The 72089-nt window shown below is 32.5% G+C and overlaps 5 protein-coding genes across 6 annotated transcripts; 3 read left to right on the top strand and 2 right to left on the bottom strand.

Moving 5' to 3' along the window:
* The first annotated feature begins 21062 nt into the window (after positions 1-21062).
* On the top strand, positions 21063-22259 carry LOC148191225 (uncharacterized). Its single transcript, XM_088101685.1, has 3 exons — positions 21063-21218; positions 21306-21367; positions 21967-22259. Exons 1-3 carry the CDS (start codon positions 21101-21103, stop codon positions 22081-22083), a joined length of 297 nt encoding a protein of 98 aa, XP_087957811.1. The 5' UTR covers positions 21063-21100; the 3' UTR covers positions 22084-22259.
* Positions 22260-47240: 24981 nt separating this feature from the next.
* LOC124829253 (AT-hook motif nuclear-localized protein 11-like) lies at positions 47241-53502 on the top strand. 2 transcript variants are annotated; one of them, XM_047302726.2, is made up of 6 exons: positions 47241-47727; positions 48466-48930; positions 51208-51275; positions 51945-52076; positions 52715-52876; positions 52975-53502. In XM_047302726.2, exons 2-6 carry the CDS (start codon positions 48513-48515, stop codon positions 53212-53214), a joined length of 1020 nt encoding a protein of 339 aa, XP_047158682.1. In that variant the 5' UTR covers positions 47241-47727; positions 48466-48512; the 3' UTR covers positions 53215-53502. The 2 variants fall into 2 exon arrangements, with proteins under 2 accessions (XP_047158682.1, XP_047158681.1); XM_047302725.2 differs by having other exon boundaries at positions 47242-47606.
* A 2093-nt stretch (positions 53503-55595) lies between these two features.
* Positions 55596-57042, top strand: LOC124829254 (F-box protein At4g22280-like). Its single transcript, XM_047302728.2, has one exon. It carries the CDS (start codon positions 55677-55679, stop codon positions 56805-56807), a length of 1131 nt encoding a protein of 376 aa, XP_047158684.1. The 5' UTR covers positions 55596-55676; the 3' UTR covers positions 56808-57042.
* Positions 57043-57256: 214 nt separating this feature from the next.
* LOC124829260 (kiwellin-1-like) lies at positions 57257-58279 on the bottom strand. The gene has a single exon (XM_047302733.2). It carries the CDS (start codon positions 58028-58030, stop codon positions 57464-57466), a length of 567 nt encoding a protein of 188 aa, XP_047158689.1. The 5' UTR covers positions 58031-58279; the 3' UTR covers positions 57257-57463.
* An 8837-nt stretch (positions 58280-67116) lies between these two features.
* Positions 67117-69760, bottom strand: LOC124829255 (cytochrome P450 72A15-like). Its single transcript, XM_047302729.2, has 5 exons — positions 69406-69760; positions 69076-69293; positions 68743-68990; positions 67986-68364; positions 67117-67890 (listed from the first exon to the last, which is right to left on the bottom strand). Exons 1-5 carry the CDS (start codon positions 69710-69712, stop codon positions 67465-67467), a joined length of 1578 nt encoding a protein of 525 aa, XP_047158685.2. The 5' UTR covers positions 69713-69760; the 3' UTR covers positions 67117-67464.
* Between the last annotated feature and the right edge of the window lie 2329 nt (positions 69761-72089).

Genomic DNA, 72089 nt, shown 5'->3' with positions numbered 1-72089 from the left:
TTGTCAAAATTGAAATCATCTTCTACATAGATATCTATATAATTTTATATGTTATATTTCCAAATTTTTACAAGTGACATATTTCAAACGATTTGATACATGACACTGTCTAGATTTCGATTAACATCAATTTAATAGAAAGACTAAATTCATTCTATTTAACAAATTTGAGACTCAATTAAGTAAAAATAAAAATAAAATTAAAATAAATTATAAATATAAATATATAAACTATGTTATTAATTAAACTTTAAAAAAAATAAAAGTACAAAGTGAAAGAACAATAACCGTAATAAATTTTAATTACAAAGAAACTTCTATGATATTAATATTAAAAAAAAATATGTTAAAATAAGGAAAATCCTAACCAAAACCCACTTAATGATTTAGTTCTGTTAGATATATTATATCTTTTATCTTTTAGTTAGTTTGTTATTATTTCTCGTTTGTATTTTGGGCTTAGTCCATATTTCTTTTATTATAAATAGAGAACCCTATGTGTATTTTACACAAGGGAGATTAATTTAAATATAGTTTTTCACTATATTCAATGGTATCAGAGCAGGTTCTCTGATCTTCTTCCAGGGTCTCTACTGTCTGCCGCCGGCCGCCATAGCTGTAACACCCGAATATTTTAAAGGGTATTACTGATAGTAGAGACTAAATTAATTTGATATCTCATATAAACAATCAAACTTTATTTCAATTACTCCAAAGTACAATACCAAACTTACAAACTTTAAACAATATAGTCTTCACCATTGAAATTTCAACTTATAAATTTTACACAACATAATCTTCCCAATACAAATTTATTCTTTTTACAAAAATCCCTGAAAGTTTTTCCCCGCATCTCTCTCATCTCTAAGCTTTTTCAACCGCATCTGCACCATTATCTAATCACATATAACATGAGTTATATGATCATAGTACAAACAAATAAGGGTAAGCCAACCATATCATAAAATCATTAAACTTGTAACAAAAATATTAAAATAAGGTATTTCTGCAATTGATAAAATATCATTATTCCGGTGTCATTAATTCATCATTATCAAAATCATCTTTCTCATTTCCATAAATCTTACAAGTGTACCATGCTTACTCATGAAGCCTTATGGTCAGACCGCTCTCTGCCTGCTTCCTTAAGCCTCACTTACATACTATGTCTTACTTTCTGAAGCCTTATGGTCAGACCCCTCTCTGCCTGCTTCCATAAATCTCAGGTGTTACTTTGCTCATACCAAACTCTCATGGTATAACTCGAACATACTACTCCCGGTAGTAAACATCATTTCATAAGTAATGATTTCTCATATCCACTCCAACATTTCATAAAAACCAACAATTCATACCCTCTTATCCACCTAACTCAATCATGTTCATTCTTTAATCATGAATTCATAATAACCCGTTTTGGTATCGATAAATTAAACACATTGACAGATATCATGCTTCATATTATAAACTCATTTTGCCCATAACGAGTATAACTCAACATATTTTCACCAAACAAAGATCATGGATCAACCAAAATACATCAACATATCTTAGGAACTACATATTAAAGTCTGGGCTCAATGTAATGATAAATAAAATATATATGAAATTTTTACCATGATAATATTATGCATCTACAATCAACTTGTTTTATTTTATTTTCATCCTAGTAGAGATTTTTCTTTACCCCAATTGGTCACCGGAGAGGACTCAGATGTCTGAACGCATCAAACTCACCTTCGACGCCAGCACATATGACTAGTCACAACTGACTGGACCAGGCCAGGGCTGCTCTATGATCAGGGATGTGCCAACTCAGGTTTTTAAGGTTCCTCTATCCTACCAACAAAGGGAGGCCTTCAATAATTAACAATTTATTTATTTAATTTATCTACCTTGTTTTCTTATGCTCTAAATCTTAAAATGCCTAATTTTACTTCCTCTCACAACAACCTCAAACACTGTATATATATTTAATACCATATACAAGCTATTATAGAACCCTTATTCCAAACCTTCCAACAAGATTAATTTCAGCCAACAAACTCATTCAATAAAATCATCACAATAAACATCCATAATAGAATTCATACAAGATAATTATAAACAATTAACAATAATAAAACATTACTATAAATGGTCATAGAAGAATACAATATTTGACAATCATAAAAATAATCTTAATATAAAAATTCATGGGGAAACAAGAAGTTGAATCTGGCAGAGCCGGTTAGACAACTTCTAATCCATCCATCAATACAATATAATTAAATAACAAGAACAATACATGTCTGGGGAAATAAGAAGTTGAATCTGGCAGAGCCGGTTAGACAACTTCTAATCCTTCCAAAAATGCAATAAAATAAATAAGTAAAGAAATAAATAGTTTGGGGAAAACAAGAAGTTGAATCTGGCAGAGCCGGTTAGACAACTTCTAATCCTTCCAAAAATGTAATAAAATAAATACAGAAGGAAATAAAAAAAAGTTTGGGGAATCAAGAAATTGAATCTGGCAGAGCCGGTTAGACAATTTCTAATCCTTCCAAAATACAATAAAGATAAATAAGGAAAACAATAAAATGTTTGGGGAAACAAGAAATTGAATCTGGCAGAGCCGGTTAGACAATTTCTAATCCTTCCAAAATAAAAATATAAACCACTAATAACATACAATTGACATAACATAATCAATATCACATTTTACAATTATCACACTTGGATATTAACACACAAAAAAACATATTCTCATTTAAAATTCAAAATCATACAGAAACAAAATACTCCATATTTAAGATTTAAAATCAGACAAAAGAAAAATATAGCATATTCAAGACTCAAGATAATACAAAAAGAAATACTCAAAGTTAGCTTCCCTTACCTCTATTCCAGACTTAGTTTCCTCTTCTCAAACCGTTCTCCGGAAACTTCCAGAATTTCCCCTCTTTAACTAGAATTTCCTCTAACTCTCTTCTCTCACAATTTCTCTAGAATTTTGGTGTAAATCTTCAGCCTCCCCCCCTTGGCTATTTATAGCCAAAAATTTTACTATTCATTTTTACTATTCACTTTTACTATTCATTTTTACTATTCAAAAATTATTTTTTATTCACCATTCTTATCTCTGAATGATTAATTCTACGTGGAGTGTTCTCTTCCATAATTTATTTTAATATTTTTTTTTAACTATTCACTATTCACTATTCACTATTCACTATTTACTATTTACTATTCACTATTCACTATTCACATTTCTAAAAAAATCCTAAATAAGTTATCAAAAATTTGAAGCTCTCCCTCCAAAATTACTATAACTTTATATCCAAAAATTTACATTTTTCTATCCATTAAAATTATTATTACTAATAAAATGTTAAAATTTACTATTATAAATATTTTTTTTTTCATGGATCTTACATTTTAACATACAAATATTTTCAAGGATCTTACAATCTCCCCAACAACAATTATTTTCGCCCTCGAAAATTATTTATTTAAACAAAGACTATTTAACAAAAAAAAAATTACTTACAAAAGAGATATGGATATTCCTTTATCATAAATTCTTCCAATTCCCAAGTCATTTCCTGTGTGTCTTCATTCCAAAGTACCTTTACCGTGCGAATATCCTTCCCTCTTAACTTTTTCATTTGAACATCTAGTATACGCACTGGGCCAACTTCCATTGTTAAATTTTCCTTGACCTGAATTTCATCAACTTCTAACACATGCTTTGGATCTGGAATATACTTCCGCAGTTGGGATACATGAAAAACGTTATGCAAATATGTCAATCGAGGTGGTAGTGCTATCTCATAAGCCACTGGCCCAATCTTTTTGAGAATTTGATACGGTCCGAGAAATTTTGGTGTCAGTTTCCTCATCTTGATAGCTCTCCCGACTCCTATAGTTGGCGTTACTCGTAAGAATACATGATCTCCTTCTTCAAATTCTAACGGTCTTCTTCTTTTGTCGGCATATGACTTTTGTCTACTTTGAGTTGCTTTCATCCGATCTTGGACTAATTTTATTTTTTCTGTGGTTTGTTGTAATAGCTCGGGTCCCACTGTCAGTGCTTCCCCATCTTGAAACCAACACAACGGTGTTCTACATCTTCTTCCATATAAAGCTTCATATGGTGGCATACCAATACTGGAATGATAACTGTTGTTGTAAGTAAATTCTACTAATGGTAGTATCTCATTCCAACTTCCAAGATGATCTAATACACAAGTTCTCAGCAAATCCTCCAAAGATTGAATAGTCCTTTCTGTTTGACCATCAGTCTGAGGGTGATAAGCCGAACTCATCTTCAACTGTGTTCCCAGAGCCTTCTGTAGCGTCTGCCAAAACCTTGAAGTAAACCTTGGATCTCTGTCTGACACAATGCTTGTAGGTATGCCATGCAACCTCACTACTTCCCCGATGTATAACTCCGTCAGCTTTTCTAGTGACATACGTTGATTAATAGGCAAAAAGTGAGCGCTCTTGGTTAGTCTATCAACGATAACCCAGATAGAATCGTGACCTTTTGATGATTTTGGTAAATGTGTTACAAAGTCCATCGAGATACTGTCCCACTTCCATTGAGGAATGTCTAACTGTCGTAACATCCCTCCCGGTTTTTGATGCTCCACTTTTGCTTTTTGACACACCAAGCAGGCTGCTACAAACTCGGCCACATCCCTCTTCATTCCATTCCACCAAAATGACTCTTTCAGGTCCTTATACATCTTAGTCATACCTGGATGTATGCTAAGACGACTTTTATGGCCTTCGTCTAAAATTAAATGTTTTAATTCACTCTTTGCAGGGATACACACTCTGTTTTTAAATCGAAGTATGCCATCTTTACTTAGAACGAACTCCTTAGCTTGATCGGTGTCCAACAACCTGATCTTTTGCTGCAACTCTTGATCCATCGACTGCTCAACCTTCACTTGTTCTAAGAAGTCACTAGTGATTACTAAATGACTACACCATATGTGATCTGGGTTTAACTGCAACCCCAAGTTCATATCACGTAACTTTTCTAACAGTTCTAATTCCTTCACCATCATCGTTGTTATCTGAGCTTGTCTCCTACTCAATGCATCTGCCACCACATTGGCTTTTCCTGGGTGATATAAAAGCTCGAAGTCATAGTCCTTCATATATTCCATCCATCTTCTTTGTCGCATGTTCAATTCCTTTTGATCGAACAAATACTTTAGACTCTTATGGTCACTAAAAACTTGGAAACTTGCCCCATAGAGGTAGTGTCTCCATGTCTTTAATGCAAATACTACTGCTGCAAGTTCGATGTCATGCGTTGGGTAGTTTTTCTCATGCGCTTTTAACTGCCTAGATGCATAAGCTACAGGTCTCCTTCCTTGCATTAGAACGCACCCCAATCCTTGATATGACGCATCGCAGTACACCTCAAAAGATTTGCTAGAGTCTGGAATGATTAATACTGGTGCTGATGTTAGTCGTTGCTTCATATTTTCAAAACTGGCTTCGCACTTGTCAGTCCACAGAAATGGTTGATCTTTACGAGTTAACTGAGTTAGAGGACCTACAATCTTGGAAAACCCTTCGACAAAACGTCGGTAATAACCGGCTAATCCTACAAAACTTCGTACTTCAGTTACAGTTTTCGGCCGCTCCCACTTTAGCACAGCTTCCACTTTTGCTGGATCCACTGAGATTCCTTGAGCAGAAATCACATGACCAAAAATTGTACTTTCTCTATCCAGAACTCACACTTTGATAGTTTCCCATACAGTTGATGTTTTCTTAAAATTTCCAACGCCACCCTCAAGTGTTCTGCATGTTTTCCTTATTCTCTGAATAGATAAGAATATCGTCGATAAATACTACCACGAACTTATCTAAACATGACCGAAATATTCTGTTCATGTAGTCCATAAAAATCGCTGGGGCATTCGTCACACCAAACGGCATTACCACGTACTCAAAGTGTCCATAGCGAGATCTGAAAGTCGTCTTTTGTACATCTTCCGTCTTGACAAGAATCTGATGGTAACCAGATCTGAGATCAATTTTTGAAAACACCTCTGCTCCTCTCAACTGATCTAATAGATCATCGATTCTTGGCAAAGGATATTTGTTCTTTATTGTAACCTTGTTCAACTGTCGATAATCCACGCACAACCTTGAACTTCCATCCTTCTTTTCACCAGCAATACAGGAGCTCCCCATGGAGACACACTTGGACGGATAAACTTCTTCTCCAACAGATCTTCGATTTGCTTTTTCAACTCTGCTAGTTCGGCAGGAGCCATTCTGTATGGAGCCATAGAAACCGGGCCAGCTTCGGGCACTAGATCTATTGTGAAATCGATCTCTCGACTAGGTGGTAAACCTGGCACTTCTTCTGGAAAAACATCAACATATTCTTCTACCACAGGTATTCCGATGATTTGTTCTTCAGTATTCTCTCTTTTCTCCTGAGCTAACACCACATAGCAGGTAGCTCCATCTTTGATATCCTTCGCAGCGACTCGAGTTGAGCTTAGTTCTAAATTGTTCAAATTTAGAAACTCTATCTTTTGTTTCCCACAATCAATAAGAACGTGATTGGCAGTCAACCAATCCATTCCTAAAATAATGTCTAGATTTTGAAGGGGTAAGCAGATCAAGTTCACTTTGAACTTGCGTCCTGCAATTTGGATCGGGCATCCGACACAGACTGAACTGGTCGTAACTGGTCCCGATGCTGGTGTAGAAACTACTAATTCACACCCTAGATCAAGCATCGGTAATCCGAGTCTTTCTAAACATGCTAGAGATATAAAGGAGTGTGTGGCTCCAGAGTCAAACAAAACATATACGCATTCTCCTAACAGCATACAGGTGTGTAAGATTAATGTACCTGGCTTAGTAGCCTCTTCTGCAGACATTGCGAATACTCTTCCTGTTGCCCGGGGCTTTACTTCAGCAGAATCTTGTTGTTGTGGTTCTCCCACCTTCTTTTTCTTTGGACAGACATTAGCAAAGTGTCCTGGATCATTGCAGATGAAACATCTCTTCCCTTCAACTCTTTCCCCAGTAAGTTTAGGGCAGTCACGTCTGAAATGTGCCCCTCCACACTCAAAACACTTCACTGTTCCTCGATATGATAATTGTGGTTTTTCATAAGGTTTCTTGTTGAATTTCATTGAAGATTCTCCCTTTGCAAGTCTGGAAACTCTACTTGGATCAAACTCCAACAATTCTATCATTCTAGCTTTCTCTACCAATGCTGGAAACTCTTGTATTTCCAATGGCATAAGTACCTTCTTCAGTTCATGCCTTAGTCCTCCCTCGAATTTTCGACATCTCCATTCTTCTGTGATATTCTGAGTATAAAACCTCGAGAGATAATTAAATTTTACTATGTACTCTTGTACTGATAACCTTCTTTGTTGTAAGGTCAGAAACTCCGCCTCCCTTGCAAATTTTGCACTGTTTGGAAAATATTTTTCCAAGAACCTTATCTTAAAGTTCTCCCAATTCACAGTCTCACCACGAACCGTCATCAACTGTTGCATACTTTCCCACCAATATTCAGCCTCACCCACCAAAAGAAATGATGCATAAGTTAATTTTTGTTCTTCTGAGCAAGTTATTACCCGAAAAATCTTCTCGTTCTGCCTTAGCCAAGAGTCAGCCTCATCAGGAGTAGCCTCCCCATTAAATTTAGTTGGATCATGCCTTAAGAAGTCATTCAAGCTAGAATGATTTTGAGGTACTTGATCAACTTGTTGTTGCTGCATCTTTGTCGAGTTTAAATGATTTCTTCAAAAAGATAACAATACAATTTAGCATATGATATCAATTTCCTCCAAATAGTCATTTTCATCATAACCATTAATAGTTTTACTAAGAATAATAATTTCACTCCCCATAGTCCCAAAATACTTTCGAAAACCATTGCTCTGATACCATAATGTAACACCCGAATATTTTAAAGGGTATTACTGATAGTAGAGACTAAATTAATTTGATATCTCATATAAACAATCAAACTTTATTTCAATTACTCCAAAGTACAATACCAAACTTACAAACTTTAAACAATATAGTCTTCACCATTGAAATTTCAACTTATAAATTTTACACAACATAATCTTCCCAATACAAATTTATTCTTTTTACAAAAATCCCTGAAAGTTTTTCCCCGCATCTCTCTCATCTCTAAGCTTTTTCAACCGCATCTGCAACATTATCTAATCACATATATCATGAGTTATATGATCATAGTACAAACAAATAAGGGTAAGCCAACCATATCATAAAATCATTAAACTTGTAACAAAAATATTAAAATAAGGTATTTCTGCAATTGATAAAATATCATTATTCCGGTGTCATTAATTCATCATTATCAAAATCATCTTTCTCATTTCCATAAATCTTACAAGTGTACCATGCTTACTCATGAAGCCTTATGGTCAGACCGCTCTCTGCCTGCTTCCTTAAGCCTCACTTACATACTATGTCTTACTTTCTGAAGCCTTATGGTCAGACCCCTCTCTGCCTGCTTCCATAAATCTCAGGTGTTACTTTGCTCATACCAAACTCTCATGGTATAACTCGAACATACTACTCCCGGTAGTAAACATCATTTCATAAGTAATGATTTCTCATATCCACTCCAACATTTCATAAAAACCAACAATTCATACCCTCTTATCCACCTAACTCAATCATGTTCATTCTTTAATCATGAATTCATAATAACCCGTTTTGGTATCGATAAATTAAACACATTGACAGATATCATGCTTCATATTATAAACTCATTTTGCCCATAACGAGTATAACTCAACATATTTTCACCAAACAAAGATCATGGATCAACCAAAATACATCAACATATCTTAGGAACTACATATTAAAGTCTGGGCTCAATGTAATGATAAATAAAATATATATGAAATTTTTACCATGATAATATTATGCATCTACAATCAACTTGTTTTATTTTATTTTCATCCTAGTAGAGATTTTTCTTTACCCCAATTGGTCACCGGAGAGGACTCAGATGTCTGAACGCATCAAACTCACCTTCGACGCCAGCACATATGACTAGTCACAACTGACTGGACCAGGCCAGGGCTGCTCTATGATCAGGGATGTGCCAACTCAGGTTTTTAAGGTTCCTCTATCCTACCAACAAAGGGAGGCCTTCAATAATTAACAATTTATTTATTTAATTTATCTACCTTGTTTTCTTATGCTCTAAATCTTAAAATGCCTAATTTTACTTCCTCTCACAACAACCTCAAACACTGTATATATATTTAATACCCATATACAAGCTATTATAGAACCCTTATTCCAAACCTTCCAACAAGATTAATTTCAGCCAACAAACTCATTCAATAAAATCATCACAATAAACATCCATAATAGAATTCATACAAGATAATTATAAACAATTAACAATAATAAAACATTACTATAAATGGTCATAGAAGAATACAATATTTGACAATCATAAAAATAATCTTAATATAAAAATTCATGGGGAAACAAGAAGTTGAATCTGGCAGAGCCGGTTAGACAACTTCTAATCCATCCATCAATACAATATAATTAAATAACAAGAACAATACATGTCTGGGGAAATAAGAAGTTGAATCTGGCAGAGCCGGTTAGACAACTTCTAATCCTTCCAAAAATGCAATAAAATAAATAAGTAAAGAAATAAATAGTTTGGGGAAAACAAGAAGTTGAATCTGGCAGAGCCGGTTAGACAACTTCTAATCCTTCCAAAAATGTAATAAAATAAATACAGAAGGAAATAAAAAAAAGTTTGGGGAATCAAGAAATTGAATCTGGCAGAGCCGGTTAGACAATTTCTAATCCTTCCAAAATACAATAAAGATAAATAAGGAAAACAATAAAATGTTTGGGGAAACAAGAAATTGAATCTGGCAGAGCCGGTTAGACAATTTCTAATCCTTCCAAAATAAAAATATAAACCACTAATAACATACAATTGTCATAACATAATCAATATCACATTTTACAATTATCACACTTGGATATTAACACACAAAAAAAACATATTCTCATTTAAAATTCAAAATCATACAGAAACAAAATACTCCATATTTAAGATTTAAAATCAGACAAAAGAAAAATATAGCATATTCAAGACTCAAGATAATACAAAAAGAAATACTCAAAGTTAGCTTCCCTTACCTCTATTCCAGACTTAGTTTCCTCTTCTCAAACCGTTCTCCGGAAACTTCCAGAATTTCCCCTCTTTAACTAGAATTTCCTCTAACTCTCTTCTCTCACAATTTCTCTAGAATTTTGGTGTAAATCTTCAGCCTCCCCCCCTTGGCTATTTATAGCCAAAAATTTTACTATTCATTTTTACTATTCATTTTTACTATTCACTTTTACTATTCATTTTTACTATTCAAAAATTATTTTTTATTCACCATTCTTATCTCTGAATGATTAATTCTACGTGGAGTGTTCTCTTCCATAATTTATTTTAATATTTTTTTTTTAACTATTCACTATTCACTATTCACTATTTACTATTTACTATTCACTATTCACTATTCACATTTCTAAAAAAATCCTAAATAAGTTATCAAAAATTTGAAGCTCTCCCTCCAAAATTACTATAACTTTATATCCAAAAATTTACATTTTTCTATCCATTAAAATTATTATTACTAATAAAATGTTAAAATTTACTATTATAAATATTTTTTTTTTTCATGGATCTTACATTTTAACATACAAATATTTTCAAGGATCTTACAATAGCCACCGGTAGCCACTAAAATTTCAGTCGGCAGTCCATTTTCTCTTCTTCTCAGTGCAGCCAGTCACCGACCATCGCCGCTTTCCGCTGTCGTCGCTGCTATCGTTGTCGCCGCCACTTTTCGCCGCCGCCACCGCCGGCCACCGTCACAATTTCGACAGGTGACCTGCGGATCTGGACCGTCTCTTCGAGCGACGGCCAACCACGCCGGTTTCGAGAGCCAGTTCTCAGTCACGCGCCGCCACGCAGCGCTTCTTTCCGGCCAGTCCATCGCCGGATGCCGGTCGCCGTCACAATTTCGACCGGTGACCAGCGGATCTGAAGCGTCTCCTCGAGCGACGGCCAACCCCACCGGAGTGAAGACCAGACTCCTCTCCACGCGCCTCCACGTGCCGCTTCTTCTCGGCCAGTCTCGGCCGCATGTTCTGCACGCGTCGCCTTCCGGGTGTCGGAGTTTCACCGCGTCCCTGCAGATCGTCTCGCCAGAGCTTCTTGATTGTGTTTTGGTTCCTGTTTCTCCGTTTTGTTGGCTTGGGCTCATACCTAGGGTTTTCTCCCTCACGTTTTTGGAACCCTAAGTCCCTTTTCTTCTCTAAGTTTAAAATGGCTTCTTCTACTGGAAATCTGTTTCACTGCTAAGGATGTTGATTCTAGCAGTGGGTGCTACGGAGAAAGATTTGCCGCTGTTCAGGCGCCGTTTGCTGCTGTTCAGGCGCCGTTTGCCGCTGTTTAGGCGCCGTTTGCCGTTGTTCAGGCGCCGTTTGCCGCTGTTCAGGCGCCGTTTTCCGCTGTTCAGGCGTCGTTTGCCGCTATTCAGGCGCCGTATGCTTCCAACCACTGTAGGCCCCATCACCTCGTCAGTTAGTGATGGCAGTCCCTGTAGTTTTGTCGCTTTCAGCCACTACAGGCCCCATCAGTCAGTGATGGCAATTTAGTCCCTACAGTTTTATAGCAATCAACCGCCGTTGCATCGCTACCGCCTCAGACAGACGCAACTGCGTCAGTTCTTCTTGGGCTAGAGTTTAGCCCGATCTTCTTGTGATACACTGCTAAGTATCACCACTTGGGAGTTGTCCAGCAAAGAATTTTGGACCTCCAACATATCTTTGGATCTTTGATGCCTTTGTTTCAGCATTATAGCTTAATATTTTGTTTTGTTTTAGTGGTCCAGCAACTGTGATATTCCACATTTTCGCCCTTCACACTAAGGGGGAGTACGTTTCCAAGACACTGCAAGTCACATATATATGGGTGTAGTCCCTGCAGTTTTGTAGATTTTAGCTATTACTGTTGATCCCGTCACCCAGCCATCATTGATGAGGATTTAGTGTAGTCCCTGCAGTTTTGTAGCTCTTAGCTTTGAGCTACCACTGTTGATCCCGTCACTCATCCATCATTGATTGGGAATCAGTCCTTGCAGTTTGTCATAGTCCACCACTGCTTTTCCTTCATCCACTTTTGAAGTTGAAGTTTCACAAGCTGCTGTTAGTCCATCTATGTTTGCCTCACACTCTTGAAGACAAATCATCTAGTTCAACCCTGAGTTCATCTATTCCAAGCTTAGTTCATACAATTTGTATGCTCCAGCTTGAGGGGGAGTGTTAGATATATTATATCTTTTATCTTTTAGTTAGTTTGTTATTATTTCTCATTTGTATTTTGGGCTTAGCCCATATTTCTTTTATTATAAATAGAGAACCCTATGTGTGTATTTTACACAAGGGAGATTAATTCAAATATAATTTTTCACTATATTCAACAAGGTCTAATGGAAAAGAATATAAGAAAAAAATATGAATATAAAAATTTCAAAGTTATTAAATTTTAGGAAATTTTTAAAATTTTCTAATATTAAGTAATTAAATTACTTGTATAAATATTTAAATTTTCAATTTTATTAAATTTTACATCCAAACAATATATTTTATTATAAAATATTTCAACCTTTTATAAATTACATTTTTTAAATTATATGTCTAAACAAATTATAAATATTTAGTAAAAACTCCATATAGACGTTAGAAACAACAAGGACATTTACCCTTTTGATAAAAATCATCTTGGAGTTTCTTTAAGTATTTTTCTAATGCCTTGTATTGAAAACATAATTATTAGGTGATATACCATCAAACTAAATGTGAAACATTTCTGCTAGGAATTCAAATTATAATTCATTGCTTTGTAAAAGGTTATTCCTTTCAAAACAAACAAAAACCATGTTCTTTTATTTTTGGTTAGATGTATTTTTTCTTCAACCTCTAATTTGTCATTTATAACTTTAGAACATACACAAATCCATTATGATAATAAAATGAGATTTTATTTTTACTCTCGCTTTATTTAATTTTATTACATCATTAAATTACATAATATTTGCAATCCAAATTCTACCTATAGTCGTAAAATATTATACAAATTATCGTTTTTCTTTAAATTATCTATTCTATCATTAGTTTATCTTGGACGACCACTTAATAACTCTAAACGTAAGACTTTAATCGTCTTGTGTTTATTAACAATACCAATACTACCTTTTCAATTTATTGGTAATACGTCTTTGCATCCTACAATTCCTTGTTGATGAAATATAAAACTTTATGCTCCAAAGCTTCTTGAATCAAGGTTATGCTTATGCCTTATTTTGTTACCTCTAAGTACAACTGCAGTTGATGTCCAATGACAAGTCAGACCATCATTGGAGGGCTGGCCAATATGGTCTTCACTTTAGTGAAGGTAGGCTCGCTCCTATCGTCCCACTTTTTAGAAGTTTTTTTCTTCATTATCTTTAGGATCGGTTTGATCTTCTCTGTCAATCTAAGAATAAACCTTAAGAGGAATGTCAGACATCTAACTAACCTTTGCACTTCCTTTAAGCTTTATGGGCTTCTCTTTTCTAAAATGAAGTTGCACTTATCTAGCTTCGCTTCTATGCCCCGAGTGGTGAGCATGAAGCCTAAAAACTTGCTCGCTCCAACCTTAAAGGTGCATTTGTAAGAGTTTAATCGCATATCGTATCACTCAATCTGGCCGAACACCTCTTTTAAGTCTTTCACATGTTCATTGAAGAACTGGAATCTAGCCACCATGTCATCCACATAAACTTCCATATAACTCCCTATTTGGTGATGAAAAATATTATTCATGAGACATTGATAGGTTGCTCCTACGTTCTTGAGGTTAAACGATATAACTGCATAATAATATTTAGGATGTTTGGTGATGAAAGCGATTTTGTGCTTGTCCAGATGATACATGGGTATCTAATTACACCCAGAATAAACATTTAAGATGTTAAGAACTTGTGACCTGATGCACCATCAACCAACCTATCAATATTAAGGAATGGATACGCGTCCATTAAACATGCCTTATTTAAATAAGTGAAGTGTGTACTTCATCCACTAATCGTTTGACTTCTTTACCATAACCACATTTCGAAGCCATGTGATATATTTGACTTCCCAAACAAAGATAGCTTCTTCCAATTTTTTAACTTTTGCCTCTATAGCCTATCGCCTTTCTTTACGTAGTCACTACTTTTTCTAAGTGACCAGTCAGGCTTCCTTAAAGATTGCGAGTTTATAAGACATGGCTCAGTGGGAATGCATGACATGTTAGTAGTTATCCATGCAAACAGGTCACTATTTTCTTTCAAAACCCTTGTCACCACTCACTTTTGCTCTGTATTTAACTCATTCCTAAGCTTCTTGTTTTGAGTGTTAAGCTTTTCGAACATCAACTCTTTAACCTCAACTTGTGGTTTCATCCGATCTTTGGTGTTAGTGCAAGAATGGGTTTTATGTGGTGGAACATAAGGTGTAATCCTCAAATTTGCAGCATAACACTCTTATGTGATCTTCTGGTCAGCATGCATTGTGTAAATTGTGCGCCTATCAAAAGAAAACTTCATGACAAGGTGAGACATAGATATGATGGCTTTGAAGGTGTTGAGGCATAATCGTCCAATCAATACCTTATAAGATATGTTGGTCTTGACAAAAATATATCTAACACAAGTCTCTTGGCTATTCTAACCAGATTCAACTCTTATCCTCAAGTCTAGGTATTCTCTAGTGTCCACCCACTCGTAAGAGAATCCTATAATCTGCTCATTGTAAGGCACAATGAGATCTTTAGATTTATCCATTTTTAAGAATGTCTTCCAATATAAAATGTTGATCAAACTGCCTTGGTCAACCAATACTTTGCTTATGCCATAGCTAGTAATGTGTGCAGTAATCACTATCGGATCATCTTGATCAGGATCAGACCTTGAAATCCTCCTTAGTAAAAGTGATAGAGAGTGTGGTTTTCGGTCTCATCTCTATGAGATGCACGATTTTTAAAGCTCATATATGCCTTTTGCTTATTGTTGTTGAAGATTTACCTTCAGTGAATCCCCCTGAGATTGTATTAATATCCCTCTAAGAGGGTGGTATGTACTTCTACTTTGGCTTCTAGACCGAGATGCTTCTTTGTAACACTTTCTTCTTGACTCCCATTGGGATCTTCGTTCAAGGTTTCTCCTACGAGGAGGACTCCTCTCTTCCCACTGGATTTTAACCAACTTCTTTAAATGTCCTTTCCAGATCAACTCCTCGATCTTGTCACACAAGGCGGTGCACTCTTCTATTGTATGTCCCAAGTTTCTATGATATAAGTAATGCATATTATTTTCACAATTTGGAGGGACGGGCTTCCTCCTAGGAGTAGGTATTAACTCAGCGCTAAGAGCTTTTTCAAGGATCTTAACTCAGGGTGCGTTGAGAGGGGAATACTAGTGAAACCATGGCGCTTTGATTGGCTTCTTAGATCAAGTATCACTCCTTTTACCGTGTAGTTTTTTTAATAATTGTTTTATCACTTGACAAGGCTTCTGCTCGCATTTTCTTTTTGAAATCACGCATCTCTTCCACTTGCATGAATTGAGTGACTCTTTGTCTTAGCTTATCCATATTTTTTACAGGCTTCATGCAAAGACTATCCGTGAATGGTCCTGGCCTTAATTATATGATTCATATCCACTTCATGTCTAAGATTAAGGATTTGTCTTGCAACCTTTCCAAACATCTCCATGAATATTAAGAGAGATTTATCATTTTCCTACCTAACATTCACCAAAGCAATGGATGTAAGATGATGCAATCGGATGATTGCAAGTTATGCCCCAAACTTAGAGCGGATGGTGGCAAAACTATCTATGAAGTTTGGCATCAACTAAGGGAATTTGGTAAAAGCTTATCCCTTCAATGAGATGGAGAATGATCTATAATAGACGAGATCACTCGAGGTGTAGAATGTCATTTGATTCATGAACATTCTAAGATGTTAATCAATAGAGTCGTCATACTTATAAAAAACAAGCATTCTCCATTTATCCAACAAAGGCGTTTCCATTATTCCTAGCGTGAATGCAAGCATCCTTACCATATTACAGTTGCCATAGACGGGTGATCCTTTCTAGCCCCTGAACTCCCCTCATGGGTCATCAACAAGACTCCTCATGCTACTTGGTTTGCATGGGTTGAGTTGATGCAAGAGGCACAAAATTCTTGACACTTTTTTCTTAACTCATAGTTGTGTTTTCAACACGAAGGGTCCTCAACTATTCTTCATAATTCCTCTACATCTCATTCATTTATCTTTGCAAGTTTCTCATCATTTCTATCAGATTAGGCTGGCTATTTGTTTCTTCTACAACCACGTTGTTTGTCATGTTCCTTGTAGTCATCATGGGATTAACAAGTTGTTCTCTCGAACCCACGGTGGATACCAAAATATTTCGGGTGTTGAATCGATTCTTCTAGCCTAGGTTATTAGTCTTCAACTAATCGCTCACAAATCTAAGTCTTATTCGTCAAACATCGGTTGATGAGTGATGCTAAAATTAGATTGGTTCAGATTATAAGGGTAATAAATGTGTAATTAATGTGTAATCTTTCTTCTTACCTCACACCACCATTTATAAAAAATTTTGATGGACTTTTGATTAGGATCAACCTAATTATTACTCAAACATGACTAATCATGATTTAACCTTTAATAAGATGGTTTTAAAATTAATTTGTTTTAGTTTGATCAACTGGTCTCCATAATGTTTCGGATCTAATAGTTCGACTATTACTAGACAAGTATGCTCTACATAAACAATGATCAAACATAAACCAAAACCCAATTAACCTTTTTATAGTAAAACCCACGTAACAATAATATGTACTCAAACCACACCTAAAAAAAATACCAAAACTAGTTAGCTTCTGTTATCTACCTAAAATTAATACATAAACCTTCAAAGTTTCTCTATGTAACATTGTTTCTCACCAAATGTAATACTTATTCACTTATTTAATATATATTTATAAACTTAACTTTTACCCTTTAACACCCTAGATTAAAAGAATTTATGTAATATTTTTAATAACAACAAAATATCAATTATACCGGTATATCTTTTTCTACATTTATTTTCATCTCTTAAAAATATTTGAAATAAAAATAATAATAAATCATTACATCTTATAATAACTTTTAAATAAATCCTTTTAAAACTAATTAATTACCAGCTCGTCTATTTTCTTTTAATTATTATAATTTTACATGATCTTACAAATTCATAAAATAATAATAACATACAAAAATAAGAATAAAATCATAAATAATAATTATAATAATAAAAATATTAAAAATAATAACTAGGAAAATAAACTCATAAAATATTAATAATAGTGTTTTACTTTTAATTTTTTTTTTAAAAAAAATCTGCATATTTTAATATGTAACTAGTGTTTTACTTTTTAATTATGTGAAATAAGATTGTAAGGTCCTGGAAACTATAAATGCTATTGGGTCTTATTTTCTGAGGCAGCCAAGCCCAAAGGGCCAAGGGCATCATGACCTTAGAGAGGGTCTCATCTTTTTCAACTCTGATCTTATTATCCAGTTCCTCCCTCTCTCTCTAAACTCAGTTTTCTCTAAGCCAGCTCTGCCTTCTCTCTACTCTTACTCACATTCGAACCGTTGCATTTTCGATTAGGTGGTGTTCTTTCGCTCACGGAGTTGAGGGCTTCCTATCCATCCGATTAGATTTTCCTTTGGACGGGTAAGTTGGTTTCTACTCTCTTCTCGGACCTAGGGCATGCAACTTTACTGTTGCATGCAACTGGTAGTACTCCTTTTTATTCTCTGCCTGTTCTAGCTCTAAGAGCTGTGTTGTCTCCACTTTAGTGGATTGTAGGATCTTGTTGGGTGTTGACTGTGTAGCTATCAAAGCCTTGCTACTATTGTGAGATGTACTATACTTGTAACCACATGGTAAGGGGAGGTAGTTGTATGTTTTAAATCTGTTTTATAAATGTGTATGCATGTGAATATTGAACTGGTATGTTGTCAGAGTGGTATGTTTGTTTGAGCACGTTGTATTATATGTATTGTTATGTGAGAACCATGGACTGTGTTGTGATGTAATGTACTGGGTGGATGAGTATAACTTATTGTAATTAATCAGGTTAGGAGTGGTCCATGGTGTAAAGTAAGTCACCACCTTGTTTTGAAAGACAACATAATGGATTGGTAGTGGTTTAGGTCTCTTGAGAGGAAGTGAGGTAGTGATTTTGAGAAGTAGGGGTTCGGAGCACAATGGGGCTGTTGGGACGTCTTAGACAAGTCAATTGTGACTTGTTAGGGTCATAAAACTAGACCAAAACGAGTTGCAAAGGTTAGAATTTGATTTGGGTGCTTAAGTTATTGAATTTGGTGTTCTAGAGTGGAAACTAAGTCTAAGTCACTTTAGAAGTGTAGTAACAATGTTTTTCATCACCTAGGCAAGTCTAACTAAGTATATAATATGAATTGAAGGCCTTAGAAGTTGGCCAAGAGGTCTAGAAATGGTAAGAACTGGTGTGAGTGTGTGATTTTGCAAAATTCGCATTCTGCAGATGATGCAGAGTCGCTATGCGAGCTTTCTTGCATAGCGAAACCCTATAGAGGGTGTTCACTGTCTGGGTAATTCGCCATGCGAGCTGGTGCGCTGTGCGAATTACCAAAGGGTGTTGCTCTTTGTTTGTGGACTCGCCTAGCGAGTCCTGTCGCTATGCGACTAGTGGTGGTCTGGGACCACTGCCCATTTAATTCGAAGAGCGAGTGGGGCGCATAACGAGAGTTTAGGGAGGGTTGGTCTCTGTCTGGATTCTTGCATAGTGACCTAGGTGTGCTATGCGAGAAACCGAAGTCTAATGCTTGTTTAGACTTAATTCGCAAGGTGACCTGGGTGGGTGCGCTATGCGAATTGTGCCAGTCTCGCCATGCGAGAGTGGTGCACTGTGCGACAAGTGTGGAGTCTGGTCCATTAATTACATCTTCTATTGTATTTGACTGATGTGTTCTGTGGTTGATTGGTGAAGTATTTCCCTGCATCAATAGTATTGTACTGTGATGTTCAAACAAGTATGTGGTTGGTATCAAAAGTGTATGGTTATAAGTGGTGGTAAGATGATCAAAGTGGTAATCCAAGTTCCATCCGTGTAGGATCTCTTGGTGAGATTCTTAGTGTTTAGAATGTAAGTAGGAGCTCAGTCTTGGGGGTCATCCTGAAACTACAATGACCTTTCTTCTCATGTAGAGAGGATTAGACCATCTGGTGAGGAGTAGTAGGAGGTCTTAGTCTTGGGGGCTTCTAGTATGCCTCAAGGCCCAGAACAGGCTAACCTTGTGAGTGTGGTAGGGCGGGGGAGCCCAAGTTTCATAAGTCACCACGAGTGCAAGACCCGTCATAGCTCGACTATCATTCTAAATTCCGGACGAGTCAAGTCTAGAGTGTTCATCATGTTAGGATGTGTGTTTACCTTGGTTGACTTAATTTAAAGCTTGTATGTACATCTTGTATTATTGTATGCTTTTTATATAATTAGCTCATCCTTCCTTTTGTGTTGTATGTTGGTTGGGTATGTTTCTTCTTGCGATGATCATCCACTTGGATGGGAGCAGATGTCGAGGAGGAGCCATTGGAGCAAGCCTTGGAGGAAGAGAATGTCGAATCCTAGTTCCCTTAGGATACTAGTACTTTAAATTATGTGTTTTAGAACTCTGTTTGTGGAACTTATGTTATTTTGGAAGACTCTTGTACTTCAATTTTAGCTTCACAGTAGTTTAAGGATAACTGTAATTCCTATACTATGTTACATGCTTCCAACTGCTTTCTATTATTATAAGTGTGTGACGTCTTTATTATATATGCATGCCTTATATTTTAGGAATGTCACAAAGATCTTGGACCAAATAGATATAACTAACTTGTTATCATTAATTTTAAACACAACAAAAAAAAATAGTAATCTTAAAAATTTATGAATTAAAACAATTATTTTATCTATACGGTCAATCAAATTATTCTATTTTTTTAGTTTTTTTTTTCATTTTTAATTTTGTTTCCATTTTTTGTTTTGAGAAATGAATTTAAAAAAGTAAAGAAGTAATAGAAATGAGAAAAAAATTGAAAAATGAAATTGCTTATATTTTCTCTTTGTTTCGATAAAATCCCAACTCTCTCAAATCGCCTTTTTTAAACCAAAGTTACAAGTGAATTGGGCTTGAATATTATTTATCTCGATTGTTATTCAATTTTAATCAACTTGGAACTTTCAAGTCCACTTAAATTAAAAAGAAGTTAGAATACAATTAAATTTTTATTTAAACATTTTTACTTTAAGATTTTGAAGTTAATTGCAAATTTTTATTTAGTCACGCGTAAATTAAAAAGTTGACGAAAAGTCATAGAGCGGGAAACACAAATATTAAATTTACATGTAAGTAAGAAATGTAAGGTTCATATTCATATTTCTTCTTCTAATACTATTGGTGTCAATACATTTTTTTTAAATAATAATTTTGCAATCTATGATAAATAAAGAATTTGTTTCTAAATGAAATTATACTAGATAAAAGTATACTGTATTATATAATATTGAAATATTTTCCAAAAAAATTTCCGTAACAAAACAAATATTAGGCCACATTTTTTACTTTGTCATATTGAAATTATTTCGTAAAGTAGTTACTGTAAAATAATATGAGAATTTGATCTTAAAATGATTTTCTTATTGATAATATAGTTATAAAATAGCAATAAATTGTTTTTCAAATACTTTTAAAAATGTTTTACATTTAATATTGTTTCAAAGATAATTTAAAAAAAAAATCTTTGGATATATTTTTATTTTAAAAAAGAAAACGGTTTTTAGAAATAAGAAAAAATAAACATGAACAAAATATTAAATAACTGATGTACCATAAGAAAATAAACTAAAACAAATTTCTAGGGTTAGGGTTTAAATGATCATAACCGTAGTTTATTTCTTCATTGTTGGGAGTAGATTGGGAAGCAGAGGAACAATGTCAAAGAAGAACAACCTCGCCAAGAGAAAGAAGCAATACGAATTCGATCTCCAAAGTACTTTCATCTTCGATTTCTCCCTTACTCAATCTCAGTTTCAATATTCATGTTTTGATTTTCGTGTTTGTGTTGATTTTCATTCAGGGGAGAAGCAAGAGAAGCAAAAGAAAGAGAAGAAGCTCCTTGCGAAGAAAAATAGTATGAAAGTCAGTGCTTGCTTCTCAATTCCTTTTTTTTTCGCTGGGATTTTACTGTTAAAAGAGTTGATGATTTTTGGTTTTGGGTTTCCTGTTTTTCGTTTGGATTTTAATTTTGTTATGTAAAAGGATTTTAGCTTTTTTATGCGAAAAAATTGGTCGTTGAATACTGAGATAATGGATCAAATTTAAAGTCTGTCATTCTTCTTAATTGATTTAATGCTGAAGTAACCAATGGTGGCTGCCCATTGGTTTTTGGATTTAGGGTTTAGTGCAGAAGGGGTTAGTTTCTAATGTGACCAACAGAGGTTTGAAGTTTTATTAGTAGAGATACTCACATTTAGTGTCCAACTTTGACTCGACCAGGTTTACCTCCAAAGGTGAATACGTTGTTGAGGGAAAAAAGGTTGAAACCTGTTGAGAGAAAAAAGAGAGTTGAAAGTTGAAATACGATAAACAGAATGTATGCTATATGATCTGAATATTAGATTCTAACTTTGGACTTGAAGGAAAACCAAAAGTATAGGAAGTTTGAATTGTGTATTTTTTTGTGTTTGTGTTTGAAGATTAATGTCTTTTGTTTGGTTTTGTTTTTGCTGAGTATTTAGGTTGATGGTAGAAACAAGAAAAAGGGTGGATTTCAGGTGGGGAAGAGAAAAGTGAAGGTCAAGTTGACTGCCCTTGCTAAAGCTAAGGCTGCCCAGGCAATGGAGCTTGACAATTGAGGTTTTACATTTGCAGTTTTCTACAATGTATTGAAATTGGTGGATGACAGTGTTGTTTTAAGGTTTAATAATACTTTGTTCTGTTCTGTTCTCTTCAGCTATATATATAACTATGATAGTGTAAGGTGTATATTATGTGACAAATTATGTTATAATATTTATCTCTCTTTTACAAATTTTTCGTCCAATCAACTGCTTGCTTCAACTTCTACATCTTTTAATTGATTGATACGATTTTATACTTGTGTCTTCTTTATGCTATGCTCGCTGCTTACACAGCATGTCTGTCTTGCAAGTAATTTGCCGAGATGAAGAGAGTTTGGCATTTTGTTTTCATGAGTTATTATGCTTTCTGTGTGCACTGGATGGTGTAGAAGAACTAGTGAGGTGTAATTGATGTCATTTTTTTGGTTTCAGTTATGTAAGTTTTATGGATTTAGATATCAGCAGAAAGGTTTCATGTCCACAAAATCTCCTTAGTTCTGCAATTCTATTTGATTTTGAGGCAAAATGGTATGCTTGTGGTTTAAACTCTTTATTAAGATACCTGGAAAAGGCAATGGATTCTCTCATGTTAAATCTGAACATAACTAGATCTTGTTCAAATCGTGTGTGTCTCTCCCTCCCTCGTAACGATTATTTAAAATGATAAAAATTGTCGTTAGAAAGTATTAGTAATTAACTAATGAGTACTACTAAAGGTATTGCCTAAATTTATCAAACCATTCAAAGTCTGAACTCGTGCCATGCCTATGGTAGCAATGTGCATATTCTAAGCAGTAGATTCTATTATATTTCTCGCTTATTCATTTTTTGGAATATGCCCTGTTTGTAATGCGTGCGAAAAACACCAGATTGAAGGAGATTGACTTCTGAGACTTTATTCCTTTCTGAGAAAAGTGGAAACAGAAGGCAGTGTGGCAAGAAAATGAGAGAAACTGGTAAAGAAAATAACTTGAGAATAGAAGTTAAATTTACTAAGACTATTAGTCTCTTCATTTTCTCTATTAGCAATATAGTATATGACTTCAAAATATTTTGTAACCTCTTAGTGGAATGCTAGTCTTTATGCTTCAATCAGACAATTTGGCTGCCAAATGAAATGTGTTGTTGCTTCTCCATACTACTTTGTCCATGGTGGAAGGGTTGATGAACTGACACAGACACACACGCACGTACGTATGTGTATTTCAATAGTTTAAAACTGTCTGGAGAATTTTATAAGGAAAAAGAAAGAAAAATAAAATCATTTTCTTTATTAATTAAAATTAATATATCCATAAATTGATATATAAAAGTTATTTAATAAATTGATTTTAAGTTGTAGAAAGATTATTTTTTTTCTTTTCATGGATAAAGTATAGGCCCTCGTATTTATGCCTTTTAATATATCCATTTCACAAAACAAATTCAGACCAAGGAAAATAGAAGTGTGCTCAAGGAATTAATACTTTCAAGTGTCCTTAAGAAATAAATAGATTTAAAAGAAAAGAAAAATATTTTTGAAAGCAATAAACAAACACTTGTTGTTGGTCTTGTCTGGGGTTTGGTGTATTGGGCCAGACTTGGGTGAATGAGGCTCAGCCCAGAATCACAAGCATCAGTGACCCAATAACTCCCCATGAAATAAAGACAATTAATATTTCCATTTGTCAGTTCTATGTAAACACTTTATTTTTTGAAAAACTTACATTTCAGAGAGTTAAAATTTGACCATAATTTAAAGGTATTTTCTGAAGTGTTAAAATTTTAAAACATTCTCACAAGAAACTCTCTGGAGACTAAAATTTAGAAGAAGAAAAAAAATGAAACACTAGGAAAACAATCTTTGTATTATTTTGAACAATTGATGGAAATGAAGCAGAAGCCAAACACATGGTTTGATATTATTGGAGTGTTTGTTGTGTGGAGAGTGATTCAAAATTCAAATGTGAAGAGGGGCAAGTTGCATTAAAGAGATTGTGACCACACATAGCAGACAACCTCATTTGTGAAAACCACATGGACATGACATGACACAATGTTATCCAGTTATTCCTCTTTCCTTGTGTTCAATATTCATCACACGCCTTGCCTCACATAATCAATGTCACAATGAAAGTACACACTCTATATGCCTACTATATTTGAAATTGTTTTTTAAGTTGTTTTTTAATTTTTATATAATTTAAATTGAAAAATATTTAATATTACAAGTTAAATATATGAAAATTACACTATAAAAGTTATAAAAAAAAGAAATTTTTAAATTGGAAATCAAAAAACAAATTACTTTTTTATAAATAAATAAAAATGATTGGTACTTGGTAGAATGACCGGTTTAAATACAATTGTTTTTTAAATTAAAAAAACAAAAAATTAAAACAAAATAGAAGCAGTAAAAAGTTTAATAAAAAATTAAAGTTTTTTAAAATTATAATATAATTACATAATAACATGTTTTATTTAAAAAGTACAGTTTTTATTTGTATAATAATACTTATGTTGATATATCATTTTATGTCATTTTATATTTATTAACTAACTTATCTAATTTTATATAAGAAAAACATTAAAAATATTCTTTTAAAATTAATTCATCTATTCACTTTTACTTTATGATTAAATATTTTCTATATTTTTTTCTAATATCTTCCCTTTATCAAAAAGGGGTTAAAAGTAATATACTTGATAATTCAATTATATTATACACAATAATTCAATGATATTATATGTCATCGATGTAATAATTCTATAATAGCATATGTTACATAATTATACAAAGAATTTAGTTTTATAATTTTTGTATTGTATAGAGGATATAATTATATATATATATATATATATATATATATATATATATATATATATATACACTTTTTCCTAATTTACTGTTAATAATACAAGTAATTATAAAATTGTTACAAGTTTCAATTTTATTTTGTTTTCTTTTTTATCCATTCATTCTGTAACATCCCAAATTCTCATACTTGATATTACATAAATAATATGAAAACTGTAACATTTCTACAGTCATTCATTTGAAAATATAAAATATCTCACATTAATTACATAAATTTAAACTCAGATTTCAACTTAAAGATAACCCGAGTTTTTCTTTACTATCCTTCCTCCTCCGTCTTCACTTGTATTGGATTAGACGACGCTCCTTCATCTGCTCCCGTATAACAAATACGTTATACGATCATCGCAAAAATATGATTTTTCCGGTACATGCACAAATAAATAAGGGTGAGCTACCATGCAACCAATTATTAAAATGAGGCATGATACTACTACTACGCCTAACTCATTTATGAAAATGATTTTTTTTGCTAGACTCAATTATCCGGATCTAACGTTGATGGAAGTCTCGGATGGTCGTGCACTTGTGATGACCTCCACTCCTCATACTAAAAATCATGGCCAGATACAACTTGTCAACCACAAGGTTAGTCCGTTAACACTATGTCCAAAATTGGGACATAGACAAGGACCTCCTGCCCCTCTCACCACCTAACTCATCCTTCTCTACTTGAGATTGGAGAGTTATTAGAGTATCCAGGATGACCTTCCATACAGGACCCTCAACATCAACGTGTACACAATACCATGCTACTACAAAATCTCTCCGCGAGACTCATATCATGTTCATATTTATCAACTCATACCATACCATTACAAAATCTTCTCATACTACTCATATCATGTTCAGATGCATAATTTCATATCAACATCATAAAATACATTCATCACAGAAATCATACAAGATAAATATATTACAAACAAATTAACAATAATAAAATATTACTATAAATTGTCACCGGAGAAGAATCAAATGTTTGAAGATCATTAAAATAATCTTAATAAAATTTCTTGGGGAAACAAGAAGTTGAATCTGGCAGAGCCGGTTAGACAACTTCTCATCCTTCCAGGAAGATGCAATAAAAATTAAATAGAACAATAAAAGTTCTGGGGAAACAAGAAGTTGAATCTGGCAGAGCCGGTTAGACAACTTCTCATCCTTCCAGGAATACAATGTAATTAAATAATAAGAATAATAACAGGTCTGGGGAAATAAGAAGTTGAATCTGGCAGAGCCGGTTAGACAACTTCTAATCCTTCCAAAAATAAAAACGAATAAGGAAAACAATATAAAGTATGGGGAAACAAGAAGTTGAATCTGGCAGAGCCGGTTAGACAACTTCTAATCCATCCAAAAATAAAAAACGAATAAGGAAAACAATATAAAGTATGGGAAACAAGAAGTTGAATCTGGCAGAGCCGGTTAGACAACTTCTAATCCATCCAAAAATACAACAATAAACAATTAATAGCATACATATGGCATAACATAATCAACATCACATTTTACAACTATCACACTTGGATCTAAACAAAGAAGCATGTTCTCATCCAAAATTCAAAATCATACAGAAACAAAATACTTCACATTCAAGATTTAAGATAAACTAAAAGCAACATATACAAGACTCAAAATAATATCAAACAAAATGTAACTCCCCTTACCTCTATTCCAGACTTAGGTTCCTCTTCTCAAACCGTTCTCCAGAAACTTCCAGAATTTCCCCTCTTCAACTAGAATTTCCTCTAACTCTCTTCTCTCACAATTTCTCTAGAATTTTGGTGTAAATCTTCATCCTCCCCCCTTGGCTATTTATAGCCAAAAATTTTTACTATTCATTTTTACTATTCATTTTTACTATTCACTTTTACTATTCATTTTTACTATTCAAAAATTATTTTTTATTCACCATTCTTATCTCTGAATAATTGATTCTACGTGGAGTGTCCTCTTCCACAATTTATTTTAATATTTTTTTTTAACTATTCACTATTCACTATTCACTATTCACTATTTTACTATTTACTATTCATTCATTTTTTTTTTTTTTAACTTTTAAAATAAATTCTCAAATTTTTAAACTCCTTCCTTTGAAATTATTATTATTGTTACCTATCATAAATTTTAATTTTTTTTTTTTTTACCATACTTTTATTAACTTTATAAAAATAAAAATAAAAAATAAAAAAAATAACTATTTATTAAATTTAAATATTTTTTTTTTCATGGGTCTTACATTCTCCCCAACAACAAAAATTTTCGACCTCGAAAATTCGACACTTCACAAAAAAAGATGGGGATAAGAATGTTTTACATCATCTTCTAATTCCCATGTATAGTCACCTGTTTTCCTATTCCAAACCACTCTGACTAAGTTGATATTTCTCCAAACCATTTTATCATATGACCTTCTATACCGAATGGTTAAATTATTTTACTAGAAGATCCTTTCTAATTTGAATATTTTATACTTCGAAAATGCAGAAAAGATTAGATACTACTACCATTTATTTATTATTATTATTTTTTTTAACCGATACTATTGAAGCCTCCGGTATGCCTGACCGGAACTGTGGGCACAGTGAGATTTTGGCTATATAAGGAGGAGCGAACCGCGTTGAGCGACACTTTGAGGCGTTGCGATTTTTGAGTGTGTGAGAGAGTGTGAGGTCTTCTAAGTGAGAGAGCTTTCGAGCGATCCTCTGGGTGTGAGTGAGATCTGAGCGCTGAGAGTTCTGAGTGTGAGAGCTTGTGGGATTAGAACGACTGAGTGTGATAGATCGGAGAGCCTTTCGGCAAGCTTCAATCTTTATGTTCCAGGGCTTTGCTCCGCCTCGAGTAAGTACTTCTTTTCTCTTATCTTTTCCTTTCCTTTACCCAGCTTCTCCTTCTTCTTTACTTCTTGCTTCTTTTCTTTCCTTCCTTCTTCTTGCTTCCTTTCATGCACTTTTTCTTTTCTGAGCTTTTATTACTCGCAATTATATTCTACTCTCTTCTTTACTTTCCGCTCGTTATATTACTTCTGCTCCTTTACTTGCTTTCTTCTTCTACTATTTTTCATTTTTTATTAACTAAAACTAAGAATACACTGTCTTAACAAAGATAAGGGTATATCGGCTGGAAACCAGACGTTAATCTCCCTTCGTTTGAAGGTATGGCAGAGACAATCGGGTAGAACAACGCCACGTACCCCGTAAAAATGAAACTTTAGAAAAAAAAAACTTTATATGTATGCACAAAATGGACACGAACGTAGATCCGTTTAGGAACATTTGCGAGGACCGTGAAACAGATCTATTTTTGGACATTGAGACTTCAAAAATTGGACAATGAAAATTGAACTAACAAGAAGAAGCAAAATGAAAAACTTAACTTAAATTGGAACCTGACTTCACTGTAATAAATCTTTTTACTTTTACTTTACTTTATGCACAAAAACTTAGAAAATGGATATGGAAGCCAAGACAGTTCATAAACGATGGCGATCTACCCCGGAACAAGTTGGAATCTTGCTGAACATCTTCAATCATGGGATCATTAATCCTAGTCGAGATCAAATTCGCGAGATTACAGGACGACTCAAGGAGTACGGAGAAGTTGGAGAATATAGCGTCTATTGTTGGTTTCAAAACCATGGAAATCGGGTGAAACATCGACGCTTGCCGCAAAACGTCCCTGGTACATCTGAACCTTCATATGCCCTCCTTCCGCCGTTTATGTATGGTAAACCTTTTTTTTTTTTTTTTTTTTCTAATTTTCTTTATTTATCTCTGACTACTACTATTATTATTATTATAATTTTTTTTTTCACTACCGAAGATCCTTCATGGGTAATTCCACAGACTCCAAGGCTCCTAGATCTCTTTCCCATCCCCGCTATACATGAAGAAGAAGAGAAAGTTACTCCACCCATGCCGTTTCGCATCAAAGCTCCTTCCACGGGGCTTTCCTTACGACCGCCTTCTACCGATGAATAGTCTTTATGATTTTATTTTATTTTATTTTTGTTGGAGTGTAATAATTAACGATCACTTCTGATCGACTCTAGAACATCTTTATTATTAGTAGTAGTAGTATTATTAGTATTATTAATTAAATCTAACGTAAACTAACTAACTATCATTTTTTTTTTCTTTCTCTTGATTCACGGTAAGGTAAGTCAGATCTGTCGGTTTTTTTTTTTTTTTTTTTTTCTAGTAGCATTAATTTGTTTAAGTAGTGTAAGATAGATTTTATTTATTACAAGGGTAAGACCATCTTCGGGGTAATGGTTAATCGTTTATCTATGACAATTATAATTCATCTCTGTGATTTCAGAATAGTTGGCTATATAAGGTTCTTCTAAAACTCTAAGGAAATAGCTATGAGCTTTTTGAGAATACAGTGTGTGGAAAATCGAAGCGGTTCTCTTTGAGTTGTCAAGACGGTCAACTACCGGTTCGTCTATCGAAGGAAGATTTTAATCTGCGCTATTCTGGTTCGTTTGCCGAAGGAGAGTTTTTATCATTCTTTTTATTCACTCTATTGTAAATCTTTAAAAAAATTTAGTGAAAACGTTAATCACTCTTTATTGTGATTATCAACTGGATGTAGATTCTTTTGAATCGAACCAGGATAAAAATTCTGTGTTGAATTTTCTTGCTCTCTATACTTTTTACATTTTACGCATACCCACTGTTTGATGAATTTTATCTAAGAAAATTAATTTCCTAAAACTGACCATCTTAAAACGAGTTTAATCGAATGGAACCTAATAATCATTTGAACGAACGGTAACAACTCAACACTTGACCGAACGATTCCCAATAATCATTTGACCGAACGGTAACAAACCAAACAGTACTAAATCAGCACCTAACTGAACGGTACTACAACAACCCTATACTAGACATAATATATGTAAATTACACACAGACTAATAATCCAAGATAATATCATGTGAAAATTCTAATACCTACTTCACAACACCAACCAAGGATTCATACACCATAAAGATTTGTCTTTTCTTCACCACTTATCTTCGTTAAACCCATTTTTAACTTGATCAACTTCTGATATATATAATCGTTTGTTTTCCTTAAACTCAACACTTCTTAAAACCATAACCACCTAAAATCGAATTGAAACTATCAAACCTCTCTTATGATCACGCCTTAAATCTATGAAAGAATGACAATTATTCACTTAGACTAAGATCTTAAAATACTTCATTTCTTCTATACTCTATGCCTTATCTGACTGCTTCTCAAAATCTTCTTCTTCTACTTATTTATTTATTTTTTTTTTAACCACTATCTTATTGAGATTCCAACCATTACTGATACATCGATCCATGTTACCAATCTCACACAATGCCACTCCGTTTCTCACCAACACTTCCTTCTCTTATGACTTTTAATGTTACTGATATAGTAAACGAAACTGATTTCTCAAACCTTGCTACATTCATGCTTATCCAGAGCTTCTCTTAATCTAGCCTTTGAACTCAACTCTTCGTAAGATATCTAATCTCCTGATTTGGTTCTGGAAAACTTCTTAAAACATTACTTCTAAACACCAACATCTTTACTCTTCCTTTGAAGCCTAAATTTTTAGTCTTCTAACACCTTATCTTCGAGGCAAGAATTTGTCTCAAAGGCTTAAACTAATTCTAATAAAGGTATACAACTCAAGTTGTCCTTGAATCTGCATTCCTCTACTATTATAGAGCACATTACACCACCACAAAGGCAAGAACAAGACATGAATTACTACAGGAAACAACACTAAAACTCTAACTCTTTCTTACCTCAAACCTTCAGAATTAAGAAAGGAAATTCCTCTTTGATAAAGTCATGAGTGTGCACCCTCATTTCTCTTTATCAAGATGCTTTTCTATTCTTAAAACCTTAAGTCGGTTGCACTCATTCTATGTTTTAAACTTCGAAAGACATGACAATTCATGTCATTTATACTCAACTCTTCGCGGAAAGGCACACAACCCGCAAGTTCTAAGGACGAACTGCTCTGATACCACTAATGTAACATCCCAAATTCTCATACTTGATATTACATAAATAATATGAAAACTGTAACATTTCTACAGTCATTCATTTGAAAATATAAAATATCTCACATTAATTACATAAATTTAAACTCAGATTTCAACTTAAAGATAACCCGAGTTTTTCTTTACTATCCTTCCTCCTCCGTCTTCACTTGTATTGGATTAGACGACGTTCCTTCATCTGCTCCCGTATAACAAATACGTTATACGATCATCGCAAAAATATGATTTTTCCGGTACATGCACAAATAAATAAGGGTGAGCTACCATGCAACCAATTATTAAAATGAGGCATGATACTACTACTACGCCTAACTCATATTTATGAAAATGATTTTTTTGCTAGACTCAATTATCCGGATCTAACGTTGATGGAAGTCTCGGATGGTCGTGCACTTGTGATGACCTCCACTCCTCATACTAAAAATCATGGCCAGATACAACTTGTCAACCACAAGGTTAGTCCGTTAACACTATGTCCAAAATTGGGACATAGACAAGGACCTCCTGCCCCTCTCACCACCTAACTCATCCTTCTCTACTTGAGATTGGAGAGTTATTAGAGTATCCAGGATGACCTTCCATACAGGACCCTCAACATCAACGTGTACACAATACCATGCTACTACAAAATCTCTCCGCGAGACTCATATCATGTTCATATTTATCAACTCATACCATACCATTACAAAATCTTCTCATACTACTCATATCATGTTCAGATGCATAATTTCATATCAACATCATAAAATACATTCATCACAGAAATCATACAAGATAAATATATTACAAACAAATTAACAATAATAAAATATTACTATAAATTGTCACCGGAGAAGAATCAAATGTTTGAAGATCATTAAAATAATCTTAATAAAATTTCTTGGGGAAACAAGAAGTTGAATCTGGCAGAGCCGGTTAGACAACTTCTCATCCTTCCAGGAAGATGCAATAAAAATTAAATAGAACAATAAAAGTTCTGGGGAAACAAGAAGTTGAATCTGGCAGAGCCGGTTAGACAACTTCTCATCCTTCCAGGAATACAATGTAATTAAATAATAAGAATAATAACAGGTCTGGGGAAATAAGAAGTTGAATCTGGCAGAGCCGGTTAGACAACTTCTAATCCTTCCAAAAATAAAAACGAATAAGGAAAACAATATAAAGTATGGGGAAACAAGAAGTTGAATCTGGCAGAGCCGGTTAGACAACTTCTAATCCATCCAAAAATAAAAACGAATAAGGAAAACAATATAAAGTATGGGAAACAAGAAGTTGAATCTGGCAGAGCCGGTTAGACAACTTCTAATCCATCCAAAAATACAACAATAAACAATTAATAGCATACATATGGCATAACATAATCAACATCACATTTTACAACTATCACACTTGGATCTAAACAAAGAAGCATGTTCTCATCCAAAATTCAAAATCATACAGAAACAAAATACTTCACATTCAAGATTTAAGATAAACTAAAAGCAACATATACAAGACTCAAAATAATATCAAACAAAATGTAACTCCCCTTACCTCTATTCCAGACTTAGGTTCCTCTTCTCAAACCGTTCTCCAGAAACTTCCAGAATTTCCCCTCTTCAACTAGAATTTCCTCTAACTCTCTTCTCTCACAATTTCTCTAGAATTTTGGTGTAAATCTTCATCCTCCCCCCTTGGCTATTTATAGCCAAAAATTTTTACTATTCATTTTTACTATTCATTTTTACTATTCACTTTTACTATTCATTTTTACTATTCAAAAATTATTTTTTATTCACCATTCTTATCTCTGAATAATTGATTCTACGTGGAGTGTCCTCTTCCACAATTTATTTTAATATTTTTTTTTAACTATTCACTATTCACTATTCACTATTCACTATTTTACTATTTACTATTCATTCATTTTTTTTTTTTTAACTTTTAAAATAAATTCTCAAATTTTTAAACTCCTTCCTTTGAAATTATTATTATTGTTACCTATCATAAATTTTAATTTTTTTTTTTTTTACCATACTTTTATTAACTTTATAAAAATAAAAATAAAATAAAAAAAATAACTATTTATTAAATTTAAATATTTTTTTTTCATGGGTCTTAAAAAAAAATAAACATATACTTTATTTATTAATTTAAATATTTTTTTTTTCTTAATTTTATTCTTAGTTGTTCTTTACGTAAATAAAAAAAACATAGAAAAAATATTTGTAGATAGAGAAAGATAAAAATTCAAAACTAAAATTAAAAAATGAAAATTTAAAAAAAAAAAAAAAAAAAACAAAAAAAAATTAAATTTATTGTAATTTAAGGAGAATTTAAAAACCATACATTATCATATTAAATTACAGTAAAATACATATAAATGATGTCCAAATACGAGAATTGCAAACAAAATAACATGATAACCATAAGACAGTTAAAAAAATACAACAAGAAAAGAGTGAACAATTTGATTAAAAATTCACCTCATAAGCGAAAGACTATTATTGTGAGATCCATAACCAGAAAACAATTACAAAAATAAAACAAAAAATAATAATAAACAATGGTAGTTTTTGTACTTTCAAATTTGAATTAAAAATTTTACTAAAAATTGTTTAAATTTTATTTGGTAATACTTTGTGGTGTTGTACTTTCAAATTAAAATTAAAATTTTTACTAAAAAATTATTTATATTTTATTTGATAGCAATTATGTAATTACCATATTTTCAGTTTTATAGTTAATTACTTTTATTAATTTAAATTTTTATCAATTATTTTATTTTTATAATAATTTTATTATTATTTGTTATTTTAAAACATTTTTAACATCTTATTTTACTATTTATGAATTAAATTAATTGAATTTGAAAAATTAGAAATAACAAAATATTTTAATATGTCAACACATAGGCGCGACGTAGGCTAGTTTTCATAAAGAAAATACTTTAATGAATTTGGACTTGTTATGAAAATAAATTATTTTAAAATTTGTTTGATATAATTGATTAATCACATAAAAATTTATATTTGGACGTCGTAGTAAAAAAATGCTTTTACGGTAATATGTTTGCCTGAATTGTAAAATAAAATATTTCCCATGATAAAATTTAAAAAGGAGGTCGTACGAGAAAACCAAAAAAAGTAAAAAAAAATAAACATTTGACTTTTAATAATTGTTCAGTTAAATATCATCATCTAATCACTATATTATTTTGAAATTTTATGATAATTAATTTAAAATCCTGATTTTTTTTAATTAATTAACATTTAGGCTAAAATGTATGAAAAGTAAAACCAACTTTTAATCATAGTTTCTAGAACTTCATGTATCATCAAAATTTCATTTTATGTGTTAAGATTACAATCTAAATCACTGGATACATCTAAAAAAAATTCTTCTATCAATCACATAGAATCATACTTCAAATAAAAAAATAATAATGAAATTCAAACCTAAGGAAATGATATTTCTTTATTTCATATAAAATAATATTCAATGCAAATTTGATCCCCACGTTCTCATTCTTTTACATGCTATTCCATTTCACTACCGACAAACATTCAAACACTTTCCAAAATTTCATGAACAAACATTCAAACCCAACCAAGAGTTATAAAATACTACAAGTAGGGATCAATGTATTTATTTGCTACACTCTACAGCTATGAAATGATCCTTTTAAATGACTCTTAATAATTTCTTTTAAGTTTGCCGGTGAAATATATAAAAAAAATAAAAACACATTTTCAAATAAAAAAAATCTACAACATATTTAACACACATTTTATTATTAAAAATAGTGGTTATTAAAATTGGTTAAAAATATATTTAAAACTGAAAATGAATTGTGTCAGAAATAATAATCTCATTCACTTTGGAATAGACTTATCCTTAACATTATGAAAGAGGTTTGTTTTGTGGACCAAAGGAAAAAGTTAGGAAACTGTCTCTTCCTGTTTTTGTTTTTTACCCTCAAAACCCAATTGAATCATTATGAAACATTTTCAGTCTATTTTTCCTTCCTCTTTTGCTGTTTTAATTATGTAAAGTGCAATTGTAATTATGTGCTCTCATAATTGGTCTCACTCTCTCTTTCTCTACACATAGGAGAATTTAATAAATCAATTTAACCATTCGTTTAAAGAAAACATTAGGTTTCTTTCTTTGGTTGCTGGGAACTTTGTGCTAATTATTAATGTAATCATAGGATTATAGTTGGGTATTCATGAATGGAGTGGTAGGTTGTCCTTTTAAAGCAATTTCTTTTTTGTTCTTAGAAGAAAAAATGAAGATGTGGATGGAGTTATACTAAGGAAGAAGAATTAGGGTTTTATAGTCAAAGAAATACTCATATTTCATTAGAAAAACTTTTTCTATACCAAAAGACACCACTTATTCCCCCAACAGACAGAGGTTGAGGGTTGCTTCATCATCCAACATAATATTTGCTCTTTTAATTATTATCTCATCGTTTTCTTTTTTCATGTACTCTTCAACACTATATTTTTTTAATGCTTAGTGTTATTGAATTGGTTATTTAGTTTATATGCGGGATTTCTTGATTATTAGGGTTTGGGTATGTTTAGTTAGCTATTCAATGCATCTATGAGAAAAAAAGTAAGTCATTTTCCTTATTATTATGTTAACTTTTTAATGTTCGAAAAGTTTAATATGGAGATATAATTCTCTTAAAAAATACTTTTTATACACATTTTTAAATCGGTATAATATATATATATATATATATATATATATATATATATATAAATAAAAGTTATTCGATTATTTATATCGAGATCTTTCATATTAGATTTAGAATCAGTATAAAAAGTTACTTTTTATACTGATTTTAAAATTAATATACGAAGTTCATTAGGAGAGAGATAAATATGTATATAATCCAGATTTTTTATATTTGTTGGAGTATTAACTGATAAAAAAGTTTGACTTTTTATATTAATTAAGACTTTAACCAGTATAGAAAAAACGTAACTTTTTACACTGTTTAGTGTTATAATTAGTATAAAAAGTGACATTTTATTTAATACCAGGTTTGTATATGCTATATCCACATAAAACCTATATAAAAAAAATTCCAGAATAGTCTCAATCCATATATATAGACAAGGAACAAAATAATCAATATACTTCATATTATTTACACACTAAATACTTCCTAACCTCAATGTATAATAAATACATCTAATGTTTACGTAACATCATCTATAAACACTTAAAAGAAATGCAACTCACTACTCCCGAACATCCTTTAGGACCTCTTGCTTAATTGGAGAAGTGTTACCAAATATCTACACAATGAACAATTTGAGTCAACTTATAATGATAATGGCTTAAGATGTTAATTATAAAATCTTCATATTGCCAAATTTCCTGAGTCAATAATGTTTGCAAATATGATTTTTCTGCATGTGCCTCATGACATAATATTCACACTCAAAGATAATCAGTTGACACGAGCACTACAACTTAAATTCATAAAGTATTATAAAATGTATAATTGTATTTCAATAATCTAATAGATTAACTACTTACAGTTGATACAATGAACTACAACACCCAACACACCACACGATGGTGACGACAACACACCATTAGAGAACGACCAAATGCAACAATGGTGTTAGAGGACAATGACAACAATGTGACGATCGTGTTGGAGGACAATGACAGTAACGCGATGATGGTCTTGGAGGACAATGGCAACAACACAACGATGACGTTGGAGGACAACAACGACAGCGTCCTTCGAGAATGATGGAAGGAGAGACTATGTCGAGAACAATGGAAGTGGAGAAGGAGGTGAAGATGAATGGGAGAAGAAGAAGTAGAGGTGCAGACTGCGACATAGAGGTCCAGACTACGACATAGAGGCCAAAGAAGAGGTGCAAAGAAGAAGATCAGAGGTGAATGACATAACATGAAATTCTGGAAGAAGAAAATTAAACATTCTATACCGATTATAGTGACTAACTAGTATAAAATATCATTTTCTACATTGGTTCTTGGTCTAACTAGTATAAAAAATCTTTGTAATTTATTACAGTTTTGTCACAACACCATTTTCTATACCGTTTTAGTGCCAAACCAATGTAAAAAAGCTTTCTAATTTATTACATAGCACCACACCACTTTCTATGCCAGTTATGTGTCCAACTGCTATAAAAAGTCTTACAATATTTATAATTATGCCATCGTGTCACTTTTTATATTAGGTATATTACAACCGGTATAAAAAGTCGTTATAAAAAGTGTTTTTTACACTAATGATTGTCATTGTAGTGAAGAGTTTTGGCATTAGTTTTTTTTGTCATTATACTTCATTTTTACAATCGAAGCATATCTAAGCAAAGTGAAAAAAAAAAGGTTTAGGCTTTGATTATACTTCATGAATAGGCTTTGATTAGTAAGATAACCCAAGTATAAAATGATCAAAAATAAATTAGAGTGAGAGCCAGAGATATCTTTTTACCACCATCTTTGTGCAATTATGTTCAAATATATATTTCAATTAATACTTTTATGTTTCATTTGAATATTTCTACTCCTTTTTAATATTTGTATTTTTTTTTCATATGAGAATGTTTAACTCACAATTTAAGAGTTCAAATGACATAAACTCTTCATTTACTAGTTAATATAGATTTTTTTTATTATCTTATTCTTAATTTTTGTTTTATTTGAAGAAATTTTTTGTTTTATTTGAAGAAAAAATTTAATTCAATAGTCTATCAAATTGTTTATAAGAAACACATTTGATCATCTTTTAATATTTTTAGTTGTTTATTTTTATCATATAGAATCCTCTTTTGACATTTCTTATATAATTACTTTTATTTTATGACTCATTATCATAAGTGCAATAATGTTATCACTTCAATTCTATAAAGAAATTTCATTTACTATAATATAAATTTAATGTAATTATCATGAATCTTGTTTATCACTATTCAACATAAAGATGAAAGATCTATGTTAAATTTCAATTATTATTAGTTTAATATTTATTCTTTGTGTAATTTTATTGAAGTGAAGAATTATAATTTTTATAAGTATATAAAAAAAGAGATTTCAGTAGAATTTAAAAAAGAGAATAAATAGACATTTAAAATATTTTTAATTTGAATATATGTTTTTTTATAAATTTTTAATTTTTTGTAATTTTATCAAGTTTGTTTCATTTTGTAAATTTATTAAATGTTTGATTCTCATACAATTTTATTTGGTACTCTAATGTGCAATGTATACAATTATATTTTTTTCTAAATATTTTATATTGAAGAATGAGAATACCTTGATATTGAAATATTTGATAATTTACTTTTGCCATAATTTTTTATTATTTTATAAAAATTAATTAATTGATATTGAAACAGTAAGAAAGTGGATACATGTACAAGTACGACTATACCCATTATTCGGTAGGGATGAAAATGAGATAAAATTTTTATACCTGTTGAGTTTGGGGATGTGGATGAATTTTTTCTTTGGGATGAGTATGAGATAGTGAAACTTGTTCCCGCCGTGTCTGTTACCAATAAGGAGTATTGGTAAATCTTGAAGAAATTTGTTTTGATGATGCTACAAGAAGTTTTAGTTGCAGAAGATATTATAATTAGTTAAAAGCAATTTGTAGAAATTAAATGTAGTAGGAAATTCTTGTAAACCTTGTAAACTTGCATTTTTAACTACAATAATCGATTATGATTAAGCAATAATCGATTATCACAAGTCATACTTGAATAATCGATTATCACTTCATATAATCGATTATCACATTTTTGAAAACCTATAACGGACTTGAATAATCGATTATCACTTACAATAATCGATTATTCATGGCAGTTGGGAGCTGACCTTTGGCACTCAGTGTACTTGGCTATATATTTTGTTTTGGAGAAATTAGAAGTAACGTTTTTGAACTGAGAAAGCTTAGAACACTGTGTGTCAGAGGAACGTTCTTAGAGAGCTTTTTGTTCATTGTTCCCTTGCTTGGTCTTGTGAAAGGAGAGGCTCGCGTATCGTGTGTGTCGATAGTCGGAGCAGACTCTCTTCAAGTTAGCAAGGTGCTCTGCCTGGTCTTGTGAAAGGAGAAGCTTGTGAATCGTTGGTCGATTGCTGAAGCGGTTCTCTTCAAGTTGGTAGAGTGGTTCTATTCATTTTATTCTTGTTCATTATCTTGTAATCTGTTAAACAATTTTTTTAGTGAAAAAGGTTAATCACTATTTATAGTGATTAACGACTGGACGTAGAATCTTTTGATTCGAACCAGGATAAAAATTCTGTGTTGATCTTCTTATTCCCTACACTCATTTTATTTTACGTATATCAACTGTTTGATTAATTTTCTGAAAGAAAATTATTTTTACTAAAAGGACCAAATTAATTTTAATTGTGATCGAATACGCTTTCCGCTCTCTGAGTTTTTAATTCCGCTGCGCTATACTCATCGAAAAATACCCCCTAAAATATTTTTTATTATTTTATAAAAATTAATTAATTGATATTGAAACAGTAAGAAAGTGGATACATGTACAAGTACGACTATACCCATTATTCGGTAGGGATGAAAATGAGATAAAATTTTTATACCTGTTGAGTTTGGGGATGTGGATGAATTTTTTCTTTGGGATGAGTATGAGATAGTGAAACTTGTTCCCGCCGTGTCCCCTTTCCATCCTTAGATTTAAGTCTTATTGTTGTTGAATATTCCTTTTGAATTTTCTTTCGTTAGACACATAAAGTGTTCTTATCAAAGAATTCTTTCTATACTAAAGTCCATAGAAGTTAGAGGAGTACAATTTAACTTGGATTATTCAAGCTTGATTTTGACAAGTATAATAAAATCTAATTTGAGGTTCAATTGTTCCTCTTGACTTCCTGAGTGAATAGGTCAAAAGGATACATTGTGGGTATATAAATGATTACAACTATCAAAATGGGTTGAAACTCGTGAGCCAACCCGGCCCACCACGGGTCGAGTTGGGTTAGGTTGAAAAAAAATGTAAAATTTGATACGGATCAATTTTAAACCCGACTCACTAAGAACCCGGTTCATCTGGATAGAACCTTGGCTCACCAACCCACCTAGAGACACCATTCCCACTTCGTGTAACAAGCAGCAAACCCTACTCTTTGTTTGTCTTCCTACGTATGGCCCTTCACCTTACTCTAATTTCTTATGCTGAATACAGTGTTAAAAGTTAACCCGACAAGATACCTACATTTTGTGTCATTTTTTGCGTGATGTCATATTTTATCACTTTCTAAATGCAGTATTTTTCTTAATTTCAAGTGACTTGTTAATTCAATCACTTAAGTTTAAATTTGAATTAGAAAAAAATTATTTTTTAAAATAAATAAAAATGTAATTAAGTGAGCCAGTGAGCCAACCCGTTTAACCCACCAATCCGTGGTGGGTCGAGCCGAATTCAAATTTTTCTGACTCGCTAATAAGTGAGTCGGGTTGGGTTGACTCACTAAATGATCAACTCGTGGTAGGCCTGGCGGGTTGGACCGAATTACCCGTTTTGACAACACTATAATTGATTTTTTGAAAGGTTCTATTGTTAATAAAAAAATTATAATTGATTTGGAAATTAAAATCTAAATTAGTCTCTAACACTAACTACTAAAGTCTTAATTATTCATTATAAATTATTTTCTATTTTAAATTAGAGACTAATTTAATAAAAAGTAATGTATTTTCATAATATTTATAAAATTAATTTAAGAAATAATATATTTACTTTTTTATATTATATAAAGTAATTAATACATCAAACATCTCATAAAATTATGTCTCTTTTAAGTTTTGTTTGTAATAGTGATGAGTTAGAGAGAAAACAATAAAATAAAAAAACTAAAACAAATATTATATGGATGAGTCATAAGAAGAAGAGAGTACATATAATACTGTTTTGGTTTTTGACCATATGAAAAAGAGAGTTAATTTTTAGGTTGTATTTCCTAACGACTCTAATATATGTATCTAGTGATAATTCACCATAAGAAAATCCTATAGTTTGTCTCCATTGATTTACACAAATAAGCTTACCATTTGACACATGTATACCATGTTTCATTTGTCATATTAAAAGAAATCAACAACAGAGACATTGAAAAGAAGAAGATAGAAAAACATCAAAGAGAAATGCAATTGTATCTCTCTCTCATATATAATATTATGAAAGAAAAAGAAAAGCTAGTTACAAGAGCCTTGTCCTTGTCAATTGAAAATAAGAACCATTCCCCAAAAGACTTATATATTATTATTATACACATGAAAGTTATGAGGAAAGCATAAATATGGACAATGACTATATATTTGGTATTATAATTTGTAAAAGAACCTTAGTACTAAGGACAACATTGGATTAGCATGTGGACAGAAGACGAGGTTGTGAAAAGCAATATAAAAACGTTAAAGTTGTGTTCCAATGTTAGGACATTATAGTATAAACTCAGATATAAAGTACTTCCATATATGGAATAGAGGAATCTAATCCATGATCCCATGTGGGCCATATCAACCATTTCATCATTTTTAATTCTATCTTCTTCAACTTATATACTCAATAACACACACACTGCATTCTCCATCATTCATCTTAATGCCTTTGGGAGAGTGAGAAACACATCACATGTTCAAAATAATCTCATGCTTTCCCATTTTTGCATCCCAACAAAAAAACTATTTCTTATATTTTCAAAGCAATCATGTAAATACATATCTAATTCACTGAAAAGTTGTTAAGTTTACATAATTAAGATATCCAACTTGATTTGGTTGTTTCATTAAAACTATACTATTAGGAAAAATAAATCTTAGTTATACATTTACCAAAGATGGTACTAATATATATGGTATACAGATAAGCTATGCTTATATAAATAAGCTATGCTTATATAAGTTAATTTAGATGTAAATATACATTCTAATATAATATTCAAATCCATTTATTAAGAGATTATTACTATAGCGTGTACAATTTGTTTTAAGTAATTATTTTTTTAAACTACAATAATTATCTTATTATCTTTTAAGTTATTGTTAATTTAAACTTAAATATTTTTTTTCAATTTTATTTTTCAAATAACTGTTTTTTAAACTAAATTAATTATTTTATCACTTTTTATTCTTTACGTTATGGTTAATTTAAATTTAATTATATTTAAAAGAAAATTATGATTTATGATTTAATTGTTTTAAATGATTTTTATTTAAACTAGTTATTTATAATAAAAAAAGCATGCATGCACATATATTATCTAAAGTTAATAAAAGAAATACAATATATAAGAAAAGGATAATCTTTACTTTATACATATTGTAAAACTGAATTAAGTATGAATCTCTATTACAATAAGCTAATTAACTTTTTTTTTCTTCATAAAATTAATCATCAAGAAATATGTCATGTTTAAAAAATACATTAACTATAACTTTTTATTACTATTTTGTATATGATTTGAGTTGAGGAACTTATTAATTTGGTTTTGAAAAATACATTCCAGTGATTCAGTGACATGTTTCTGAGTAATTTATTTACATGACCCAGTACCTACCACCACTGCAGCAGTGTCGCAATTATTGACCAATGAATAAATACCATGGTCAACATTTTAATTTTAAATAAAAAGATACCATTTAGATAACGCATTTAGTACTTCTGTGGGGTCAAATTTTGAAAAAGAAAATATTGATCCCTTATTTTTAAATAATTTATTGAAATATTTTAAAATTGTGAATTGATGTTTAGAATTAAATTTTATGATGTGAATTTCTTTTTTTTTTTTTCAACACAAGAAGTTTAGAATATCAGTTTTAAGAATGCCTAAGAATATGTTCTTGTCTAATGAATTATGGTAATAACATAACATTTGTGTAACAAATATTCTATCCAGTAATTGCATTGCACCTTCCTCCTCCTGCATGAACTTTCTTTCAATTTTCTCTAAAGAAAATTGCATAATTATATAATGACATTCACATGGAAGGAAAATGCCTCATTATATTAAAATAATTTTGATTTCATTTGGACATGCCCTTTTCTAATATATGCAAAAATGAATTTTAATGATATTCAAATCATTCAAATTTAGTAGTACTGGTTTTGACACATGTAATTTTAGATGAATGCTATTTTAGTAATTGAAAAAAATTAAGAAGTTAAAAATATATATATGAATTTTTAATTAGTGATGATAAATATGATTTAAAATAAAAGCATCAAATTTACAATGTTTATAAATGAATGCAATAATCTTGAATATCTTGGATCATGACAACACTAATCGTAAATTATTGTTTTATCTAATATGAAGTTTGAACTTTTTGAACATATCTATGCATATGCATGTACATGTTATAAACATCCATACAAAACTGTTTACTAAATTTTATTGATCATACATATAGAACCGATACAATTTTATTACATTTAAAATGATATTCGAAACACAAAAGAATACAATATATTAATTAATAAATAATTAAAATAATGTAAGATCAAATTTTATATATTTTATTAAAAATTCCAATTTTCTTTTCATTTAAAATAAATATTTAAAAGAAAAGAGAGAGAAAGTGTGGAGAATGTGCATTATGCAATGGAAGTTTGAGTAGATATTTTGTTGAGTGGAGTGAAAATGTGATGCAGAGAGAGACAGACAGAAAGTCAGATTGAGAGAGAGAAAGTCACATGCAAACAAAGTCAGCCATCTTTCTGAGACCAAACCCGTTTTGAGTCAGCTCTGTCACAACTTGTTTGTCACCACTTTTTTCTTTTCCTCTTTTTCACGCGCCTTTCTTTATTCTCTTTTTCACTCTCTCTTTCCGTCCCTACCAACGTACATCCTTTCACTTTTTCTATTTTATTTATTAATTTTTTATTTATGTATAAATACTTCTCTTCAAATAAATTTAACTTATGATTTTAAACGTGTTCAGATAAATATTAAGGAATTTTGATGGTATCAATATTCTGACTGAAATAATTTTTCTGATAGAAGATTAACAAAGTCTTTATTTTTACATATCACACTAATGTTTATAACTATTACAGGTTTATTTCTTAAATCAATTATTACATTTCACTAGTACAAAAACACAATATAAGATTGGTGATTTTTGGTCCATTACGTCGAATTCGAGATTGAAGTTATATCAAGAGACGTTAAATTGACGTTAGATTTAAAAAATTCGACATTAGTTGACGTTAATTACGTCGACATAGAACAATCCAAACGTCGGATATAAAACAAATTAACGTCGGATATTGCTTTATATCCGACATTAACTTATGGGTTTTTTTTTAAAAAAAATCGTCAATATTTTCTTCCACTGAAACCATGAAAAATCAATATACAACACAAGAATACACCACAAAAATTTTCAAAATTTTAGAAGTAGTAACAACACTAATAAAAAGTGCAATAACTAATAAAAATGCAACAACCAATACACATAAAAAGTAAAAAATGAAACTGACCGTGAAGGTGAAACAATAGACAGGTGCTTCTGTGAGGGTGAGGAGAAGACAACCACCGCCGAAGAGGGAAAAAACGAGAACTAAACGGTGCTCCAAATGATGTCTATGCACGAAACTAATAGGTTAAAATGAAAGGAAATCATACATAAAATCATCAATCAACAGTTTTTTGTGTTAAGCAGAAGAAACATTACTTTAGTAGTCGCCGAAGAGAACTCAAGGGTGCTCCAAATGGTGTCTATGCACGAAACTAATAAGTTAAAATGAAAGGAAATCATACATATAAAGTCATCAATCAACGAATTTGTGTTAATTGGAATAAAAAATTACTTTTGGTGATCATCGAAAGCTTCCTTAAAGACATTCAACCCGCAACAAAGAAAATGCACACAAAAATAGTGAAACAAATGTCCTTTCTCGCGTTCTTAAAATATTTTCACGCTCAAAGTAACGTCTGTTCCTCTTACTAATCGATGTCAAACGAGTCTCTTAAAATATTTTACGCTCAATTTTTCATGAATTTAAAAATTAAAAGACGTTTGTTGTTTCTTCAACAAACTTCAAAAAGACAATTAACGTTTGTTTCTCTTACCAATCAACATCTAACGTGTCTCTTAAAATATTTTCACACTCAATTTTTTATGACTTTATAAACTAAAAGACATCTGTTCTTTCTCCAACATACTTCAAAAAATAATTAACGTCTGTTCTTTTAACCAACCGCGTCTAATGTGTGATTTTATTCACAATATTGCCACTAGATCATTTTTAACATTCGCTGCTTGGGCATCCAACATTGAGCGTTAAGCGTTGTACGTCCATTTTGTACTAGTGTTCAAAATAATTAGAATAAGATTATTAAAACAAATTATTATGTTTAAAATATTTTGAAACTTTAATTTTATTTTTAAAAGACAGATAATTAAAAAATATATATTTAAATTATTTTAATTCTCAATTCTTAAATAATATAAACTATCATATATTGAAACATATAATATATTGAAACATATAATATATTGAAACATATAATATATTAAAAAATATAATGGCTAACACAAGTGTATGCCCCTAACTAAATAAGTTGTAAAAATTTCAGTTTCAATTAAATATAATATTGATTTGTAAGAATAAATTAAACTTAATGAAATAAATAATTTATTTAATTTTTATTAAAATTTGATTCAAAATTTTTAACTGTTGATATTTTTTAAGAATAGGAATACTTTGTTATTTTGTAAAATATTCTCAAAATACTCTTAATTAATTAAACTTTGATACATTAATTATTAGTAATAAATAATTTATGATACATTAAATATTTTGTTTAACTTATCATACCTTGACTATTAATTAATTTATTATACATTAACTGTTAATTAATTTATTATACATTAACTATGAATTAATTAACTGTGCTTAAACATATCATTAAGTTTTTAGTACCCCAAGATATTTTGAATTTATGACATTTAAACGTTCGAATGATAATACTTCCTTGGGAATGTTCGCCCACTCTAGCGCGTGCACACTTATTATCATATTTGTATTCACGTTGTCACAAATATGTTGATTTTTATTATTCTTTCATCAGTTTTATTTATTTTTTATTTTATTTTCATGAAATTATAGGTAACATATCAAGTGAAATATTGTTTAATGTTTAATTTTTCAAACATTACTTGTTTGATGTTTAATTTTTTTCAATTTTATTTACAAATTTTTGATATTTTACAATTTTCATAGTTTTATATTATTATTATTACTATTATTTTATATCTTCTATAGTAACAGTCCTATTTTCTTACATAGTAAACTAATAATTATAAATGTAAATGTTAAATGAGAGTATGTTAAACTAAATATATTATTTTGTTAATAGTATTAAATGTTTTTTGAATAAAGAGGGAGTGATGTTTAAATGTTTTAAGTCTATTATTATTTTTGCCTGAATGTAAGTGGGCATGTATTAATTATTTTTAATTATTTATGACAATATTGTAGAAAAAAACAGATTACAAAAAGTTAAAAGGTAAATATGTAAAAGATAAAAAACTTATTTTACAACAAAGAAAGTATTTGTAAAGAAATACGTTAGCATTTAAAATTTATTAATTGAACAAATCATTACCGCAACAAGATAAATATTTACAAATTGTTATCATTGTAAGAATAAAAAAAATTATAAAATAACTTAAATATTGAATAAAATACTAACATATAAAGATAAACTTGAATTTGTTTATGTTTATTATAATAAAATTAGAAAAATCTAATTTTTTGTGTTTGTCAAGTCTTAATTTTAGAAATAAACAGTTTTTTTTCTTAATTCTTTAATAAATAAACCCTTTACACTTATTGAATAAGTGATTATTTAAAAGTGTTTATTTAAGAAACACTTAACCAAATTCATATGATACTAAAATAATCAGTATTTTTACTTTTTGAAATATATGAAAGTAGATTAAACATTAGGAAGCATAAAAAAGTAAGGTATGCAAGATTGTGATTAAGAAAAGAAAGAAGAAGCAAAGTAAAAGAAGAGAAAATATTCACTATTGGGAGTTATCCAGTTGAAGTTGAAAGAGAAAGAGAAAGGTGCTTTTCTATTGAAGTTTTGTTTGTTTGTGTAATGCAGTGAGTAGGGCACATAGCTACCTTAGCTAGCTCCATAGCATAATTCACCATCATTCATTGTTCATCACCACAACTCAACCAGGAGAGAGAAATCTAAGAACTCCCATCACTCACCCCTAGAAAATATTTGCAATGAGATAAGGACTTGTGCTGCTGACACACATCAAGAGAGAGAAAGAGAGACATCACTGTTCATTACTCATGTTTTGTTTTTTCCTTTTTTCTTTCTCATTCTCAGTTAATGTTGTTGTGCTACTTCACTCTTTTTTTTTTGTACACTCTCACTTCTCACTTTCACACACACAGCACACACAACAACACACAAACACAGCACACACACATACTCTCTCTCTTCTGTGCTCTTCTGTCACCCACCGCTCTTTAATTCCGCATGAAACCGTTGAACGTTTTTCAACTCTCTGCCTTCATAAGGGTCCTCCAATTCTCTACCACCACTACACACACCCTTTTAAGTTTTGATTCTCTCTCCTCACATGTTAGTACTTTTTTGTTTCCCTTTTTATTTCTCTCCATGATTTGAAGAGATCTTCATCTTGCATTCATAGCATTTTATCAGTTTTGTTTCTGGTGTGAAATCTGTTCTGCTCTTCAGAAAGGTTGTTGCTTCTCTGTGGTGTTTGTGACATTTTGTACTCTTTACTTGAATTCTAAAGTGGGTTAAAATTTATATAATTTTGAATTGAACTAGTTAAGTGGTTGGTTCTTCATGATAAGTAAGTAAAGGAATTTATCTTTGGGGTTTTCATTTTCTGGGTGTTGGCATCAGAGGGTGAGTGAAGTTGATATAATACATGGTTATGGTTATTTGGTTGCCATGAAATTTGCTTGGTGTTTAAGGTTTTATCATGGGTTGGTGAGTGTGGACCTGTTACAGTTCACCCGGCCTTTATCTTCAATGTGAAGCCTTTTTGTTGTTTCTATATAATTTGGTAAGCTGTATGTAAACTAGCTTCTCTTTTTGTCTTCTCTGGAATTGGTCTACTACTAGAATATTTGTGTGAACTACCTTCTAGCTAGGCTTTCCATTCTTTCCATTGATCTATCTTTCTACTTTTTGGTTGTTTTCAGCTTGTCTTGTACCTTCAATTGAGTCTAGGGTCCCTTTCTCTTCCTTCATACGTATAATTTCAATAGGGTGTTAATGTGTTATCCTTGAGAAACTTCGTCTGTGGGAAGCCTATGCTTCTGATTTGAAGGACATGTTATTGTTGTTGCTAGTATAATTTAAGCACCTTGTTGACAGAATTGTCATAATGATATAGGATTTCATGGTTTTCTGATCTGTGCATTTTTTTCTTTCCTCCAAAATTTGTGACGATGGACTGTGGGAACAGAGATAGGTGGAATTGAATATTGAGGGGTTTCAAGGTCTAGTAAATGCATGGATCGAGGGGACCAAATGTTATCTGGCTCTGCATCTTACTATATGCAGAGAGGAATACCTGGTGCTGGAACTCAATCTGAACTGCACAACTCGCCTAATATTAGATCATTGTCTAATCCTAATTTACCATTTCAATCAAGCATTGGTGGTGGTGGTACCATTGGATCCACATTACCGTTGGAGTCTACAGGAATTTCATCTCCATGTGTCAATGTGAGTGCTCCTTCTGGTGCTGTGCCAGGGGAATCTGCCAAAAGGAAGAGAGGAAGGCCTCGAAAATACGGGCCGGACGGAACTGTGTCGTTGGCATTGACTCCAACGCCAGCAAGTCATCCTGGAGCCCTGGCACAAGGCCAGAAACGAGGTAGAGGGCGCCCACCAGGATCAGGGAAGAAACAGCAGTTGGCTTCTCTTGGTAAATCCCCATCTCAGCTTTTGTGTTGTTGTGCATTTAGTGAAAGATAAACGTAAAGTAATGATAGTTTGAAGTTGAGTTGAGATGTTGCTGGCTGTCTAAATCCTTATCCAAGTGATGTTTTTTGATTCTAACATCTCAATAAACTGAGTTTACAATGACTTTTGTGTTGCAGACTTGCAGTGGATAAATTGTTATTTTCTTTCTGAGTACAAGATATGCTGTTTGTGTGTTGAATGGTTGAGCTCTCAAACGTTTTGGTCTATTGAGATTACTGTGTTAGTGCAAAATCTGGATTTTGCTTCGAAAGGCTGGATTGTTTGGTTGTGACTGTTTCTGTTACATCACTTGCTTTACTTAATATTAACACAACTTTTTAAATTAAAGTATCATTGCTAAGGTGTTAAGTGCTCTAGCGTATGCCAACATTCAAAATTACACATTTCATCTTTTTCTCTGGTGGTTTATACTTTTGTTTTCAGACTGACATTATGATATCAAACTCACTAAATTTACAACTTTTCAATGAATTGGGTATAAATAATAAACTATTAGTTTCTTTGCACAGATAATTTTTTTTATTACAAGATACATGCAGTGTTTGCAGACAGTTGAACCCTCAAAAGTTTTACTTTCTTGAGAGATTATGGACAAGTAAAAATTATTATGGATTTTCCTATTAAACTGTTGAGTGTTAAATCTGACTGCTTCAGTCTTTACATCACTTTTTTATTTTTTATATTAACACTAATTTGATGATTAAAATTAAATATTATATAATTATTTATCTTTACTCTGATATAATTTATACAAGAAAGGAAATATTTTTTATCTTAGTTCTAAGTAACATGAAATCAATGTTTTAAAACTAGGCTTGAATTGGACCAGAAACTGAATTTGCATTTCATTGCACATCTACTGCAGCTGTCTACTGCAGCATGTGAAATTTGCAGTAAAATTATTAGGCAGAAGATTATTACATCTCCCCTATTTAATAAATAGTCCTTCATTTGGCATTTTTGCCAGTGTTTTTCTTAATTATCCTTCAAATTTATTCCCAATTTAAATTATTCTTATTGCTTTTTCAAAAAATTTATGCTCATCCCCTTTACTATGCCATACACCCTTCCTTTGTCACTCCCCCACTCACCCTTTGTAATTTATAAGTCAGACTTGTTGAAAGTATTATTCTTTGAAATAGAAAAAGGCCATTTAGTGCCACTTAAATTATTTAACTCTAGTGGTATTCTTGGAGTACTATTTAATTTTATGGCAATATTAATTGAAATCAACTAATTTAACTATTGGTCTGGATGAATTATGTTTTTTTTCTTTCTTATATATAAATTTGGAGGTAGTATTGTGAGAGCTAATATACCTATAACTTAATTTCAACAAGTTGATATTTTTACCATGCCTATGATAAAAGTTGTATTTTTGGACATTACATTATTTTCAATAAATCATGTTTTTATTGTTATTTATGAAGGATAAGCAGTTTTTGTTTATTGAGTCATGTATGGATGCAAAGTATGCATTGATTGAATAGTGATGGTAATAGTTGCCAATTCATTCTGTAGAGTAATCCTATTGAATCAAAAACTTCTGATTGTATCCAAGATGAACAGAAATCATTATAGCTTTATACTTTTCCATAATTGCTGCAGAACTCCTCTGTTAATTTCAAATCAATTTTTAACTTACGAGTTTTAGTTTGTTTCAAATTTTTTGTTACTTTAGAAAACTAACTAGGAATACACTAACCTCATTGATACACTCACATTTCAAAATCATTGCACATGACCCTACTTTTCCTTTTTCTCTCTTTCTTGAATTTCACTTTTTATTTATTTTACTATATGCTGAATAGTAATAAATTTAAATATTTGTGTTACATGATGTTGGTTTGGGTGAGTTTAGGTTGAGAATAAAATTTTACAAAAAACTGATTCAGCCTTATTTGATTAGTTTTGACAGTGGTTTCCCCATAAAGCAACACTCTCTCTTTCCTTTTTAAGGTGTCCTTTAAGGTTTTGTTTTTTTTTGGGAGAAACCAATAAATGTAATTTTTTTACTTCAATAAAATATTTATAAGATTTTTTTTTCCTACATGACAAGGGTATACATGGTAAATGTTCTTTAAATGGATCATTTTGGTTTTCTGTCTGTAAGGGGTGATTATGTTAATTTTGTTTAATTATAAATTATATTAATTTTGTTTAATTATAAATTAATGTAAAGGGTGATTCATGTTTGACGTTGAGTGGTTATTGCTAGGTGAACTGATGTCTGGTTCAGCTGGGATGGGTTTCACTCCTCATATCATTACCATAGCAGTTGGAGAGGTATGCCTTTTACTTTTAAGATGTTGTATCAATTTTTCTGCTTCTTTTTGTGTATGTTGAAAAATTTAAGTTCTGAATATTTATAGGCTGCATTTGTTTTCATCTTCAGTAATAAATTACACAACAGTATCTTGTTTTTCATTTTGTTTTCTGTCTTTAGACTTTGTGAAGGAAATGGTTAAACTATTTTTTTATTTATTTTCTATTCTTTCTTTACTAAAGTTTGAAAACAGGTGATAAAATGTAACTAGATAGCACTTTTATAATTGGTAAAAATGCATCAACTATAATAAAAAAGAGAGAACACATGAAACACCTACTCTGTTTGTGTTTTCTCATTTTTGAATGAAGATCTATAAAGCATCAATTGATTGATTCTACATTAAATTGGTCTCTTGACTTAATCATCAACTTACTTGTATTAATTTCTCCATAGAGAAAGGAAATTGACGTCTGTAATTTCTAAGTAGATGTTGATATCATTTGAAATTCATCTTTTGTCTGTCATCATTGTTTTATTAAAGTACTATAGTTTTACTCATCAATGAATGTAAGATGATACATACTCTAAAAATGATTTCATTTGAAACATAATGTGCTCCAAGGTGGTTCTTTCTGTAAAAATGAAGAAATACTCTTTAAAAAATTGTGCTCTTTCCATCTCTGTAGGACGTTGCCACAAAAATCATGGCATTTTCTCAGCAGGGTCCAAGAGCTATATGTATTTTGTCAGCCAATGGTGCTGTGTCTACTGTGACTCTTCGCCAGCCTTCAACATCAGGTGGCACAGTCACATATGAGGTTTGTAACTTTCTAGTGTTGTGTTTGTGCTTTTATGTTCAGATAGACTTGTAGCTAATAAACAATTTCACTTGATATCACTTCTTGCTTAATAAATTTACTTAATCACATAACAATTTCACCATAATACTCTGATTCTTTTGTTATTTTTGGAGAATGACTTAGTTTAAATATTCTATTCATATGGATGCTAGAAATATTTTGCCCCTGGAAATCAAGACTTCGTTCTAGTTACTTTGAGCTTGTTTTTTATGTATGCAGAACATGTACATAGGTGCATTCCAATGTATGTCTGCTATCAACTCACATTCATGACTGCACTGGCTGTTACTTAAATGCAATTTGATTTAGTATTCGGCTAAAAAGTGTTGAAGGCAATGATTCTACAAGTTTTGGTTATTCTAGTGTCAGACTTTTTATAAGAAATAGCTATTATTACCGAGTTATCTTGTTGCGAGTCATAGTGCTAGACATGTGTTTTCTTGAAGAATTTTATTTTACTCAGCCATAAATTTAGAACCATTTGAAGTGGTTCATCAGTATGCTTTCTTTTTCCTATCCACTTTGACAACTTTTTATCTTGTTGAAGTTATTTACTTTGGTTATTTATAATTATTGATGGACTTTGGATTCAATAGGGGCGTTTTGAGATATTGTGCCTGTCAGGCTCTTACTTGGTTGCCGATGGTGGTGGCTCCCGCAATCGAACTGGTGGATTAAGTGTTTCCCTTGCAAGTCCTGATGGCCGTGTCCTTGGCGGAGGAGTTGGTGGAGTGCTTATTGCTGCAAGTCCAGTTCAGGTAAATGCATTTTATTGCTGTCATCATATTGTGTTGAAGATCATCATTATCATGTCAAAACTTGCAACTTTTTAAATTTGGATGCTTTATTACCACAGGTGATAGTTGGAAGCTTTACATGGGGTGGATCAAAGACAAAGATCAAGAAAAAAGAACCTTCAGAAGTGGCAGAAGTTGCTATAGAGACTGATCATCAGACAGTTCATAATCCCGTCGCAATGAATAGCCTCTCGCCAAATCAAAATCTTACTCCAACCTCATCTTTAAGTCCGTGGCCAGCATCACGATCATTGGATATGCGCAACTCTCATATTGACATTGATTTAATGCGCGGGTGACAATTTATTTAGCATATGCCAGTACTGAGTATATATTTCAGATTCATGGTCACTCATCTAATTTTCCTGTAGTAGTAACTACAGCATGGGAACTACCAACAGCAGAGTAGAAGCCAGCTGACTTATGGAAATTTGATAAAATGTCACCTATCTCTACCCATGATTGACTGTAGGGTTGTACTCAATATTTTTGTAGCTGTGAGGAATTTTAATTTGAAGATTTTGCGTTATTGGTTGAAAACAGACTGTTGTTTATATCCTATTTGAAAGAAATTGGCAATTGAGGTAGATGCTTTGTGGTTTTGAGGCACACATTATGATATAAATTAGTGTGACTTTTGTCATTGAACTATAGTCTCCTGAAAGGCAATGACAATGGGTGCATGAAGATTTACTACTAGGAATGCATAGTGTTGTGTCTGAGAGCTGTGGATGTTATGCTTTGGATGGTGATTCTTTTTTTCCCTTCTCAATTCTAGTGTATCTTATTCTTGTTGCCAATAGTGAGTTATCCTGCACTTTTCTAATTTACATTCTCTGTTCACGTCTTACTCCTTTTCTCCAACAATCTGTTCCTTTTCGTTTCACCCCCATTGATATTCATGCCCCTGGGGAATGGTCATTTGATTAGGCTGTAACAGTTTAGGCTCCAAACGCTTTTGAGAAAGGGCAGAACATGGATGCAGTTCCTTATGTGTTTTTGATGTTTTTCTGCAATCATAATTGAAGTTTCACCTAAGTTTTTCCCTTGAAATGATGGCTTTTATGGAGTCTTTGGAGCCTAAACTAGTTGTAGGTAACTTAGCTGATTGTTGTAGATAACCAGCAATGCAATAGTTTTTTTGGTAACTTAGCTGATTGTTGTTAGATTGGTCTCTTAAGTCCCTTGAAACAGACAGTCAAATAGGTTGTTACTCTCAAGATCAACTTGCTTCCATGGGAAGAAATAACATGTAAATTTATACATGCACAGATGATGTAACAAGGTTTTCTGAAATATGCAGGAAACTGCTACAGTTGGAGGACAAAACACTGAAGTTAGCAGTTGCATTACAGCATAACATCCACCCTCTAATACATAGAATTAAATTGAAGACATGCATAGGATAAAAGTAACTAGTTGGTGTGAAGGATGACCACATAGCCCAACTTAGCAACCTGAAACATCGACCAACAATGTAACTGGCACCAGTGTTGATTGAAAGATAAGTGTCATAATGGTTTTAAATTGTGTATCATTTGTAATTTGTAATTACTAAAATTTTGGACATTGCATTGCTTGAACTTCTAAAAACTAACATACTTGTAGTTGAATTGTAGAGCCACTTGCATCATCACTAAAATGGTAGAATTTGTTCTTTTATCTGATGTGCTGATTTATACCCAATGGCTTGGGAATCACTGGTCAAGAGTTAAAACCTTTATTATTGTTGAAAACCAACTATCACCAGCTAAAGAAAGAAGGGTTTGTCTGTCCTGGATGGCGTTATACAAATTTTATGGTTTTGTTGTTTTGTTGTTCTGCCGTGGTTGATTTGATTTCTACTGAAGTGATGTTTACCTAAACTCTGAATTTGTACGTTCGTGGCATTGCACTTCAGTTGCTTTACTTGTCCAAGATGCATGTATCATGCAATGCCTTTTGTTTTGTGTGTGAAGGGAAATGCTAGAGAGTGACCCTTGTACCATCCATGATATTTTAGCAAGAGAACAGCTTCCCTACACATCAATTACTCTACCACGTCCACATAATTCGACGACCGACAAGAGTTATACTTTTTTTTTTTATTATGAGTATGTATAGAAAAAAAAAGAAACATATTTTTATAAGAAATAAATTCTAATCCTATTTAATCTTAAAAGGTTTGTATCTATTTATATATTATATAATCATTTTATTTTTAATTGATGTAAGATTTTTAACACACTTTTCTTATATTAAGATATTTATATGTCAAGCGTGTGTTAGCAAAATAATAAGTAAAATCTTACAATAAGTTGTAATACATGATTAAATAGTAAATTTTAAGTCTAATTCAATCTTACAAGATCAATTAATAAAATGATGTTTGCACTTAATTAATAAAATGACGTTTGTCCTTATTTATATATTATGAAATCGTTTTTATTTGATAAAAATAAAAATTAATTTATATATAAACTAACTTGCATCTTTATAATGACCAGCAAACGATAAGTGGAGTTCATAGTGTTCCAATGGAGCCATATTATCTGCTGAAGTAGTTTAGATTTTATAGAATGTCGTGTGGCTGTTACTCTACACTAAACGAGTATCTTACTAAATCTTCACAAAAAGTTAACAAAAGGAAAACGCCAAAGATATTTCTGTAGGAAAAAGATTAAGGTATTAAGAAATAAGAAGATAACACATGGGTGAACCAAAATTAAAGCCTTTGGAATTCAGACACACTTTATGTTCCTTCTGAACACTGGCTTAGGAAATGATTGCACACTTGACAGGAGTGATGAAGAATGAGGAAAGATCAGGAGAGGATAGAATTAGCCAGTTATCAGATGATGTACTGTGGCACATCCTTTTGTTCCTTACCACCAAGGAAGCCATAGCTACATCCTTGTTGTCTACCAGGTGGATATTTCTATGGAGAATGCTTCCATTTCTTGACATTCACTGTTCCAAACCAATCATAAAATCCCACAAGAGTGTTAATACATTCTTGGCACAACGTATAACACAAAACATCACAAGGTTTCATCTCAAATGTAATAGCCATAGTTGTTGCTCACATTATGTGGAACAATGGGTCTCTGCAGTGATAGCAAGAAAAGTTGAACATGTGGATATCTCCTTATGCATGTGTCACAGAAGCGTGATCAACTTCGCCCCCTTGTTCACCTGCGCCACGCTTGTCACTTTGAAGCTCGAGGGTCTCTTTAATCTCTCTATTCCTTCTGGTGTTCATCTTCCTAAACTCAAAAGTTTGCACCTGCACATACATGCATTCACCTCCTTCTCCAGCATCAGGAACCTTATCTCTGGATCTCCAGCTCTTGAACTGTTCCACCTGAGGCAGAACTGGTACTTGTCACATTTCAACGAGTTGAAGATTGTGCGAAACTCTCGAGTTATCCAACTGTTCCAACGCAAATGGTTTTACAACCTTGTTATACAAAGTGATCGTTGTTATGATTTTGTCCCAGACTACTTGGAAAGTGGTAGTAGGTCAAACGTTGTTAAAGCCAAAGTTTATATGACAGTGTTTGGTGGAATCAAGGATTTTTATGCTAACCAGTTTGTTTGTGAGACTCTGAAAGAATTATGTAACGTTGAGTTTCTGTCTTTGGGTGATTTTAGGTTAGAGACATACCCTTTTAGTCTTGATCTTCCACTGTTAAAGAATCTAGTTGAGCTAAGATTGTCTCTTGAAAATAGGGACTCCTTGTATATGGAACTTCCTGGGAAGTGTCCTAAGCTTGAAGTTCTTGAAGTTAATATCATGGATGATCGCTGTGGTGCTAATCAAAGGTGTAAATATCGTATTAGAGGCGGAGTGAGGGAACACGACTTGTCTATTGTTCCTTTTTCACCAGAGACAACATTGCTGGAAAGTTGAGACAGAGTCCTTAAGAGATATTATTCGGTTGTTCTTTGTTATGTTTTATGTTTAAGAGAAACTAATTTAGGGGACTTTTCTTCTTGTTTTCCTGGTTTTATATTACTAGGATCAAGTGAAATAGCCAGCGAATTTGAGTCTTTACTCCATGAATTCTGTGTTATTTACTTTTTATCTGGATTGGATTTTACATGTAACTATAATTTGTCTATAATATATATAAAATCTGCTGAAAGCATGTGGCCCATTTTCTGTAATCAAACTTGCAGTTGTTGCGTGTGTAAGAGCAATCCGTGTTCAAGGCAGCGTAATAACCCCCTTTTTGTTTGTGTCTGTTTCTTTATATACACTTTTCACACTGTAGAACATTAATGTAAGTCATAAATACGTTAGTTGCAAAAAATGAAAAAAGCTCACAGTTTCACAGCTATGTTTGCTAACAAAGGAGAGAAAAGGAAGAATATAATGTGTGTGTTTTCATTCAGATAGACTTGGAGTTTATAAACTATTACACTTATTAGATTACACACACACACACACACACATATATATATATATATATATTATAATGAATATAACTATATTTTTATGACACAATACAGAATGCACAACACAGCAGATAGAAAGAAGACATGTACTAGTATTACAACATTATATTAAGCATCAGCCCATGTAATTTGCAATCCACCCCACTGACTGTGAGGCACACCTAAGGCTTTCCAGACAGCCTTGGAGGCATCAACAATGTTGTTGGGACAAGGAGGTTGATAATCATGGTCTTGATCACATCCCATGGTAGAGTCACACTCGTCAACGACCATGGCCACAACACTTTTGCCATTTGCAGTGATGGTAACATTGTGGAGGCACCTACTCATGTTGTTAAACCATCCGGTGGAAAGTGCAACCACTGGTGTATCATCAGAATGGTACTTGTTGTCACATGCTGAAGGCCCTCCTCCATCTCCACCCTTTTCAAAACTGTTGAGAGTGAGTTCTGCCTTGGTGTTGCTTGACACTGCTGGAGAACATTTGTATGTTGTGTACGTCTTCCCTTCCACACAGCACTCTGAATCATTCTCTTGGTTGCATTCTCCTGCTGGTGGTTTCTTCCCTATGATTCTCCCACTTGGACGACACTGTTGTGCTTCACAACACAAGCTATTTGCTGAAATCAGAATCAGCAGCACAACCAAGGATGCCGTTGAGATACAAACATTCATTTTCTATATCTTCTCTTTCTCACTGTGTTGTTTTGCTTGGTGCTTGGTGGCCAAAGGGGTGGCTTTAGATGGTAATTTATAGAAAGAGATGTTCATAGTAAGGGTTGGATTCTGCTAGAAAAGGAGCACCATGGTACTAACATCCAATGCAAGGTTCCATTCACATTGAACTGTAGTGGTGAGAAAATTTTTAGTGTACGTGCCGTGGAAAGTAAGTTTCCTTGCTTATAGCAACCATATATTTGGTCAAAGTTTGAGATCAATGCTGCAATGAGATGGAAATTATCAAGCTTAATTATGACTCATGAATTTTGTAGCTAAAAGCCTCTCTTTTGTCACTTTGATATTCAATAGTCTTTGAACCATATAATACGGCATAAAGGCATATTTGGGTTAAATGTGTTTATTATTTTTAAATTATATTACTAAAGTTGCATTTTGTTCCTATTTTAAAGTATGTATAAATTCTGTTTCTACACTTACAAAAAAAAAAACTATAAAGTATTATCAGCATCAAATGATAGCATCTAAGAAGTGCTATAGTTTCTATGTGTGGTCGGTGTTACTGTATGTGTTTATGCTTTGAAATATATGATTAAGTTACAATAAAATTCAGTTTAGAAAGTGTATATCTTACTTTTAACTTATTAGGCAGGGAATGAGATTCCAAAGTGTATATCTTGCTTTTGTGGGCAGAGTTTGTGCAAAATAGATATACAGGAAAATGCATGGTTGATTCCCAACCATAAAATTCATTATGAGTTGACTATGATGTCCAAGTTACACAAAATTAAATATTCTATCAAATATCTTATCATTTACAACTCTTGATTTTGACGATTCAGAATACTAATTTTCTTTTCTGATGTACAATAATCACTAGTTAGGAAAGTGAATCTTTTAATGATACATCAAGAGAAAATTAAGAAGAAGGTTCAACTTGAGCATAATCAGTAGAGAATAATAGTCAAACTGAAACCGAAAGCAATTAACCTAACACCAACACTCATTGGATGGTGACCAGAAGCAAAGCTCAAATTTACAAGCCTAAGAAACCAAACATAGGATTGACAAATGTTCGTGAAGATGACAAACAACCATAAAATGTCAAGGAAACTCTAATCAAGCGAGAATGGAAAGAAGTCATGAATGCAAAATTCAAGGCTCTAATGTCTAATCAAACATGGACATTAATACCATTCAAGGGTGAAGAAAATATCATAGACTCGAAATATGGGTTTTTAAAACCAAGTATAAAGTTGATGGTTCAATCGAAAGAAAAGAAAAACAAAACTGTTGCAAGAGGTTTTCAACAAACAACAAGCATAAATTTTGATGAAACTTTCAGTCCTGTGGTCAAGTCCAGCTATATCAGAATGATATTAGCCATTGCAGTACATTTGAATTGGGATGTTAGACAACTTGACATAAACAATGCCTTCCTAAATGAAAATCTGAAGGAAACCGTTTTTATGCATCAACCTAAAGGCTACATAGACTCAACCAAATCGAATCATAAATGTAGATTGTCCAAGGCCATATATGGTTTGAAGCAGAGACCAAGGGCTTGGTTTGATAAACTAAGAGACACACTTCTGGATTAGGGTTTTCAAAACACCAAAAGTGATTCTTCTGTATTCATTCTTGAAGGTACAAATTATACCACATTCCTTCTCATTTATGTTGATGACATTATTGTAACAGAAAACAATTGCCAATATTTAGAAACATTAATCAATCAATTGAATGTTGTTTTTTCACTGAAAGACTTAAGACATATACACTACTTTCTTGGCATTGAAGTACGAAGGAATGGTAGTGGAATGTATCTAAGGCAAACTAAGTACATAAAATATATTCTGAAGAAGTTCAACATGGAGACAGTTTATGCCTGTCAACACCAATGGTGGCTGGTAGATAATTCACTATAGAAGGGGAACCAATTACCAATGCTACTTTGTATAGACAAGCCATATGTGCATTGTATATCTGACTAATACAAGGCCATACATTGTTTTTGCTGTCAAGAAACTCAGTCAATACATGAGTAAACCTACATGGATCACTAGCAAGGAATAAAAAGAATACTAAAATATTTTCAAGCCACAATGAACCTATGTTTCACATAAAACCTTCCAATGATCTTGACATAATGGTGTATTCTGATGCAGATTGAACAACTAGTATTGATGACAAAAAACCATGGCAGGACAATGTGTGTTTCTTGGAGAAACTCTTGTTTCCTGGTCTTCAAGAAAATAAAAGGTAGTGTCACGATCAAGAACAAAATCAAAATATAGAGTCTTGGCTGATCTGTCTACTGAAGTATCTCGGATTAGATATCTCATGATAGAACTAAAAATACAAATGCTCAGAAAACTAATTATGCGGTGTGATAACCTAAGTGCCAAGTCAATTGCTTCTAATCTAGTCATGTACACAGTCTAAACACATTGAGATAAATGTGTACTACATACGTGATCAAGTCCAACAAAATGAAGTAATTGTGGCCTATGTTCCTACTACCGATCAAATTGTAGACTGTTTGACTAAACCTCTCACTCATACCAGATTCAACTTGCTAAGAGACAAACTTTGCATGATCATGTCACAACTAGTTTGAGAGGGGGAGTTAAACATAATCAGATATTTTGTCAAATATCTTATCATTTATGACTCTTGATTTAAGTGATTCACAATATTAATTTTAGTTTATGGTGTAATATTGCAGTAATTATTGTAATTATTCATCAGCATCCTATTTAAGAAAGTATTTGTTTGTATTACCATAATTATAGGATCTTGATTGTACATTACTACTTGTATTTAAACAGTACATGATCAATACAAATTATTATATTTAATACCATTTTCTATTTGGCTACACTATATTTACCTCAAGACAATATTGTATATTCTAGTAAAACATTCTTTCATTACACAACATCCAACAATCATTTTCTAAACGTTTTAGCTCAAAGATACTCTTTTAAAGCAAGAAACTGATTTCATTATAGTCTTTGAAACCTTGAATAGTTTTGCGATTAACACAAGGCAAGGTAGAAGTAACTTAGAAAAATGTTAGAATTTTGGAAAAACTATCTCAAAAGCAACTGAAGTAGAGCTTACGAGGTTTTATTTTTTTTAACCATACAGTGTAATTTTGTATATTTATAACTTATGATCAGTAATATATACATGACTAAATCACAGTTTGCCACAAAATAGATACATAGAATATAAATAAAGACACATTACTAAGCATCACACCAAGTAATCTGTAATCCAACCTACACAGCCTTTGATGCATCAATTATGAGATAAACTTAAATTAAGGTGTTATAGTAATTTAATTTGAGTCAAACTTTATTTGGTATATGATTATCATGTTACCGTTTTCCAATTATTGTCGTAATATGCTCTGATTTGATTCTGTCATTATTACTGGTTTTATTCTCAAAATATTATGATTACTGTATTCATCTCAATTTCTATGACTATTTAAGGCCTATGATATTAATCAATGAAATAAATAGAAATATAGAATCCAATTGTGTACTGTGTGTGGTCTTTTATTTTACAAATTGGCATATGGGCTTTATGTCTTAAGCGTCTGAGTGAGAGAGAAAAAAGGGAAAGAGAGTGAAACACTATGTGTGAGTGCTTAAAAAAAAAAAAGAATAAGAGAGATGAAAAATATAGTAAATTGTATGTCCTTGCCAAAATTGTTAAAAAAAAGCCAATTATGATAATTGAAGTCTATAGATGAAGGCTCTTCTTGGATCAAAGGACATATGGGATGTAGTGGAGAGTGAATACTAAGAACCCATGGAAGATGAAGAACAGACAATGGTCCAAATTGTTGCGTTGAAAAAGAGGCAAGTGAAAGACAAATAGACTTTGTACCTATTGTACAAAAAGGTTGACGAATAAGGTTTTGAGAAGATAGCAAAAGCCATATCTTCAAAAGAAGTATGGGAAATTCTGAAGATTGCGTATATATGGGACAACCGTGTTAGGCAAGTTTGACTACAAACTCTTAGAGGAGAGTTTAAAACTAGAAGATGGAGGACAAGGAACGAGTGACCGATTACATAACTCGGGTAGAGAAGGTAGTCAACCAACTCGGTAAGAATGGAGAACCAATGCCAAGCAGTTGGGTTGTGGATAAAATCTTGAGATCAATAACAGATGATTTCGAGAGCATTGTGTTCCCCATTAAGGAGTCAAAGCACTTGTCTACACTCTTAGTTAAAGAGCTTGCAGGTCACTTAAGGCCCACAAACAAAGGAGAATGAAGAAGGAGACCTTTGAATAAACACTGCAAGCAAAACTTGATATGAAGGGAGGAGCTCGAAACACTCAAGGCCGAGGTCCTAACGGTAGAGGTTGAGTAGGCCCAGGACATGGTGGACGTGACTGTGGAGATTATGAGGATAGTAGGGGACAAACTGGGCTGCAAAACTGTCGTGGCGAGGTCAAGGAAGTGGCAAAGGAGGTCGGATGAAAGCAGGATTGAAGTGCTTCAAGTGTGGAAAGCACGACCATTATGCAAACGAGCACATATTAGGGATTATATAATTATAAGATGAACAATAATTCATTATCTTCTTCTGCCTCCATGGAGTCATCTTTAGGGTTTGAATCTTCGGATTGTTCTTCCACCTTGAAAGCTTTGGTGGGCATTCTTCTCATTGGTCGTTGAGCTTTAAGTGATACTTTTCTTCTTTCTCAACATCACATCTTGTTGTATTTCCAACTTATGGACTTTAAGGATGCCAACAAGCTCTTCGAGGCTTAAATCGTCAAGGTTCTTAGAAGTCCTTAACGTTGTCACCTGCGTTCTCCATTGTCTAAGGAGGCTGCATAAAATTTTGTCAATATGATCAAAATTATCATAAGAATTACCTAACGATTTTAATTCATGTAAAAAATTTTAGAAGCGACTGAACATAGTCTTAATATTTTTTTTGTCCAGCATGGTAAACAACTCGTATTATCTGGTCAACAGATTGAGCTTGTTCCTCTTTACTTTGTTGGATCCTTCGTGCGTGATTACCAATGTGTCCCACATCTTCTTTACACCTTTGTAGGCATGAAATTTCATGTACTCCTATTCAAAAAGAGCATACATAAGTGAATTCCTAGCTTTCGAGTTCAAAAGATATCTCTATTTCTAGTTGTTTGACAATTAACTTCTTGCTAGGGACTCTCCCTCTTTATCAAGGAGTATACAAAGTTATCAAGGAGTATATATCGATGTGGTAGGTACCAAAGAATGCAATCATTCTTTTTTTTCAATAGTCAAACTTTTTCCCCTTGAATAGAGGAGGGTGATTTATGGCAAATCATTCGTTCTCCATTGCGTTCTGTATCGTTTCTTTGATTCTGGCTAAGAACTAACCCTAGATGTTAGCTCTAATACCAATTGAAATCACATGTATACTCTAGAAAAAAAAGGAAAGGGGGAAGGGTGGTTTGAATATAGTTTACAACTTTTTCGCAATATAGTGCTAGGCGCTATTTGCAGTCTGCAAATAACATTGAACACTTAAGGATTTTAATAAGTGTTTAGAAAGCCTTTTGGTATAAGGTTAGATACTATGTTGCTTTTCCAGAGGAAACTGTTAGCAAAAATCAAAGATAAAGTTTTGATGATGAACAGATTTGCACAAGTCAAGATTCATAAAGACAAATTGAAGATCTCTGTATTTTATAAAGCTTTTATAATAATCAAAGTTGATGTAATAGTGCTCAAATATGTATTAGGGTTGATTCTTGTAATTTATATTTGATTTATTTAGTTAATCGATTATTCCTGAGAATAATCAATTAACACTAGCCGTTGGGGGTTTCAGATTTGAAAAACTAGCCGTTGGGGGTTTCAGATTTGAAAAACTAGCCGTTGTACTCATTATTAATCGATTAATATTTATGTTAATCGATTAAATGCGTTAGATGGCCCGTTTTCGAAGAATGGAAGGGTATTAGGCTGAGTCTATAAAATGGCTCACTCTTTATCTCAAAAATAACTCTTCCTTTGTGCAAAAGATCTCTGAACTCTTTGAGAACTCTGTGAGATTGTTGAAGCTAAGGAAACTCTTGTCTGCAAAGTCCTGAAGTGCTATTGCGGTGACAGAGGAATAGCTTGTTCATCCTTGGTGTGTCCGAGGAAGTGCGTGGAAGAGAATCATCCTTCGTGAAGCATTCGAAGGAGGTGGTCATCCTTTGTGAAGATTCAAAGGAAGTGTAAGTTCGTCTCTTGTGGTTTCAAGAGAGGTGGTATCATCCTTTGTGAAGATTCAAAGGAAGTGTAAGTTCATCTCTTGTGGTTTCAAGAGAGGTGGTATTTCTAAACTCTTACAAATTGTTTTTCTTTGTGACTAATATTTGTAAGTGTTTTGTGTTAGTGAAAAAGGTTTATCTTGTTTGAGATAAGCGACTGGACGTAGGATCCTAGTGATCTGAACCAGGATAAAATCACCTGTGTAATTTTTCTCTTTCCCTTACTCTGTCATTTATATTTAATCATTCGCCCAGTAAGAAAAATTAAGAGAAAAATAATAAAAGGCACAATAAAAGTATATAACCAATTCACCCCCCCTCTTGGTTTGTTCCACGCTAATAATTCCGTTGCAGCGATTCTAACAGAAACTGTGTTTCTTGTATGGATACGTTAGACAAAAGGTATTGAGGAAACATTCCCATAATGTCTTCCTATCTCTTAACGTTCTTCTAAATCAATGTGGAACTTTTGAATAAATCTTTGTCCTTTATGATTTGTAGAGATAAAGAGAGACAACACAACAAGCAAGAAAGTACTATTTGTACATGTATTTAACCATTAGATGTTCATTAGCATTTAACTTGATATGTGTACTATAGCATTTATGCGAAGTTTGTTTTAGAGTAATGTATATGTGTAGGATATGTTTACACACGTATAATGTTTAGTGTGTTATCCTAAATGGTTCCTTTTTAATATACACTATTTCATTAGACACTATTGTTAAACTTCAAAACAAAGGTTGCTAAATGATCTTATCGTAATAGTAAGTTTAACAGGGAAACATATTCCAAGATTCACCTCATTGTTTGTGAAGTGGTGACCAACGTTTCAAAGAAGGTTGCACCCATTATTTCCTTTTTGTAGTGTTTCCCCTTCTCAACACAAAAACAAAGTGCAACAAAAGTAGAAAAAAAAAGAAAAATAACCAGCGTGGGTCAGTGAGTTTTCCGTCTTCCTCTTCAATCTGAATCATTATGGTGATATTTTCACGATCTTTGCCGGTTTTTGACAAAGCTCACGTTGATCTGCATAGGGTGGAACTCGCGATTTGATGCTTTCTAACAAGGTGAGACGCGATAGGTGTAAACCTATGTTACGTTTTGAGTTCATGGTGGCTCACATTTGTGTTCTCTTATGGCATCAATGTCTACGCCAACTTCGGTGTGAGCACTATGGTGGTGGCAAGCAGTGGCTGTGAATCCTATTTTCACGTCTTGAACGTAAAACCTCTCGCGCAAGTTCGAAAGTGCTTGTGTACGACTTCGAATGGGAGATTGGACCAAGTTCAAATTATTTTGGCTTGCTAATAAGTGTGTCGGATTGAATTGACTTATTAAATAGCTAACCGATGATAGGTCGAACTGAGTTGAACATGAGGATGATGCATTTTGACAAGACTAGTTTATAATATTAAAAATTATATTTGTTGATTCATATTAAACGAATATTTTTATATGTGTAGTAATTTTAAGGCTTAATTACCTACTTAGTCCCCATGTTCGGAGGTAATTTGCTGTTTAGTACCCGGTTTTAAAAATGTAGGCATTTGATACCTATGTTTTGAAATTTGTATCAATTGAATCCTACCCACTTAACGCCGTTATAAATCTAACGTTTTTCTGACTGTGTATGTGATTTGTGGACGAGCGTTTGTGGACGAGCGACGAGGACGCTCGTCCAGCGAAGAGGACGCTCGTCCAGCGAGGCAGAAGAGGACGCTCGTCCAGCGAAGCGAACGCCCAGTCAGGCAGAAGAGGACGCTCGTCCAGCGAAGCGAACGCCCAGTCAGGCAGAAGAGGACGCTCGTCCAACGAAGCGAACGCTCGTCCATAACCGCTCGTCCACAAATCACATACACAGTCAGAAAAAACGTTAGATTTATAACGGCGTTAAGTGGGTAGGATTCAATTGATACAAATTTCAAAACATAGGTATCAAATGCCTACATTTTTAAAACCGGGTACTAAACAGCAAATTACCTCTGAACATGGGGACTAAGTAGGTAATTAAGCCTAATTTTAAAAAGCTGATCTAAAAGAATTTGGTTCTTTTAGCCAATTGTTACACGATGTTAACTGATTATTATAATTAAATTTTGAAGAAAAAGTTAGAATGTATATTAGATGACCCCCGGAAGGTTCCAGACAAAACACGTTGGACGTCCGGCCGGACTCGAGCACTCAACCCGGACGACCATGACAGGTAGGTTTGCGGAGGTGATTAAGGTAAAACACCGATTAGAGGGTTGGGCTCGGGATTGGGCCGTGATTAAGACCTTACTAATCTTACGCCCATGACCAAAACTATAAATACAAGTCAAAGGTAAGAGGTAGGCAGATTCATTAATTGCACATTTATTGCAGTACTAAAACAACTGATCAGACCTTTTACTGACTTAAGCATCGGAACACCTTTAACAGGTACTCTCCCAGGCGTACAGGACGGACGAACATCGACCTACGGAAGGATCACGAGAAGAGACTGGACGAACATGACCGAGAGCCCACGAATTTAGGTCACTCGACCCCGCCTTTATCTTTTAATGGATTATACTATTCTAAAATCTCTAATCAACAATTTAATTGACTGTTTGAAAACTTAATCGATTAGTAATGCTACCAAACATTTTTCTCAATTTGACTAAGACCTTTGTCATATCTCATGCAACGCCCCGAAAAACCAAGACACCTAAGGTGGCATTTTTTTGCAACCACATTATGCCAATATCATCTTATTAACTTCGAGATTGTCATTAAAGCAATACTAATTCATGGAATACAGTAGTTCAAGAAAAAAGAAAAGAAAACAATCATCATAATCATAATATTTATCACAAAACCTCTGAATCACATTGTGAAATACTAACTATCTTGAATCTAACAATCATGACTTGATCTTAAAATAGATTTTAATTAAAGATTCATATTTCTCATCTCTCAGCAAAAAAATAAAAAAACTACCAGAAATGGCTAAGTAACATCACATGCTCCTTAAGAAAGCAGGCAAGCTTCAAAGAAGCCTAATTTGCTTTATTTATTTATTACTAACAACTAAAAGGTCTGTTTGGATGGAAAGTAAAATTGTTTGATAGTTTCTCCACTGAAAAGCTCTCAAAAACACTTCTCTACTTGGCAATAGGTGCATTCTAGAGTTTGTGTAAAATGATATGAGCACCACGCTCAGGCTGCAGAGTAATAATAAAGGAGGGAGCATGAGTATAAGAAGGAGAAAACTGGAGGGAGAAACGCTGCAGGATCATTGACACTGCTACTTTTGCTTCTAACAGACCAAAGTTTTGTCCTATACAGAGTCGAGGACCCCATCCAAATGGCAAGTATGAAAGCTTCCCTTTCGTTGCCTTTGAAACACCTTCTGAGAATCTTTCCGGATTGAACTCTCCTGCATCATCGCCCCAATACTCCTTTTCTTGATGTAGTATTGACACAGGCACTATAAGCTCCACTCCTGCAGGAATTGTCCACTCTCCAAGTTTTGTATCTTTACGAAGATACCGAGCGAACATAACCACAGGTGGATATAATCTCAGACTCTCCTGTAGAATCATTGACACCTATTCGATACAATACAGAGTAAATGATGTTATCTTTTATAATCTGATTTTATCATAACCACAGGTGGGTGTGATGGGAATACTAAAAAACTTACAACTTTAAGCTGTCCAAGCCTTTCATAATCTGGTTTTTCATTACCGAAGACCTGCAAAACCTCTTCCCTGGCCTTTGCTTGCCAATCAGGATGCTTGCTTAATAATAACAGAGTCCAGACCAATAACTCTGCATTTGCTTCCTGCCCTGCCAAGTAAAATAACTTCACTTCTTCAACTACTTCTCTTAGACTCATTCCTCCACCACTACCTTTTTCAGTTTCTTTGTAATTTGACTCCAAGAGTATGCCCAACAAGTCATTGTTTGTAGGCTCCCCAGCTTCCATTGCTTTCAATCTTCGGTTGATGATTCCCATAAGTGATGCTCTTATTTCGTTGTCAATTGCTTTCATCCTCCTATTGGTATGCGTTGGCAGAAACCTAGCACAAGCAAAAAAAAAAAATTACACTCTTTGAACCTTTCCTCTCTTATCCGTCCAGTCAACCACGAGCAATCAACGCCCCTTGATCCATTGTAAAATATTCGGTCTATCCGTGGACATTAGCAATTAAGAATAATTAGCAATAAGAATAACGATGTTAACCCTAAATCCCAATAATTATTGAATTAGACCTAAATCCTTGTCATTATCGAATTGGACCGAACATAGAAAAAGAAAATTGAAGATTGAATTTTGACCTAAGCTTGGAATTGGGAGATTGTTTGTGTAAGAAAAGTTAATCTCAATCCCGTAAACAGAAATAATAACTATATGATGTCTAGTGAATGTGTGAGAAAGTTCGTAAATGTAATATTACCTGTAACCTGGAATGAAAGCAAACTTAAAAAGCGTCATCGTAAGTTGAAGCATTTCCCTTTGAAGTTCGAATACTTTCTTTCCTTCTTGATAGCTGCTTCCAAAGCCTGCACGAGCAAGGACATCGCTTGACACGTTTTGGACGAAAGGCCATAAATCTAACTCAGACGACCCATTGGACGAAGATAACGCACTCTCCAATTGCCTAATCATCTCATCACAACTCTCGCAAAATATCGGTACTAAAATCTGTTCAATTTTTCACCAATCATAAACACAACCTTAACCTTCAAATAATAATAATAACACAATCGAACATAAACCACAAACTAACCTTCAATTTCTCTACATTGAATGCCGGACTCACTATCTTTCTGTGTTTAGCCCACTTGTCACCGTCATAATTTGCAAATCCTGAAGCCAGGAGCTTGAAAAGTGGACTTGTGTCGGGCTTTTGAAAGTCATAGACTTTTGTAGCCATTTCTTTGAACTTTTCTGGATCCAAGACGAATAGCCTTGGTCTTGGTCCAAGCCACATAAATGAATTCTTACCTGTAAAAAGTATGCATGAGTTGATTAGGTGCAGTTCATTCCGTTTTAACTTTCATTTTTGACAGTTATAAGATTGTCGGTAAAAACAGAAAAGAGTGATACGAGAATCGACCATATTTAGCGATGGTGTGAACTACATAAGGCAACACACGAGGTGCGATGTCATTAGAGTGAGGATCCATGGGTTTGGATTTGACTTCCTTGATCATTTTAACCATATCTCTGATATCTCCGATGAAGGGACGGTAGGAATTGCCTAGGATACCCTGCTCCTTCAGACGTCTCTCTATTCTCTTCGGTCTCAGCCACACCCAGTTGAGTGCATTCCAGAACCACCATATCAGCACCGTCGCAATCAAAGTAACGATGGCATATGTTGATGGGTTCAAATTCAGAGATGATATTGCTAAAGTTCCCATATTCACCGTTTCTGTAGTACTAAGTTTGTCTGTGCTTAGGTCAGAGATTATATAATGAAAAACAGTAAAGTGTTTTGAGAAATAAAAACATGAAAGTTGTACCACGAGATCCTCGCATGTTATTATAATATAATGACAATAATGAGAACGAGGTCACTCTTTTTCAAAACTTTATTAAAAAACACAAAAAAAAGATCCTCGCATTGAGCATGCATATAAGAGTGGCTGATTGCTGTTGCACTATTATAACTTTTAAAATACTCTATTTATCTTTTTATTGTTTTATTTGAAAGCTTGCTCCTCTTTTCTTTGTAGTTTTCTTCCAATTTACTTGTGTGTGTCAATGAGAATTGAAAATATTGATTTTTTTTTACTATAATGGGTTTTATTTCAAAATTTGCAATAATGGATAAAATAAATGAATTTAGTTAAGTCGTGGTAATTTACAATTTTATTATGAAAAATTTGTATTAATATTAGACTACTTTATTTTAATATATTTTTAAAGTTTTAGTCATTATAAGATAACACCATTTTAATTTAGTATATTTTAAACTGAAATGTGATAATATATATAATTTTAGTTTAATTATGATAGAAGTTGGATTATACTTCAGCTGAGAATGTTCATGCTCTGAACTATACTCATGTTATCTTAAAATGATTTAAGCTTTAAATGTTTTAAATTCAAGTTATGATAAGTTGAAGTAGTTGAAACAACTAACATGTATTTACAAATATTTGTAATTTTTTTAAAAATTACCTATATTTTAGTAAATTTTACAAACAAGTTACATGACTTTAATAAAATACAGACAAATATATTATGATCTTACATAAAAGATGATTAAAAGAAATGAAAAGTTTATAATATTTTACAAATTTTATTATATTAAGGTAGTTACTTCCAACTTACATTTATATTTATATATCATGTAATAGTAATGACATATATTTATTTTTGGTATCATAATTAATATTTTATTTTATAGATATATTATTATAAGGATTAAATATGTTTTTGGTCCTTAACTTTCAGCGAAAATTGGAATTAGTCCCTCTTCAAAACTTTGAACTAATTTAGTCTCCAAACTTTAGAAATGTGTGAATTTAGTCCTTTTAACCAAATTTTCTTAACTTTATTTGATGTTTCAAACGCATTTCTTAGTGAACATTGAAGCAAAAATGTGTCAAACGGTGCAAACAATTCACACATTTCAAGAGTTTAAAAACTAAATTAGGCCAAAATTCTTAAGAGGGAGTAATTCCAATTTTTGTTGAAAGTTAAAAGATAAAAATATATTTAACCCTTATTATAACAAAAGTCTTTCCAGTCCGTTATAGATTTTTTTAAAGTGTCATAAATTTTTTATAATTTGTTAAATAATAGACTTTTCGACTAATATAGTTTAGTACAAATAAATAATTTAAAAATTAACAACAGAAATCTCAACATAATAAAATTCTTTTTGTACCTTTTCCAGAATTTGTATCGTGATAAACCATGAGAAAAGGACTAATTTTATGTATTTTAAAATCATTTTTCTTATAATTTACCAAATACGGTAAAAAAATACATCAATTTTATGTAATTTTGGTATTATTTCATCTACATAATGTAGACTATAAAAATTGTAATCTTTCCTCTTTCTTCTTTATAAATTGATTAGTTCTCTATTACTAAATCGAAAAAAAAAATCACTTTATATTTAATTATATTTGTTACAAAATTAAATTTTATACACAAAATCAAATTTTGAATATAAAATTAATATAAATTTATAGTTAACTGGTCAAACATCTTCATAACTAAATATTTTCATCTCAACATGTTATATATAAATGGATAATGATATTTTGACACCCAATTTTGACAAGCTTTTGATACGCCACATGTTATATTGTAAGTGGTCAATTTGTACAACAAATAATTAGAAAAGGAAAATGACGTAGAAATGAAGGGTCCAGAGGTTTCAAGTGGCGAGCTTCATTTTGCGATTTCAAAAACAAAATATCTGTTTGGGTTGGAGAGAACCCTAGAGAGAAGGAGCAACTAGTAGAAGTGTGTCGCGGTGAGCAGAAGCATCGTTAGACAGAGTTTTGAGCGTTCCGCGAACCATCGTTGTTCACCGGAGGACATTCTGCCATCGTTTCGGCGTTTGGAAGCATCGGCCACCGAAAGCGCCGCCTTTCCGCCGTTCCGCTGCCGTTGGACTGTTCGTTTGGGCAATCGTTTGTTGTTGTTCGATGGGTTTGAGTTGTTTTAAAAAGTTTCTTACCATTTAGGGGTATTGTTGTTTCATTGGTCTTATTGAAATTTTTTTGTACCATTTAGGGGTTTTATTGGTCTTATTGAGATATTGTTTAACCTTATTTG

Source organism: Vigna umbellata, chromosome 11 (genome assembly GCF_029865625.1).
Source record: "Vigna umbellata cultivar VRB3 chromosome 11, Vumbellata_1.0, whole genome shotgun sequence".
NCBI lineage: Eukaryota > Viridiplantae > Streptophyta > Magnoliopsida > Fabales > Fabaceae > Vigna > Vigna umbellata.
This window is presented reverse-complemented; position numbering and strand designations above follow the sequence as displayed.

Coding starts and splice junctions, on each gene's coding strand:
- LOC148191225 (XM_088101685.1), top strand. CDS start 21,101: ATGATCATAACCGTAGTTTATTTCTTCATTGTTGGGAGTAGATTGGGA. Junction 21,219..21,305: donor ATACGAATTCGATCTCCAAA/GTACTTTCATCT, acceptor ATTTTCATTCAG/GGGAGAAGCAAGAGAAGCAA. Junction 21,368..21,966: donor CGAAGAAAAATAGTATGAAA/GTCAGTGCTTGC, acceptor CTGAGTATTTAG/GTTGATGGTAGAAACAAGAA.
- LOC124829254 (XM_047302728.2), top strand. CDS start 55,677: ATGATTGCACACTTGACAGGAGTGATGAAGAATGAGGAAAGATCAGGA.
- LOC124829255 (XM_047302729.2), bottom strand. CDS start 69,712: ATGGGAACTTTAGCAATATCATCTCTGAATTTGAACCCATCAACATAT. Junction 68,991..69,075: donor TCAATGTAGAGAAATTGAAG/GTTAGTTTGTGG, acceptor AAAATTGAACAG/ATTTTAGTACCGATATTTTG. Junction 68,365..68,742: donor GCTTTCATTCCAGGTTACAG/GTAATATTACAT, acceptor TGCTTGTGCTAG/GTTTCTGCCAACGCATACCA.
- LOC124829260 (XM_047302733.2), bottom strand. CDS start 58,030: ATGAATGTTTGTATCTCAACGGCATCCTTGGTTGTGCTGCTGATTCTG.
- LOC124829253 (XM_047302726.2), top strand. CDS start 48,513: ATGGATCGAGGGGACCAAATGTTATCTGGCTCTGCATCTTACTATATG. Junction 48,931..51,207: donor ACAGCAGTTGGCTTCTCTTG/GTAAATCCCCAT, acceptor GGTTATTGCTAG/GTGAACTGATGTCTGGTTCA. Junction 52,877..52,974: donor TTGCTGCAAGTCCAGTTCAG/GTAAATGCATTT, acceptor TTATTACCACAG/GTGATAGTTGGAAGCTTTAC.